Source organism: Pan paniscus, chromosome 7 (assembly GCF_029289425.2).
Source record: "Pan paniscus chromosome 7, NHGRI_mPanPan1-v2.0_pri, whole genome shotgun sequence".
NCBI lineage: Eukaryota > Metazoa > Chordata > Mammalia > Primates > Hominidae > Pan > Pan paniscus.
Window position 1 is genome coordinate 3,305,692 of NC_073256.2, and position 72,089 is coordinate 3,377,780.

Genomic DNA, 72,089 nt, shown 5'->3' on the forward strand with positions numbered 1-72,089 from the left:
AATATGGAAATATCTGCATAGGCATCTGTGTAAACATGGAAATATCTGCACCGCAATCGGTATAAACATGGAAATACCTACACCGCTGTCTCTATAAACATGGTAATATGTACACCGCTATGTGTATAAACATGGAAATATCTCCACTGCTCTCTGTATAAACATGGAAATATCTCCACCGTTATCTGTATAAACATGGAAATATCGACAGCGCCATCACTATAAACATTGAAATATCTACACTGCCATCTGTAAAAACATGGAAATATCTACACCGCCAACTGTATAAACATGGAAATATCTACACCACCATCTGTATAAACATGGAAATAACTACAATACCATCTGTATACACATGGAAATATCTACACAGACATCTGTATAAATATGGAAATAACTACACTGCCATCTGTATAAACATGGAAATATCTACACTGCCATCTGTAGAAAATGGAAATATCTACACCGCTATCTCTATAAATATGGAAATATCTACACCGCCATCTCTATAAACATGAAAATATCTACACTGCCATCTCCATAAAGATGGAAGTATCTACTCTGCCATGTGAATAAACACGGAAATATCTACACCACCATCTGTGTAAACATGGAAATATCTACACCGCTATCTGTATAAACATGGAAATATCTACACCGCCATCTGCATGTCCATGGGAATTTCTACGCCGCCATCTGTATAAACATGGAAATATCTACACGGCCATCTGTGTATAGATGGAAATATCAACACAGCCATCTGTACAAACATGGAATTATCTACAGCGCTATCTCTATAAACATGGAAATATCTGCACTGCCATCTGTAAAAACATGGAAATACCTATACAGTCATCTGTGTAAACATGGAAATATCTACAATGCCATCTGTATACACATGGAAATATCTAAACAGCCATCTGTATAAGCATGTAAATATCTTCACTGCTATCTCTATAAACATGGAAATATCTACACCGCCATCTCTATAAACATGAAAATATCTACAGTGCCATCTCCATAAATATGGAACTAACTACTCCGCCATCTGTATAAACATGGAAACATCTACACCGCCATCTGTGTGAACAAGGAAATATCTACAATTCCATCAGGATAAAGATATAAATATCTGCACCGCGAGCTGTATAAACATGTAAATATCTACATCGCTATCTGTATAAACATGGAAATACCAACACCGCTATCGGTATAAACATGGAAATATCTACAACGCCATCTATATAAACATGGAAATATCTACACCGCTATGTCTATAAACATGGAAATACCAACACCGCTATCTCTGTAAACATGGAAATATCTACACCTCTATCTGTATAAACATGGAAATATCTACACCACCATCTATATAAACATGGAAATATCTACACCGCCATCTGTATAAACATGGAAATATCTACAATGCCATCTGTAGAAAGATGGAAATATCTACACCGCAATCTGTGTAAACATGGAAATATATACACCGATATCTGTATAAACATGGAAATATCTACACCGCAATCTGTATAAACATGGAAATATCTACACCGCGATCTGTATAAACATGGAAATATCTACACAGCGATCTGTATAAACATGGAAATATCTGCAACACGATCTGTATAAACATGGAAATATCTACACCATGATCTGTATAAACATGGAAATATATACACCGCTATCTGTATAAACATGGAAATATCTGCACCGCTATCTCTATAAACATGGAAATATCTACAAAGACATCTGTATGAACAAGGAAATACCTACACAGTCATGTGTAGGAACATTTAAATATCTACACTGCCATCTGTATAAACATAGAAATATCTACAAAGCCCTCTGTATAAATATGGAAATATCTGCATAGGCATCTGTGTAAACATGGAAATATCTGCACCGCTATCTGTATAAACATGGAAATATCTACAAAGACATCTGTATGAACATGGAAATACCTACACAGTCATGTGTAGGAACATTTAAATATCTACACTGCCATCTGTATAAACATAGAAATATCTACAAATCCCTCTGTATAAATATGGAAATATCTGCATAGGCATCTGTGTAAACATGTTAATATCTGCACCGCTATCTGTATAAACATGGAAATACCAACACCGCTGTCTCTATAAACATGGTAATATGTACACCGCTATGTGTATAAACATGGAAATATCTCCACTGCTCTCTGTATAAACATGGAAATATCTCCACCGTTATCTGTATAAACATGGAAATATCGACAGCGCCATCACTATAAACATTGAAATATCTACACTGCCATCCGTAAAAACATGGAAATATCTACACCGCCAACTGTATAAACATGGAAATATCTACACCACCATCTGTATAAAAATGGAAATAACTACAATACCATCTGTATACACATGGAAATATCTACACAGACATCTGTATAAATATGGAAATAACTACACTGCCATCTGTATCAACATGGAAATATCTACACTGCCATCTGTAGAAAGATGGAAATATCTACACCGCTATCTCTATAAATATGGAAATATCTACACCGCCATCTCTATAAACATGAAAATATCTACACTGCCATCTCCATAAAGATGGAAGTATCTACTCCGCCATGTGTATAAACACGGAAATATCTACACCACCATCTGTGTAAACATGGAAATATCTACACCGCTATCTGTATAAACATGGAAATATCTACACCGCCATCTGCATGTCCATGGGAATTTCTATGCCGCCATCTGTATAAACATGGAAATATCTACACGGCCATCTGTGTATAGATGGAAATATCAACACAGCCATCTGTACAAACATGGAAATATCTACACCGCTATCTCTATAAACATGGAAGTATCTGCACTGCCATCTGTAAAAACATGAAAATACCTATACAGTCATCTGTATAAACATGGAAATATCTACAATGCCATCTGTATACACATGGATATATCTAAACAGCCATCTGTATAAGCATGTAAATATCTTCACTGCTATCTCTATAAACATGGAAATATCTACACCGCCATCTCTATAAACATGAAAATATCTACAGTGCCATCTCCATAAATATGGAACTAACTTCTCCGCCATCTGTATAAACATGGAAACATCTACACCGCCATCTGTGTGAACAAGGAAATATCTACAATTCCATCAGGATAAAGATATAAATATCTGCACCGCGAGCTGTATAAACATGTAAATATCTACATCGCTATCTGTATAAACATGGAAATACCAACACCGCTATCGGTATAAACATGGAAATATCTACAACGCCATCTATATAAACATGGAAATATCTACACCGCTATGTCTATAAACATGGAAATACCTACACTGCTATCTCTGTAAACATGGAAATATCTACACCTCTATCTGTATAAACATGGAAATATCTACAATGCCATCTGTAGAAAGATGGAAATATCTACACCGCAATCTGTGTAAACATGGAAATATCTACACCGATATCTGTATAAACATGGAAATATCTACACCGCAATCTGTATAAACATGGAAATATCTACACCGCGATCTGTATAAACATGGAAATATCTACACAGCGATCTGTATAAACATGGAAATATCTGCAACGCGATCTGTATAAACATGGAAATATCTACACCATGATCTGTATAAACATGGAAATATATACACCGCTATCTGTATAAACATGGAAATATCTGCACCGCTATCTCTATAAACATGGAAATATCTACAAAGACATCTGTATGAACATGGAAATACCTACACAGTCATGTGTAGGAACATTTAAATATCTACACTGCCATCTGTATAAACATAGAAATATCTACAAATCCCTCTGTATAAATATGGAAATATCTGCATAGGCATCTGTGTAAACATGGAAATATCTGCACCGCTATCTGTATAAACATGGAAATACCAACACCGCTGTCTCTATAAACATGGTAATATGTACACCGCTATGTGTATAAACATGGAAATATCTCCACTGCTCTCTGTATAAACATGGAAATATCTCCACCGTTATCTGTATAAACATGGAAATATCGACAGCGCCATCACTATAAACATTGAAATATCTACACTGCCATCTGTAAAAACATGGAAATATCTACACCGCCAACTGTATAAACATGGAAATATCTACACCACCATCTGTATAAACATGGAAATAACTACAATACCATCTGTATACACATGGAAATATCTACACAGACATCTGTATAAATATGGAAATAACTACACTGCCATCTGTATAAACATGGAAATATCTACACTGCCATCTGTAGAAAGATGGAAATATCTACACCGCTATCTCTATAAATATGGAAATATCTACACCGCCATCTCTATAAACATGAAAATATCTACACTGCCATCTCCATAAAGATGGAAGTATCTACTCCGCCATGTGTATAAACACGGAAATATCTACACCACCATCTGTGTAAACATGGAAATATCTACACCACTATCTGTATAAACATGGAAATATCTACACCGCCATCTGCATGTCCATGGGAATTTCTACGCCGCCATCTGTATAAACATGGAAATATCTACACGGCCATCTGTGTATAGATGGAAATATCAACACAGCCATCTGTACAAACATGGAAATATCTACACCGCTATCTCTATAAACATGGAAATATCTGCACTGCCATGTGTGAAAACATGGAAATACCTATACAGTCATCTGTATAAACATGGAAATATCTACAATGCCATCTGTATACACATGGAAATATCTAAACAGCCATGTGTATAAGCATGTAAATATCTTCACTGCTATCTCTATAAACATGGAAATATCTAAACCGCCATCTCTATAAACATGAAAATATCTACACTGCCATCTCCATAAATATGGAACTAACTACTCCGCCATCTGTATAAACATGGAAACATCCTCACCGCCATCTGTGTGAACAAGGAAATATCTACAATTCGATCAGGATAAAGATATAAATATCTGCACCGCGAGCTGTATAAACATGTAAATATCTACATCGCTATCTGTATAAACATGGAAATACCAACACCGCTATCGGTATAAACATGGAAATATCTACAACGCCATCTATATAAACATGGAAATATCTACACCGCTATGTCTATAAACATGGAAATACCTACACCGCTATCTCTGTAAACATGGAAATATCTACACCTCTATCTGTATAAACATGGAAATATCTACACCACCATCTATATAAACATGGAAATATCTACACCGCCATCTGTATAAACATGGAAATATCTACAATGCCATCTGTAGAAAGATGGAAATATCTACACCGCAATCTGTGTAAACATGGAACTATCAACACTGGTATCTGTAAACACATGGAAATATCTACACCGCTATCTGTAAAGACATGGATATATCTACACCGCGATGTGTATAAACATGGAAACATCTACACCGCCATCTGTGTGAACAAGGAAATATCTACAATTCCATCAGGATAAAGATATAAATATCTGCACCGCGAGCTGTATAAACATGTAAATATCTACATCGCTATCTGTATAAACATGGAAATACCAACACCGCTATCGGTATAAACATGGAAATATCTACAACGCCATCTATATAAACATGGAAATATCTACACCGCTATGTCTATAAACATGGAAATACCTACACCGCTATCTCTGTAAACATGGAAATATCTACACCTCTATCTGTATAAACATGGAAATATCTACAATGCCATCTGTAGAAAGATGGAAATATCTACACCGCAATCTGTGTAAACATGGAAATATCTACACCGATATCTGTATAAACATGGAAATATCTACACCGCAATCTGTATAAACATGGAAATATCTACACCGCGATCTGTATAAACATGGAAATATCTACACAGCGATCTGTATAAACATGGAAATATCTGCAACGCGATCTGTATAAACATGGAAATATCTACACCATGATCTGTATAAACATGGAAATATATACACCGCTATCTGTATAAACATGGAAATATCTGCACCGCTATCTCTATAAACATGGAAATATCTACAAAGACATCTGTATGAACATGGAAATACCTACACAGTCATGTGTAGGAACATTTAAATATCTACACTGCCATCTGTATAAACATAGAAATATCTACAAATCCCTCTGTATAAATATGGAAATATCTGCATAGGCATCTGTGTAAACATGGAAATATCTGCACCGCTATCTGTATAAACATGGAAATACCAACACCGCTGTCTCTATAAACATGGTAATATGTACACCGCTATGTGTATAAACATGGAAATATCTCCACTGCTCTCTGTATAAACATGGAAATATCTCCACCGTTATCTGTATAAACATGGAAATATCGACAGCGCCATCACTATAAACATTGAAATATCTACACTGCCATCTGTAAAAACATGGAAATATCTACACCGCCAACTGTATAAACATGGAAATATCTACACCACCATCTGTATAAACATGGAAATAACTACAATACCATCTGTATACACATGGAAATATCTACACAGACATCTGTATAAATATGGAAATAACTACACTGCCATCTGTATAAACATGGAAATATCTACACTGCCATCTGTAGAAAGATGGAAATATCTACACCGCTATCTCTATAAATATGGAAATATCTACACCGCCATCTCTATAAACATGAAAATATCTACACTGCCATCTCCATAAAGATGGAAGTATCTACTCCGCCATGTGTATAAACACGGAAATATCTACACCACCATCTGTGTAAACATGGAAATATCTACACCACTATCTGTATAAACATGGAAATATCTACACCGCCATCTGCATGTCCATGGGAATTTCTACGCCGCCATCTGTATAAACATGGAAATATCTACACGGCCATCTGTGTATAGATGGAAATATCAACACAGCCATCTGTACAAACATGGAAATATCTACACCGCTATCTCTATAAACATGGAAATATCTGCACTGCCATGTGTGAAAACATGGAAATACCTATACAGTCATCTGTATAAACATGGAAATATCTACAATGCCATCTGTATACACATGGAAATATCTAAACAGCCATGTGTATAAGCATGTAAATATCTTCACTGCTATCTCTATAAACATGGAAATATCTAAACCGCCATCTCTATAAACATGAAAATATCTACACTGCCATCTCCATAAATATGGAACTAACTACTCCGCCATCTGTATAAACATGGAAACATCCTCACCGCCATCTGTGTGAACAAGGAAATATCTACAATTCGATCAGGATAAAGATATAAATATCTGCACCGCGAGCTGTATAAACATGTAAATATCTACATCGCTATCTGTATAAACATGGAAATACCAACACCGCTATCGGTATAAACATGGAAATATCTACAACGCCATCTATATAAACATGGAAATATCTACACCGCTATGTCTATAAACATGGAAATACCTACACCGCTATCTCTGTAAACATGGAAATATCTACACCTCTATCTGTATAAACATGGAAATATCTACACCACCATCTATATAAACATGGAAATATCTACACCGCCATCTGTATAAACATGGAAATATCTACAATGCCATCTGTAGAAAGATGGAAATATCTACACCGCAATCTGTGTAAACATGGAACTATCAACACTGGTATCTGTAAACACATGGAAATATCTACACCGCTATCTGTAAAGACATGGATATATCTACACCGCGATGTGTATAAACATGGAAATATCTACACCGCGATCTGTATAAACATGGAAATATCGACACCGCGATCTGTATAGACAAGGAAATATCTACACCGCTATCTGTATAAACATGGAAATATCTACACAGCTATCTCTATAAACATGGAAATATCTACACCGCCATCTGTATTAACATGGAAATACCTATACAGTCATCTGTGTAAACATGGAAATATCTACACCACCATCAGTATAAACATGGAAATATCTTCAGTGCCATCTGAATACACATGGAAATACCTACACGGCAATATGTGTATAGATGGAAACATCAACACGGCCATCTGTACAAACATGGAAATATCTACACTGCGGTCTGTATAAACATGGAAATATCTACACCATGATCTGTATAAACATGGAAATATATACACCGCTATCTGTATAAACATGGAAATATCTGCACCGCTATCTGTATAAACATGGAAATATCTACAAAGACATCTGTATGAACATGGAAATACCTACACAGTCATGTGTAGGAACATTTAAATATCTACACTGCCATCTGTATAAACATAGAAATATCTACAAAGCCCTCTGTATAAATATGGAAATATCTGCATAGGCATCTGTGTAAACATGGAAATATCTGCACCGCTATCTGTATAAACATGGAAATACCTACACCGCTGTCTCTATAAACATGGTAATATGTACACCGCTATGTGTATAAACATGGAAATATCTCCACTGCTCTCTGTATAAACATGGAATTATCTCCACCGTTATCTGTATAAACATGGAAATATCGACAGCGCCATCACTATAAACATTGAAATATCTACACTGCCATCTGTAAAAACATGGAAATATCTACACCGCCAACTGTATAAACATGGAAATATCTACACCACCATCTGTATAAACATGGAAATAACTACAATACCATCTGTATACACATGGAAATATCTACACAGACATCTGTATAAATATGGAAATAACTACACTGCCATCTGTGTAAACATGGAAATATCTACACTGCCATCTGTAGAAAGATGGAAATATCTACACCGCTATCTCTATAAATATGGAAATATCTACACCGCCATCTCTATAAACATGAAAATAACTACACTGCCATCTCCATAAAGATGGAAGTATCTACTCCGCCATGTGAATAAACACGGAAATATCTACACCACCATCTGTGTAAACATGGAAATATCTCCACCGCTATCTGTATAAACATGGAAATATCTACACCGCCATCTGCATGTCCATGGGAATTCCTACGCCGCCATCTGTATAAACATGGAAATATCTACACGGCCATCTGTGTATAGATGGAAATATCAACACAGCCATCTGTACAAACATGGAATTATCTACAGCGCTATCTCTATAAACATAGAAATATCTGCACTGCCATCTGTAAAAACATGGAAATACCTATACAGTCATCTGTGTAAACATGGAAATATCTACAATGCCATCTGTATACACATGGAAATATCTAAACAGCCATCTGTATAAGCATGTAAATATCTTCACTGCTATCTCTATAAACATGGAAATATCTACACCGCCATCTCTATAAACATGAAAATATCTACAGTGCCATCTCCATAAATATGGAACTAACTACTCCGCCATCTGTATAAACATGGAAACATCTACACCGCCATCTGTGTGAACAAGGAAATATCTACAATTCTATCAGGATAAAGATATAAATATCTGCACCGCGAGCTGTATAAACATGTAAATATCTACATCGCTATCTGTATAAACATGGAAATACCAACACCGCTATCGGTATAAACATGGAAATATCTACAACGCCATCTATATAAACATGGAAATATCTACACTGCTATGTCTATAAACATGGAAATACCTACACCGCTATCTCTGTAAACATGGAAATATCTACACCTCTATCTGTATAAACATGGAAATATCTACACCACCATCTATATAAACATGGAAATATCTACACCGCCATCTGTATAAACATGGAAATATCTACAATGCCATCTGTAGAAAGATGGAAATATCTACAACGCAATCTGTGTAAACATGGAAATATATACACCGATATCTGTATAAACATGGAAATATCTACACCGCAATCTGTATAAACATGGAAATATCTACACCGCGATCTGTATAAACATGGAAATATCTACACAGCGATCTGTATAAACATGGAAATATCTGCAACACGATCTGTATAAACATGGAAATATCTACACCATGATCTGTATAAACATGGAAATATATACACCGCTATCTGTATAAACATGGAAATATCTGCACCGCTATCTCTATAAACATGGAAATATCTACAAAGACATCTGTATGAACATGGAAATACCTACACAGTCATGTGTAGGAACATTTAAATATCTACACTGCCATCTGTATAAACATAGAAATATCTACAAAGCCCTCTGTATAAATATGGAGATATCTGCATAGGCATCTGTGTAAACATGGAAATATCTGCACCGCTATCTGTATAAACATGGAAATACCTACACCGCTGTCTCTATAAACATGGTAATATGTACACCGCTATGTGTATAAACATGGAAATATCTCCACTGCTCTCTGTATAAACATGGAAATATCTCCACCGTTATCTGTATAAACATGGAAATATCGCCAGGGCCATCACTATAAACATTGAAATATCTACACTGCCATCTGTAAAAACATGGAAATATCTACACCGCCAACTGTATAAACATGGAAATATCTACACCACCATCTGTATAAACATGGAAATAACTACAATACCTTCTGTATACACATGGAAATATCTACACAGACATCTGTATAAATATGGAAATAACTACACTGCCATCTGTATCAACATGGAAATATCTACACTGCCATCTGTAGAAAGATGGAAATATCTACACCGCTATCTCTATAAATATGGAAATATCTACACCGCCATCTCTATAAACATGAAAATATCTACACTGCCATCTCCATAAAGATGGAAGTATCTACTCCGCCATGTGTATAAACACGGAAATATCTACACCACCATCTGTGTAAACATGGAAATATCTACACCGCTATCTGTATAAACATGGAAATATCTACACCGCCATCTGCATGTCCATGGGAATTTCTATGCCGCCATCTGTATAAACATGGAAATATCTACACGGCCATCTGTGTATAGATGGAAATATCAACACAGCCATCTGTACAAACATGGAAATATCTACACCGCTATCTCTATAAACATGGAAGTATCTGCACTGCCATCTGTAAAAACATGGAAATACCTATACAGTCATCTGTATAAACATGGAAATATCTACAATGCCATCTGTATACACATGGATATATCTAAACAGCCATCTGTATAAGCATGTAAATATCTTCACTGCTATCTCTATAAACATGGAAATATCTACACCGCCATCTCTATAAACATGAAAATATCTACAGTGCCATCTCCATAAATATGGAACTAACTTCTCCGCCATCTGTATAAACATGGAAACATCTACACCGCCATCTGTGTGAACAAGGAAATATCTACAATTCCATCAGGATAAAGATATAAATATCTGCACCGCGAGCTGTATAAACATGTAAATATCTACATCGCTATCTGTATAAACATGGAAATACCAACACCGCTATCGGTATAAACATGGAAATATCTACAACGCCATCTATATAAACATGGAAATATCTACACCGCTATGTCTATAAACATGGAAATACCTACACCGCTATCTCTGTAAACATGGAAATATCTACACCTCTATCTGTATAAACATGGAAATATCTACAATGCCATCTGTAGAAAGATGGAAATATCTACACCGCAATCTGTGTAAACATGGAAATATCTACACCGATATCTGTATAAACATGGAAATATCTACACCGCAATCTGTATAAACATGGAAATATCTACACCGCGATCTGTATAAACATGGAAATATCTACACAGCGATCTGTATAAACATGGAAATATCTGCAACGCGATCTGTATAAACATGGAAATATCTACACCATGATCTGTATAAACATGGAAATATATACACCGCTATCTGTATAAACATGGAAATATCTGCACCGCTATCTCTATAAACATGGAAATATCTACAAAGACATCTGTATGAACATGGAAATACCTACACAGTCATGTGTAGGAACATTTAAATATCTACACTGCCATCTGTATAAACATAGAAATATCTACAAATCCCTCTGTATAAATATGGAAATATCTGCATAGGCATCTGTGTAAACATGGAAATATCTGCACCGCTATCTGTATAAACATGGAAATACCAACACCGCTGTCTCTATAAACATGGTAATATGTACACCGCTATGTGTATAAACATGGAAATATCTCCACTGCTCTCTGTATAAACATGGAAATATCTCCACCGTTATCTGTATAAACATGGAAATATCGACAGCGCCATCACTATAAACATTGAAATATCTACACTGCCATCCGTAAAAACATGGAAATATCTACACCGCCAACTGTATAAACATGGAAATATCTACACCACCATCTGTATAAAAATGGAAATAACTACAATACCATCTGTATACACATGGAAATATCTACACAGACATCTGTATAAATATGGAAATAACTACACTGCCATCTGTATAAACATGGAAATATCTACACTGCCATCTGTAGAAAGATGGAAATATCTACACCGCTATCTCTATAAATATGGAAATATCTACACCGCCATCTCTATAAACATGAAAATATCTACACTGCCATCTCCATAAAGATGGAAGTATCTACTCCGCCATGTGTATAAACACGGAAATATCTACACCACCATCTGTGTAAACATGGAAATATCTACACCGCTATCTGTATAAACATGGAAATATCTACACCGCCATCTGCATGTCCATGGGAATTTCTATGCCGCCATCTGTATAAACATGGAAATATCTACACGGCCATCTGTGTATAGATGGAAATATCAACACAGCCATCTGTACAAACATGGAAATATCTACACCGCTATCTCTATAAACATGGAAGTATCTGCACTGCCATCTGTAAAAACATGGAAATACCTATACAGTCATCTGTAGAAACATGGAAATATCTACAATGCCATCTGTATACACATGGATATATCTAAACAGCCATCTGTATAAGCATGTAAATATCTTCACTGCTATCTCTATAAACATGGAAATATCTACACCGCCATCTCTATAAACATGAAAATATCTACAGTGCCATCTCCATAAATATGGAACTAACTTCTCCGCCATCTGTATAAACATGGAAACATCTACACCGCCATCTGTGTGAACAAGGAAATATCTACAATTCCATCAGGATAAAGATATAAATATCTGCACCGCGAGCTGTATAAACATGTAAATATCTACATCGCTATCTGTATAAACATGGAAATACCAACACCGCTATCGGTATAAACATGGAAATATCTACAACGCCATCTATATAAACATGGAAATATCTACACCGCTATGTCTATAAACATGGAAATACCTACACCGCTATCTCCGTAAACATGGAAATATCTACACCTCTATCTGTATAAACATGGAAATATCTACAATGCCATCTGTAGAAAGATGGAAATATCTACACCGCAATCTGTGTAAACATGGAAATATCTACACCGATATCTGTATAAACATGGAAATATCTACACCGCAATCTGTATAAACATGGAAATATCTACACCGCGATCTGTATAAACATGGAAATATCTACACAGCGATCTGTATAAACATGGAAATATCTGCAACGCGATCTGTATAAACATGGAAATATCTACACCATGATCTGTATAAACATGGAAATATATACACCGCTATCTGTATAAACATGGAAATATCTGCACCGCTATCTCTATAAACATGGAAATATCTACAAAGACATCTGTATGAACATGGAAATACCTACACAGTCATGTGTAGGAACATTTAAATATCTACACTGCCATCTGTATAAACATAGAAATATCTACAATGCCCTCTGTATAAATATGGAGATATCTGCATAGGCATCTGTGTAAACATGGAAATATCTGCACCGCTATCTGTATAAACATGGAAATACCTACACCGCTGTCTCTATAAACATGGTAATATGTACACCGCTATGTGTATAAACATGGAAATATCTCCACTGCTCTCTGTATAAACATGGAAATATCTCCACCGTTATCTGTATAAACATGGAAATATCGACAGGGCCATCACTATAAACATTGAAATATCTACACTGCCATCTGTAAAAACATGGAAATATCTACACCGCCAACTGTATAAACATGGAAATATCTACACCACCATCTGTATAAACATGGAAATAACTACAATACCTTCTGTATACACATGGAAATATCTACACAGACATCTGTATAAATATGGAAATAACTACACTGCCATCTGTATCAACATGGAAATATCTACACTGCCATCTGTAGAAAGATGGAAATATCTACACCGCTATCTCTATAAATATGGAAATATCTACACCGCCATCTCTATAAACATGAAAATATCTACACTGCCATCTCCATAAAGATGGAAGTATCTACTCCGCCATGTGTATAAACACGGAAATATCTACACCACCATCTGTGTAAACATGGAAATATCTACACCGCTATCTGTATAAACATGGAAATATCTACACCGCCATCTGCATGTCCATGGGAATTTCTATGCCGCCATCTGTATAAACATGGAAATATCTACACGGCCATCTGTGTATAGATGGAAATATCAACACAGCCATCTGTACAAACATGGAAATATCTACACCGCTATCTCTATAAACATGGAAGTATCTGCACTGCCATCTGTAAAAACATGGAAATACCTATACAGTCATCTGTATAAACATGGAAATATCTACAATGCCATCTGTATACACATGGATATATCTAAACAGCCATCTGTATAAGCATGTAAATATCTTCACTGCTATCTCTATAAACATGGAAATATCTACACCACCATCTCTATAAACATGAAAATATCTACAGTGCCATCTCCATAAATATGGAACTAACTTCTCCGCCATCTGTATAAACATGGAAACATCTACACCGCCATCTGTGTGAACAAGGAAATATCTACAATTCCATCAGGATAAAGATATAAATATCTGCACCGCGAGCTGTATAAACATGTAAATATCTACATCGCTATCTGTATAAACATGGAAATACCAACACCGCTATCGGTATAAACATGGAAATATCTACAACGCCATCTATATAAACATGGAAATATCTACACCGCTATGTCTATAAACATGGAAATACCTACACCGCTATCTCTGTAAACATGGAAATATCTACACCTCTATCTGTATAAACATGGAAATATCTACAATGCCATCTGTAGAAAGATGGAAATATCTACACCGCAATCTGTGTAAACATGGAAATATCTACACCGATATCTGTATAAACATGGAAATATCTACACCGCAATCTGTATAAACATGGAAATATCTACACCGCGATCTGTATAAACATGGAAATATCTACACAGCGATCTGTATAAACATGGAAATATCTGCAACGCGATCTGTATAAACATGGAAATATCTACACCATGATCTGTATAAACATGGAAATATATACACCGCTATCTGTATAAACATGGAAATATCTGCACCGCTATCTCTATAAACATGGAAATATCTACAAAGACATCTGTATGAACATGGAAATACCTACACAGTCATGTGTAGGAACATTTAAATATCTACACTGCCATCTGTATAAACATAGAAATATCTACAAATCCCTCTGTATAAATATGGAAATATCTGCATAGGCATCTGTGTAAACATGGAAATATCTGCACTGCTATCTGTATAAACATGGAAATACCAACACCGCTGTCTCTATAAACATGGTAATATGTACACCGCTATGTGTATAAACATGGAAATATCTCCACTGCTCTCTGTATAAACATGGAAATATCTCCACCGTTATCTGTATAAACATGGAAATATCGACAGCGCCATCACTATAAACATTGAAATATCTACACTGCCATCCGTAAAAACATGGAAATATCTACACCGCCAACTGTATAAACATGGAAATATCTACACCACCATCTGTATAAAAATGGAAATAACTACAATACCATCTGTATACACATGGAAATATCTACACAGACATCTGTATAAATATGGAAATAACTACACTGCCATCTGTATCAACATGGAAATATCTACACTGCCATCTGTAGAAAGATGGAAATATCTACACCGCTATCTCTATAAATATGGAAATATCTACACCGCCATCTCTATAAACATGAAAATATCTACACTGCCATCTCCATAAAGATGGAAGTATCTACTCCGCCATGTGTATAAACACGGAAATATCTACACCACCATCTGTGTAAACATGGAAATATCTACACCGCTATCTGTATAAACATGGAAATATCTACACCGCCATCTGCATGTCCATGGGAATTTCTATGCCGCCATCTGTATAAACATGGAAATATCTACACGGCCATCTGTGTATAGATGGAAATATCAACACAGCCATCTGTACAAACATGGAAATATCTACACCGCTATCTCTATAAACATGGAAGTATCTGCACTGCCATCTGTAAAAACATGGAAATACCTATACAGTCATCTGTATAAACATGGAAATATCTACAATGCCATCTGTATACACATGGATATATCTAAACAGCCATCTGTATAAGCATGTAAATATCTTCACTGCTATCTCTATAAACATGGAAATATCTACACCGCCATCTCTATAAACATGAAAATATCTACAGTGCCATCTCCATAAATATGGAACTAACTTCTCCGCCATCTGTATAAACATGGAAACATCTACACCGCCATCTGTGTGAACAAGGAAATATCTACAATTCCATCAGGATAAAGATATAAATATCTGCACCGCGAGCTGTATAAACATGTAAATATCTACATCGCTATCTGTATAAACATGGAAATACCAACACCGCTATCGGTATAAACATGGAAATATCTACAACGCCATCTATATAAACATGGAAATATCTACACTGCTATGTCTATAAACATGGAAATACCTACACCGCTATCTCTGTAAACATGGAAATATCTACACCTCTATCTGTATAAACATGGAAATATCTACAATGCCATCTGTAGAAAGATGGAAATATCTACACCGCAATCTGTGTAAACATGGAAATATCTACACCGATATCTGTATAAACATGGAAATATCTACACCGCAATCTGTATAAACATGGAAATATCTACACCGCGATCTGTATAAACATGGAAATATCTACACAGCGATCTGTATAAACATGGAAATATCTGCAACGCGATCTGTATAAACATGGAAATATCTACACCATGATCTGTATAAACATGGAAATATATACACCGCTATCTGTATAAACATGGAAATATCTGCACCGCTATCTCTATAAACATGGAAATATCTACAAAGACATCTGTATGAACATGGAAATACCTACACAGTCATGTGTAGGAACATTTAAATATCTACACTGCCATCTGTATAAACATAGAAATATCTACAAATCCCTCTGTATAAATATGGAAATATCTGCATAGGCATCTGTGTAAACATGGAAATATCTGCACCGCTATCTGTATAAACATGGAAATACCAACACCGCTGTCTCTATAAACATGGTAATATGTACACCGCTATGTGTATAAACATGGAAATATCTCCACTGCTCTCTGTATAAACATGGAAATATCTCCACCGTTATCTGTATAAACATGGAAATATCGACAGCGCCATCACTATAAACATTGAAATATCTACACTGCCATCTGTAAAAACATGGAAATATCTACACCGCCAACTGTATAAACATGGAAATATCTACACCACCATCTGTATAAACATGGAAATAACTACAATACCATCTGTATACACATGGAAATATCTACACAGACATCTGTATAAATATGGAAATAACTACACTGCCATCTGTATAAACATGGAAATATCTACACTGCCATCTGTAGAAAGATGGAAATATCTACACCGCTATCTCTATAAATATGGAAATATCTACACCGCCATCTCTATAAACATGAAAATATCTACACTGCCATCTCCATAAAGATGGAAGTATCTACTCCGCCATGTGTATAAACACGGAAATATCTACACCACCATCTGTGTAAACATGGAAATATCTACACCGCTATCTGTATAAACATGGAAATATCTACACCGCCATCTGCATGTCCATGGGAATTTCTACGCCGCCATCTGTATAAACATGGAAATATCTACACGGCCATCTGTGTATAGATGGAAATATCAACACAGCCATCTGTACAAACATGGAAATATCTACACCGCTATCTCTATAAACATGGAAATATCTGCACTGCCATCTGTAAAAACATGGAAATACCTATACAGTCATCTGTATAAACATGGAAATATCTACAATGCCATCTGTATACACATGGAAATATCTAAACAGCCATGTGTATAAGCATGTAAATATCTTCACTGCTATCTCTATAAACATGGAAATATCTAAACCGCCATCTCTATAAACATGAAAATATCTACACTGCCATCTCCATAAATATGGAACTAACTACTCCGCCATCTGTATAAAAATGGAAACATCCTCACCGCCATCTGTGTGAACAAGGAAATATCTACAATTCGATCAGGATAAAGATATAAATATCTGCACCGCGAGCTGTATAAACATGTAAATATCTACATCGCTATCTGTATAAACATGGAAATACCAACACCGCTATCGGCATAAACATGGAAATATCTACAACGCCATCTATATAAACATGGAAATATCTACACCGCTATGTCTATAAACATGGAAATACCTACACCGCTATCTCTGTAAACATGGAAATATCTACACCTCTATCTGTATAAACATGGAAATATCTACACCACCATCTATATAAATATGGAAATATCTACACCGCCATCTGTATAAACATGGAAATATCTACACCGCCATCTGCATGTCCATGGGAATTTCTATGCCGCCATCTGTATAAACATGGAAATATCTACACGGCCATCTGTGTATAGATGGAAATATCAACACAGCCATCTGTACAAACATGGAAATATCTACACCGCTATCTCTATAAACATGGAAGTATCTGCACTGCCATCTGTAAAAACATGGAAATACCTATACAGTCATCTGTATAAACATGGAAATATCTACAATGCCATCTGTATACACATGGATATATCTAAACAGCCATCTGTATAAGCATGTAAATATCTTCACTGCTATCTCTATAAACATGGAAATATCTACACCACCATCTCTATAAACATGAAAATATCTACAGTGCCATCTCCATAAATATGGAACTAACTTCTCCGCCATCTGTATAAACATGGAAACATCTACACCGCCATCTGTGTGAACAAGGAAATATCTACAATTCCATCAGGATAAAGATATAAATATCTGCACCGCGAGCTGTATAAACATGTAAATATCTACATCGCTATCTGTATAAACATGGAAATACCAACACCGCTATCGGTATAAACATGGAAATATCTACAACGCCATCTATATAAACATGGAAATATCTACACCGCTATGTCTATAAACATGGAAATACCTACACCGCTATCTCTGTAAACATGGAAATATCTACACCTCTATCTGTATAAACATGGAAATATCTACAATGCCATCTGTAGAAAGATGGAAATATCTACACCGCAATCTGTGTAAACATGGAAATATCTACACCGATATCTGTATAAACATGGAAATATCTACACCGCAATCTGTATAAACATGGAAATATCTACACCGCGATCTGTATAAACATGGAAATATCTACACAGCGATCTGTATAAACATGGAAATATCTGCAACGCGATCTGTATAAACATGGAAATATCTACACCATGATCTGTATAAACATGGAAATATATACACCGCTATCTGTATAAACATGGAAATATCTGCACCGCTATCTCTATAAACATGGAAATATCTACAAAGACATCTGTATGAACATGGAAATACCTACACAGTCATGTGTAGGAACATTTAAATATCTACACTGCCATCTGTATAAACATAGAAATATCTACAAATCCCTCTGTATAAATATGGAAATATCTGCATAGGCATCTGTGTAAACATGGAAATATCTGCACTGCTATCTGTATAAACATGGAAATACCAACACCGCTGTCTCTATAAACATGGTAATATGTACACCGCTATGTGTATAAACATGGAAATATCTCCACTGCTCTCTGTATAAACATGGAAATATCTCCACCGTTATCTGTATAAACATGGAAATATCGACAGCGCCATCACTATAAACATTGAAATATCTACACTGCCATCCGTAAAAACATGGAAATATCTACACCGCCAACTGTATAAACATGGAAATATCTACACCACCATCTGTATAAAAATGGAAATAACTACAATACCATCTGTATACACATGGAAATATCTACACAGACATCTGTATAAATATGGAAATAACTACACTGCCATCTGTATCAACATGGAAATATCTACACTGCCATCTGTAGAAAGATGGAAATATCTACACCGCTATCTCTATAAATATGGAAATATCTACACCGCCATCTCTATAAACATGAAAATATCTACACTGCCATCTCCATAAAGATGGAAGTATCTACTCCGCCATGTGTATAAACACGGAAATATCTACACCACCATCTGTGTAAACATGGAAATATCTACACCGCTATCTGTATAAACATGGAAATATCTACACCGCCATCTGCATGTCCATGGGAATTTCTATGCCGCCATCTGTATAAACATGGAAATATCTACACGGCCATCTGTGTATAGATGGAAATATCAACACAGCCATCTGTACAAACATGGAAATATCTACACCGCTATCTCTATAAACATGGAAGTATCTGCACTGCCATCTGTAAAAACATGGAAATACCTATACAGTCATCTGTATAAACATGGAAATATCTACAATGCCATCTGTATACACATGGATATATCTAAACAGCCATCTGTATAAGCATGTAAATATCTTCACTGCTATCTCTATAAACATGGAAATATCTACACCGCCATCTCTATAAACATGAAAATATCTACAGTGCCATCTCCATAAATATGGAACTAACTTCTCCGCCATCTGTATAAACATGGAAACATCTACACCGCCATCTGTGTGAACAAGGAAATATCTACAATTCCATCAGGATAAAGATATAAATATCTGCACCGCGAGCTGTATAAACATGTAAATATCTACATCGCTATCTGTATAAACATGGAAATACCAACACCGCTATCGGTATAAACATGGAAATATCTACAACGCCATCTATATAAACATGGAAATATCTACACTGCTATGTCTATAAACATGGAAATACCTACACCGCTATCTCTGTAAACATGGAAATATCTACACCTCTATCTGTATAAACATGGAAATATCTACAATGCCATCTGTAGAAAGATGGAAATATCTACACCGCAATCTGTGTAAACATGGAAATATCTACACCGATATCTGTATAAACATGGAAATATCTACACCGCAATCTGTATAAACATGGAAATATCTACACCGCGATCTGTATAAACATGGAAATATCTACACAGCGATCTGTATAAACATGGAAATATCTGCAACGCGATCTGTATAAACATGGAAATATCTACACCATGATCTGTATAAACATGGAAATATATACACCGCTATCTGTATAAACATGGAAATATCTGCACCGCTATCTCTATAAACATGGAAATATCTACAAAGACATCTGTATGAACATGGAAATACCTACACAGTCATGTGTAGGAACATTTAAATATCTACACTGCCATCTGTATAAACATAGAAATATCTACAAATCCCTCTGTATAAATATGGAAATATCTGCATAGGCATCTGTGTAAACATGGAAATATCTGCACCGCTATCTGTATAAACATGGAAATACCAACACCGCTGTCTCTATAAACATGGTAATATGTACACCGCTATGTGTATAAACATGGAAATATCTCCACTGCTCTCTGTATAAACATGGAAATATCTCCACCGTTATCTGTATAAACATGGAAATATCGACAGCGCCATCACTATAAACATTGAAATATCTACACTGCCATCTGTAAAAACATGGAAATATCTACACCGCCAACTGTATAAACATGGAAATATCTACACCACCATCTGTATAAACATGGAAATAACTACAATACCATCTGTATACACATGGAAATATCTACACAGACATCTGTATAAATATGGAAATAACTACACTGCCATCTGTATAAACATGGAAATATCTACACTGCCATCTGTAGAAAGATGGAAATATCTACACCGCTATCTCTATAAATATGGAAATATCTACACCGCCATCTCTATAAACATGAAAATATCTACACTGCCATCTCCATAAAGATGGAAGTATCTACTCCGCCATGTGTATAAACACGGAAATATCTACACCACCATCTGTGTAAACATGGAAATATCTACACCGCTATCTGTATAAACATGGAAATATCTACACCGCCATCTGCATGTCCATGGGAATTTCTACGCCGCCATCTGTATAAACATGGAAATATCTACACGGCCATCTGTGTATAGATGGAAATATCAACACAGCCATCTGTACAAACATGGAAATATCTACACCGCTATCTCTATAAACATGGAAATATCTGCACTGCCATCTGTAAAAACATGGAAATACCTATACAGTCATCTGTATAAACATGGAAATATCTACAATGCCATCTGTATACACATGGAAATATCTAAACAGCCATGTGTATAAGCATGTAAATATCTTCACTGCTATCTCTATAAACATGGAAATATCTAAACCGCCATCTCTATAAACATGAAAATATCTACACTGCCATCTCCATAAATATGGAACTAACTACTCCGCCATCTGTATAAAAATGGAAACATCCTCACCGCCATCTGTGTGAACAAGGAAATATCTACAATTCGATCAGGATAAAGATATAAATATCTGCACCGCGAGCTGTATAAACATGTAAATATCTACATCGCTATCTGTATAAACATGGAAATACCAACACCGCTATCGGCATAAACATGGAAATATCTACAACGCCATCTATATAAACATGGAAATATCTACACCGCTATGTCTATAAACATGGAAATACCTACACCGCTATCTCTGTAAACATGGAAATATCTACACCTCTATCTGTATAAACATGGAAATATCTACACCACCATCTATATAAATATGGAAATATCTACACCGCCATCTGTATAAACATGGAAATATCTACAATGCCATCTGTAGAAAGATGGAAATATCTACACCGCAATCTGTGTAAACATGGATCTATCAACACTGCTATCTGTAAACACATGGAAATATCTACACCGCTATCTGTAAAGACATGGAAATATCTACACCGCGATGTGTATAAACATGGAAATATCTACACCGCGATCTGTATAAACATGGAAATATCGACACCGCGATCTGTATAGACAAGGAAATATCTACACCGCTATCTGTATAAACATGGAAATATCTACACAGCTATCTCTATAAACATGGAAATATCTACACCGCCATCTGTATTAACATGGAAATACCTATACAGTCATCTGTGTAAACATGGAAATATCTACACCACCATCACTATAAACATGGAAATATCTGCAGTGCCATCTGAATACACATGGAAATACCTACACGGCAATATGTGTATAGATGGAAACAACAACACGGCCATCTGTACAAACATGGAAATATCTACACTGCGGTCTGTATAAACATGGAAATATCTACACCATGATCTGTATAAACATGGAAATATATACACCGCTATCTGTATAAACATGGAAATATCTGCACCGCTATCTCTATAAACATGGAAATATCTACAAAGACATCTGTATGAACATGGAAATACCTACACAGTCATGTGTAGGAACATTTAAATATCTACACTGCCATCTGTATAAACATAGAAATATCTACAAAGCCCTCTGTATAAATATGGAAATATCTGCATAGGCATCTGTGTAAACATGGAAATATCTGCACCGCTATCTGTATAAACATGGAAATACCTACACCGCTGTCTCTATAAACATGGTAATATGTACACCGCTATGTGTATAAACATGGAAATATCTCCACTGCTCTCTGTATAAACATGGAAATATCTCCACCGTTATCTGTATAAACATGGAAATATCGACAGCGCCATCACTATAAACATTGAAATATCTACACTGCCATCTGTAAAAACATGGAAATATCTACACCGCCAACTGTATAAACATGGAAATATCTACACCACCATCTGTATAAACATGGAAATAACTACAATACCATCTGTATACACATGGAAATATCTACACAGACATCTGTATAAATATGGAAATAACTACACTGCCATCTGTATAAACATGGAAATATCTACACTGCCATCTGTAGAAAGATGGAAATATCTACACCGCTATCTCTATAAATATGGAAATATCTACACCGCCATCTCTATAAACATGAAAATATCTACACTGCCATCTCCATAAAGATGGAAGTATCTACTCCGCCATGTGTATAAACACGGAAATATCTACACCACCATCTGTGTAAACATGGAAATATCTACACCGCTATCTGTATAAACATGGAAATATCTACACCGCCATCTGCATGTCCATGGGAATTTCTATGCCGCCATCTGTATAAACATGGAAATATCTACACGGCCATCTGTGTATAGATGGAAATATCAACACAGCCATCTGTACAAACATGGAAATATCTACACCGCTATCTCTATAAACATGGAAGTATCTGCACTGCCATCTGTAAAAACATGGAAATACCTATACAGTCATCTGTATAAACATGGAAATATCTACAATGCCATCTGTATACACATGGATATATCTAAACAGCCATCTGTATAAGCATGTAAATAACTTCACTGCTATCTCTATAAACATGGAAATATCTACACCGCCATCTCTATAAACATGAAAATATCTACAGTGCCATCTCCATAAATATGGAACTAACTTCTCCGCCATCTGTATAAACATGGAAACATCTACACCGCCATCTGTGTGAACAAGGAAATATCTACAATTCCATCAGGATAAAGATATAAATAACTGCACCGCGAGCTGTATAAACATGTAAATATCTACATCGCTATCTGTATAAACATGGAAATACCAACACCGCTATCGGTATAAACATGGAAATATCTACAACGCCATCTATATAAACATGGAAATATCTACACCGCTATGTCTATAAACATGGAAATACCTACACCGCTATCTCTGTAAACATGGAAATATCTACACCTCTATCTGTATAAACATGGAAATATCTACACCACCATCTATATAAACATGGAAATATCTACACCGCCATCTGTATAAACATGGAAATATCTACAATGCCATCTGTAGAAAGATGGAAATATCTACACCGCAATCTGTGTAAACATGGAAATATCTACACCGATATCTGTATAAACATGGAAATATCTACACCGCAATCTGTATAAACATGGAAATATCTACACCGCGATCTGTATAAACATGGAAATATCTACACAGCGATCTGTATAAACATGGAAATATCTGCAACACGATCTGTATAAACATGGAAATATCTACACCATGATCTGTATAAACATGGAAATATATACACCGCTATCTGTATAAACATGGAAATATCTGCACCGCTATCTCTATAAACATGGAAATATCTACAAAGACATCTGTATGAACATGGAAATACCTACACAGTCATGTGTAGGAACATTTAAATATCTACACTGCCATCTGTATAAACATAGAAATATCTACAAAGCCCTCTGTATAAATATGGAGATATCTGCATAGGCATCTGTGTAAACATGGAAATATCTGCACCGCTATCTGTATAAACATGGAAATACCTACACCGCTGTCTCTATAAACATGGTAATATGTACACCGCTATGTGTATAAACATGGAAATATCTCCACTGCTCTCTGTATAAACATGGAAATATCTCCACCGTTATCTGTATAAACATGGAAATATCGACAGGGCCATCACTATAAACATTGAAATATCTACACTGCCATCTGTAAAAACATGGAAATATCTACACCGCCAACTGTATAAACATGGAAATATCTACACCACCATCTGTATAAACATGGAAATAACTACAATACCTTCTGTATACACATGGAAATATCTACACAGACATCTGTATAAATATGGAAATAACTACACTGCCATCTGTATCAACATGGAAATATCTACACTGCCATCTGTAGAAAGATGGAAATATCTACACCGCTATCTCTATAAATATGGAAATATCTACACCGCCATCTCTATAAACATGAAAATATCTACACTGCCATCTCCATAAAGATGGAAGTATCTACTCCGCCATGTGTATAAACACGGAAATATCTACACCACCATCTGTGTAAACATGGAAATATCTACACCGCTATCTGTATAAACATGGAAATATCTACACCGCCATCTGCATGTCCATGGGAATTTCTATGCCGCCATCTGTATAAACATGGAAATATCTACACGGCCATCTGTGTATAGATGGAAATATCAACACAGCCATCTGTACAAACATGGAAATATCTACACCGCTATCTCTATAAACATGGAAGTATCTGCACTGCCATCTGTAAAAACATGAAAATACCTATACAGTCATCTGTATAAACATGGAAATATCTACAATGCCATCTGTATACACATGGATATATCTAAACAGCCATCTGTATAAGCATGTAAATATCTTCACTGCTATCTCTATAAACATGGAAATATCTACACCGCCATCTCTATAAACATGAAAATATCTACAGTGCCATCTCCATAAATATGGAACTAACTTCTCCGCCATCTGTATAAACATGGAAACATCTACACCGCCATCTGTGTGAACAAGGAAATATCTACAATTCCATCAGGATAAAGATATAAATATCTGCACCGCGAGCTGTATAAACATGTAAATATCTACATCGCTATCTGTATAAACATGGAAATACCAACACCGCTATCGGTATAAACATGGAAATATCTACAACGCCATCTATATAAACATGGAAATATCTACACCGCTATGTCTATAAACATGGAAATACCTACACCGCTATCTCTGTAAACATGGAAATATCTACACCTCTATCTGTATAAACATGGAAATATCTACAATGCCATCTGTAGAAAGATGGAAATATCTACACCGCAATCTGTGTAAACATGGAAATATCTACACCGATATCTGTATAAACATGGAAATATCTACACCGCAATCTGTATAAACATGGAAATATCTACACCGCGATCTGTATAAACATGGAAATATCTACACAGCGATCTGTATAAACATGGAAATATCTGCAACGCGATCTGTATAAACATGGAAATATCTACACCATGATCTGTATAAACATGGAAATATATACACCGCTATCTGTATTAACATGGAAATATCTGCACCGCTATCTCTATAAACATGGAAATATCTACAAAGACATCTGTATGAACATGGAAATACCTACACAGTCATGTGTAGGAACATTTAAATATCTACACTGCCATCTGTATAAACATAGAAATATCTACAAATCCCTCTGTATAAATATGGAAATATCTGCATAGGCATCTGTGTAAACATGGAAATATCTGCACCGCTATCTGTATAAACATGGAAATACCAACACCGCTGTCTCTATAAACATGGTAATATGTACACCGCTATGTGTATAAACATGGAAATATCTCCACTGCTCTCTGTATAAACATGGAAATATCTCCACCGTTATCTGTATAAACATGGAAATATCGACAGCGCCATCACTATAAACATTGAAATATCTACACTGCCATCTGTAAAAACATGGAAATATCTACACCGCCAACTGTATAAACATGGAAATATCTACACCACCATCTGTATAAACATGGAAATAACTACAATACCATCTGTATACACATGGAAATATCTACACAGACATCTGTATAAATATGGAAATAACTACACTGCCATCTGTATAAACATGGAAATATCTACACTGCCATCTGTAGAAAGATGGAAATATCTACACCGCTATCTCTATAAATATGGAAATATCTACACCGCCATCTCTATAAACATGAAAATATCTACACTGCCATCTCCATAAAGATGGAAGTATCTACTCCGCCATGTGTATAAACACGGAAATATCTACACCACCATCTGTGTAAACATGGAAATATCTACACCACTATCTGTATAAACATGGAAATATCTACACCGCCATCTGCATGTCCATGGGAATTTCTACGCCGCCATCTGTATAAACATGGAAATATCTACACGGCCATCTGTGTATAGATGGAAATATCAACACAGCCATCTGTACAAACATGGAAATATCTACACCGCTATCTCTATAAACATGGAAATATCTGCACTGCCATCTGTGAAAACATGGAAATACCTATACAGTCATCTGTATAAACATGGAAATATCTACAATGCCATCTGTATACACATGGAAATATCTAAACAGCCATGTGTATAAGCATGTAAATATCTTCACTGCTATCTCTATAAACATGGAAATATCTAAACCGCCATCTCTATAAACATGAAAATATCTACACTGCCATCTCCATAAATATGGAACTAACTACTCCGCCATCTGTATAAACATGGAAACATCCTCACCGCCATCTGTGTGAACAAGGAAATATCTACAATTCGATCAGGATAAAGATATAAATATCTGCACTGCGAGCTGTATAAACATGTAAATATCTTCATCGCTATCTGTATAAACATGGAAATACCAACACCGCTATCGGTATAAACATGGAAATATCTACAACGCCATCTATATAAACATGGAAATATCTACACCGCTATGTCTATAAACATGGAAATAACTACACCGCTATCTCTGTAAACATGGAAATAGCTACACCTCTATCTGTATAAACATGGAAATATCTACACCACCATCTATATAAACATGGAAATATCTACACCGCCATCTGTATAAACATGGAAATATCTACAATGCCATCTGTAGAAAGATGGAAATATCTACACCGCAATCTGTGTAAACATGGAACTATCAACACTGCTATCTGTAAACACATGGAAATATCTACACCGCTATCTGTAAAGACATGGATATATCTACACCGTGATGTGTATAAACATGGAAATATCTACACCGCGATCTGTATAAACATGGAAATATCGACACCGCGATCTGTATAGACAAGGAAATATCTACACCGCTATCTGTATAAACATGGAAATATCTACACAGCTATCTCTATAAACATGGAAATATCTACACCGCCATCTGTATTAACATGGAAATACCTATACAGTCATCTGTGTAAACATGGAAATATCTACACCACCATCAGTATAAACATGGAAATATCTTCAGTGCCATCTGAATACACATGGAAATACCTACACGGCAATATGTGTATAGATGGAAACATCAACACGGCCATCTGTACAAACATGGAAATATCTACACTGCGGTCTGTATAAACATGGAAATATCTACACCATGATCTGTATAAACATGGAAATATATACACCGCTATCTGTATAAACATGGAAATATCTGCACCGCTATCTCTATAAACATGGAAATATCTACAAAGACATCTGTATGAACATGGAAATACCTACACAGTCATGTGTAGGAACATTTAAATATCTACACTGCCATCTGTATAAACATAGAAATATCTACAAAGCCCTCTGTATAAATATGGAAATATCTGCATAGGCATCTGTGTAAACATGGAAATATCTGCACCGCTATCTGTATAAACATGGAAATACCTACACCGCTGTCTCTATAAACATGGTAATATGTACACCGCTATGTGTATAAACATGGAAATATCTCCACTGCTCTCTGTATAAACATGGAAATATCTCCACCGTTATCTGTATAAACATGGTAATATCGACAGCGCCATCACTATAAACATTGAAATATCTACACTGCCATCTGTAAAAACATGGAAATATCTACACCGCCAACTGTATAAACATGGAAATATCTACAACACCATCTGTATAAACATGGAAATAACTACAATACCATCTGTATACACATGGAAATATCTACACAGACATCTGTATAAATATGGAAATAACTACACTGCCATCTGTATAAACATGGAAATATCTACACTGCCATCTGTAGAAAGATGGAAATATCTACACCGCTATCTCTATAAATATGGAAATATCTACACCGCCATCTCTATAAACATGAAAATAACTACACTGCCATCTCCATAAAGATGGAAGTATCTACTCCGCCATGTGAATAAACACGGAAATATCTACACCACCATCTGTGTAAACATGGAAATATCTACACCGCTATCTGTATAAACATGGAAATATCTACACCGCCATCTGCATGTCCATGGGAATTTCTACGCCGCCATCTGTATAAACATGGAAATATCTACACGGCCATCTGTGTATAGATGGAAATATCAACACAGCCATCTGTACAAACATGGAATTATCTACAGCGCTATCTCTATAAACATGGAAATAACTGCACTGCCATCTGTAAAAACATGGAAATACCTATACAGTCATCTGTGTAAACATGGAAATATCTACAATGCCATCTGTATACACATGGAAGTATCTAAACAGCCATCTGTATAAGCATGTAAATATCTTCACTGCTATCTCTATAAACATGGAAATATCTACACCGCCATCTCTATAAACATGAAAATATCTACAGTGCCATCTCCATAAATATGGAACTAACTACTCCGCCATCTGTATAAACATGGAAACATCTACACCGCCATCTGTGTGAACAAGGAAATATCTACAATTCCATCAGGATAAAGATATAAATATCTGCACCGCGAGCTGTATAAACATGTAAATATCTACATCGCTATCTGTATAAACATGGAAATACCAACACCGCTATCGGTATAAACATGGAAATATCTACAACGCCATCTATATAAACATGGAAATATCTACACCGCTATGTCTATAAACATGGAAATACCAACACCGCTATCTCTGTAAACATGGAAATATCTACACCTCTATCTGTATAAACATGGAAATATCTACACCACCATCTATATAAACATGGAAATATCTACACCGCCATCTGTGTAAACATGGAAAAATCTACAATGCCATCTGTAGAAAGATGGAAATATCTACACCGCAATCTGTGTAAACATGGAAATATATACACCGATATCTGTATAAACATGGAAATATCTACACCGCAATCTGTATAAACATGGAAATATCTACACCGCGATCTGTATAAACATGGAAATATCTACACAGCGATCTGTATAAACATGGAAATATCTGCAACACGATCTGTATAAACATGGAAATATCTACACTGCGGTCTGTATAAACATGGAAATATCTACACCATGATCTGTATAAACATGGAAATATATACACCGCTATCTGTATAAACATGGAAATATCTGCACCGCTATCTCTATAAACATGGAAATATCTACAAAGACATCTGTATGAACATGGAAATACCTACACAGTCATGTGTAGGAACATTTAAATATCTACACTGCCATCTGTATAAACATAGAAATATCTACAAAGCCCTCTGTATAAATATGGAAATATCTGCATAGGCATCTGTGTAAACATGGAAATATCTGCACCGCTATCTGTATAAACATGGAAATACCTACACCGCTGTCTCTATAAACATGGTAATATGTACACCGCTATGTGTATAAACATGGAAATATCTCCACTGCTCTCTGTATAAACATGGAAATATCTCCACCGTTATCTGTATAAACATGGAAATATCGACAGCGCGATCACTATAAACATTGAAATATCTACACTGCCATCCGTAAAAACATGGAAATATCTACACCGCCAACTGTATAAACATGGAAATATCTACACCACCATCTGTATAAACATGGAAATAACTACAATACCATCTGTATACACATGGAAATATCTACACAGACATCTGTATAAATATGGAAATAACTACACTGCCATCTGTATAAACATGGAAATATCTACACTGCCATCTGTAGAAAGATGGAAATATCTACACCGCTATCTCTATAAATATGGAAATATCTACACCGCCATCTCTATAAACATGAAAATATCTACACTGCCATCTCCATAAAGATGGAAGTATCTACTCCGCCATGTGTATAAACACGGAAATATCTACACCACCATCTGTGTAAACATGGAAATATCTACACCGCTATCTGTATAAACATGGAAATATCTACACCGCCATCTGCATGTCCATGGGAATTTCTATGCCGCCATCTGTATAAACATGGAAATATCTACACGGCCATCTGTGTATAGATGGAAATATCAACACAGCCATCTGTACAAACATGGAAATATCTACACTGCTATCTCTATAAACATGGAAGTATCTGCACTGCCATCTGTAAAAACATGGAAATACCTATACAGTCATCTGTATAAACATGGAAATATCTACAATGCCATCTGTATACACATGGATATATCTAAACAGCCATCTGTATAAGCATGTAAATATCTTCACTGCTATCTCTATAAACATGGAAATATCTACACCGCCATCTCTATAAACATGAAAATATCTACAGTGCCATCTCCATAAATATGGAACTAACTTCTCCGCCATCTGTATAAACATGGAAACATCTACACCGCCATCTGTGTGAACAAGGAAATATCTACAATTCCATCAGGATAAAGATATAAATATCTGCACCGCGAGCTGTATAAACATGTAAATATCTACATCGCTATCTGTATAAACATGGAAATACCAACACCGCTATCGGTATAAACATGGAAATATCTACAACGCCATCTATATAAACATGGAAATATCTACACCGCTATGTCTATAAACATGGAAATACCTACACCGCTATCTCTGTAAACATGGAAATATCTACACCTCTATCTGTATAAACATGGAAATATCTACAATGCCATCTGTAGAAAGATGGAAATATCTACACCGCAATCTGTGTAAACATGGAAATATCTACACCGATATCTGTATAAACATGGAAATATCTACACCGCAATCTGTATAAACATGGAAATATCTACACCGCGATCTGTATAAACATGGAAATATCTACACAGCGATCTGTATAAACATGGAAATATCTGCAACGCGATCTGTATAAACATGGAAATATCTACACCATGATCTGTATAAACATGGAAATATATACACCGCTATCTGTATAAACATGGAAATATCTGCACCGCTATCTCTATAAACATGGAAATATCTACAAAGACATCTGTATGAACATGGAAATACCTACACAGTCATGTGTAGGAACATTTAAATATCTACACTGCCATCTGTATAAACATAGAAATATCTACAAATCCCTCTGTATAAATATGGAAATATCTGCATAGGCATCTGTGTAAACATGGAAATATCTGCACCGCTATCTGTATAAACATGGAAATACCAACACCGCTGTCTCTATAAACATGGTAATATGTACACCGCTATGTGTATAAACATGGAAATATCTCCACTGCTCTCTGTATAAACATGGAAATATCTCCACCGTTATCTGTATAAACATGGAAATATCGACAGCGCCATCACTATAAACATTGAAATATCTACACTGCCATCTGTAAAAACATGGAAATATCTACACCGCCAACTGTATAAACATGGAAATATCTACACCACCATCTGTATAAAAATGGAAATAACTACAATACCATCTGTATACACATGGAAATATCTACACAGACATCTGTATAAATATGGAAATAACTACACTGCCATCTGTATAAACATGGAAATATCTACACTGCCATCTGTAGAAAGATGGAAATATCTACACCGCTATCTCTATAAATATGGAAATATCTACACCGCCATCTCTATAAACATGAAAATATCTACACTGCCATCTCCATAAAGATGGAAGTATCTACTCCGCCATGTGTATAAACACGGAAATATCTACACCACCATCTGTGTAAACATGGAAATATCTACACCGCTATCTGTATAAACATGGAAATATCTACACCGCCATCTGCATGTCCATGGGAATTTCTATGCCGCCATCTGTATAAACATGGAAATATCTACACGGCCATCTGTGTATAGATGGAAATATCAACACAGCCATCTGTACAAACATGGAAATATCTACACCGCTATCTCTATAAACATGGAAATATCTGCACTGCCATCTGTGAAAACATGGAAATACCTATACAGTCATCTGTATAAACATGGAAATATCTACAATGCCATCTGTATACACATGGAAATATCTAAACAGCCATGTGTATAAGCATGTAAATATCTTCACTGCTATCTCTATAAACATGGAAATATCTAAACCGCCATCTCTATAAACATGAAAATATCTACACTGCCATCTCCATAAATATGGAACTAACTACTCCGCCATCTGTATAAACATGGAAACATCCTCACCGCCATCTGTGTGAACAAGGAAATATCTACAATTCGATCAGGATAAAGATATAAATATCTGCACCGCGAGCTGTATAAACATGTAAATATCTACATCGCTATCTGTATAAACATGGAAATACCAACACCGCTATCGGTATAAACATGGAAATATCTACAACGCCATCTATATAAACATGGAAATATCTACACCGCTATGTCTATAAACATGGAAATACCTACACCGCTATCTCTGTAAACATGGAAATATCTACACCTCTATCTGTATAAACATGGAAATATCTACACCACCATCTATATAAACATGGAAATATCTACACCGCCATCTGTATAAACATGGAAATATCTACAATGCCATCTGTAGAAAGATGGAAATATCTACACCGCAATCTGTGTAAACATGGAACTATCAACACTGCTATCTGTAAACACATGGAAATATCTACACCGCTATCTGTAAAGACATGGATATATCTACACCGCGATGTGTATAAACATGGAAATATCTACACCGCGATCTGTATAAACATGGAAATATCGACACCGCGATCTGTATAGACAAGGAAATATCTACACCGCTATCTGTATAAACATGGAAATATCTACACAGCTATCTCTATAAACATGGAAATATCTACACCGCCATCTGTATTAACATGGAAATACCTATACAGTCATCTGTGTAAACATGGAAATATCTACACCACCATCAGTATAAACATGGAAATATCTTCAGTGCCATCTGAATACTCATGGAAATACCTACACGGCAATATGTGTATAGATGGAAACATCAACACGGCCATCTGTACAAACACGGAAATATCTACACTGTGGTCTGTATAAACATGGAAATATCTGCACCGCTATCTCTATAAACATGGAAATATCTACAAAGACATCTGTATGAACATGGAAATACCTACACAGTCATGTGTAGGAACATTTAAATATCTACACTGCCATCTGTATAAACATAGAAATATCTACAAAGCCCTCTGTATAAATATGGAAATATCTGCATAGGCATCTGTGTAAACATGGAAATATCTGCACCGCTATCTGTATAAACATGGAAATACCTACACCGCTGTCTCTATAAACATGGTAATATGTACTCCGCTATGTGTATAAACATGGAAATATCTCCACTGCTCTCTGTATAAACATGGAAATATCTCCACCGTTATCTGTATAAACATGGAAATATCGACAGCGCCATCACTATAAACATTGAAATATCTACACTGCCATCTGTAAAAACATGGAAATATCTACACCGCCAACTGTATAAACATGGAAATATCTACACCACCATCTGTATAAACATGGAAATAACTACAATACCATCTGTATACACATGGAAATATCTACACAGACATCTGTATAAATATGGAAATAACTACACTGCCATCTGTATCAACATGGAAATATCTACACTGCCATCTGTAGAAAGATGGAAATATCTACACCGCTATCTCTATAAATATGGAAATATCTACACCGCCATCTCTATAAACATGAAAATATCTACACTGCCATCTCCATAAAGATGGAAGTATCTACTCCGCCATGTGTATAAACACGGAAATATCTACACCACCATCTGTGTAAACATGGAAATATCTACACCGCTATCTGTATAAACATGGAAATATCTACACCGCCATCTGCATGTCCATGGGAATTTCTATGCCGCCATCTGTATAAACATGGAAATATCTACACGGCCATCTGTGTATAGATGGAAATATCAACACAGCCATCTGTACAAACATGGAAATATCTACACCGCTATCTCTATAAACATGGAAGTATCTGCACTGCCATCTGTAAAAACATGGAAATACCTATACAGTCATCTGTATAAACATGGAAATATCTACAATGCCATCTGTATACACATGGATATATCTAAACAGCCATCTGTATAAGCATGTAAATAACTTCACTGCTATCTCTATAAACATGGAAATATCTACACCGCCATCTCTATAAACATGAAAATATCTACAGTGCCATCTCCATAAATATGGAACTAACTTCTCCGCCATCTGTATAAACATGGAAACATCTACACCGCCATCTGTGTGAACAAGGAAATATCTACAATTCCATCAGGATAAAGATATAAATAACTGCACCGCGAGCTGTATAAACATGTAAATATCTACATCGCTATCTGTATAAACATGGAAATACCAACACCGCTATCGGTATAAACATGGAAATATCTACAACGCCATCTATATAAACATGGAAATATCTACACCGCTATGTCTATAAACATGGAAATACCTACACCGCTATCTCTGTAAACATGGAAATATCTACACCTCTATCTGTATAAACATGGAAATATCTACACCACCATCTATATAAACATGGAAATATCTACAACGCCATCTGTATAAACATGGAAATATCTACAATGCCATCTGTAGAAAGATGGAAATATCTACACCGCAATCTGTGTAAACATGGAAATATATACACCGATATCTGTATAAACATGGAAATATCTACACCGCAATCTGTATAAACATGGAAATAACTACACCGCGATCTGTATAAACATGGAAATATCTACACAGCGATCTGTATAAACATGGAAATATCTGCAACACGATCTGTATAAACATGGAAATATCTACACCATGATCTGTATAAACATGGAAATATATACACCGCTATCTGTATAAACATGGAAATATCTGCACCCCTATCTCTATAAACATGGAAATATCTACAAAGACATCTGTATGAACATGGAAATACCTACACAGTCATGTGTAGGAACATTTAAATATCTACACTGCCATCTGTATAAACATAGAAATATCTACAAAGCCCTCTGTATAAATATGGAGATATCTGCATAGGCATCTGTGTAAACATGGAAATATCTGCACCGCTATCTGTATAAACATGGAAATACCTACACCGCTGTCTCTATAAACATGGTAATATGTACACCGCTATGTGTATAAACATGGAAATATCTCCACTGCTCTCTGTATAAACATGGAAATATCTCCACCGTTATCTGTATAAACATGGAAATATCGACAGGGCCATCACTATAAACATTGAAATATCTACACTGCCATCTCTAAAAACATGGAAATATCTACACCGCCAACTGTATAAACATGGAAATATCTACACCACCATCTGTATAAACATGGAAATAACTACAATACCTTCTGTATACACATGGAAATATCTACACAGACATCTGTATAAATATGGACATAACTACACTGCCATCTGTATCAACATGGAAATATCTACACTGCCATCTGTAGAAAGATGGAAATATCTACACCGCTATCTCTATAAATATGGAAATATCTACACCGCCATCTCTATAAACATGAAAATATCTACACTGCCATCTCCATAAAGATGGAAGTATCTACTCCACCATGTGTATAAACACGGAAATATCTACACCACCATCTGTGTAAACATGGAAATATCTACACCGCTATCTGTATAAACATGGAAATATCTACACCGCCATCTGCATGTCCATGGGAATTTCTATGCCGCCATCTGTATAAACATGGAAATATCTACACGGCCATCTGTGTATAGATGGAAATATCAACACAGCCATCTGTACAAACATGGAAATATCTACACCGCTATCTCTATAAACATGGAAGTATCTGCACTGCCATCTGTAAAAACATGGAAATACCTATACAGTCATCTGTATAAACATGGAAATATCTACAATGCCATCTGTATACACATGGATATATCTAAACAGCCATCTGTATAAGCATGTAAATATCTTCACTGCTATCTCTATAAACATGGAAATATCTACACCGCCATCTCTATAAACATGAAAATATCTACAGTGCCATCTCCATAAATATGGAACTAACTTCTCCGCCATCTGTATAAACATGGAAACATCTACACCGCCATCTGTGTGAACAAGGAAATATCTACAATTCCATCAGGATAAAGATATAAATATCTGCACCGCGAGCTGTATAAACATGTAAATATCTACATCGCTATCTGTATAAACATGGAAATACCAACACCGCTATCGGTATAAACACGGAAATATCTACAACGCCATCTATATAAACATGGAAATATCTACACCGCTATGTCTATAAACATGGAAATACCTACACCGCTATCTCTGTAAACATGGAAATATCTACACCTCTATCTGTATAAACATGGAAATATCTACAATGCCATCTGTAGAAAGATGGAAATATCTACACCGCAATCTGTGTAAACATGGAAATATCTACACCGATATCTGTATAAACATGGAAATATCTACACCGCAATCTGTATAAACATGGAAATATCTACACCGCGATCTGTATAAACATGGAAATATCTACACAGCGATCTGTATAAACATGGAAATATCTGCAACGCGATCTGTATAAACATGGAAATATCTACACCATGATCTGTATAAACATGGAAATATATACACCGCTATCTGTATAAACATGGAAATATCTGCACCGCTATCTCTATAAACATGGAAATATCTACAAAGACATCTGTATGAACATGGAAATACCTACACAGTCATGTGTAGGAACATTTAAATATCTACACTGCCATCTGTATAAACATAGAAATATCTACAAATCCCTCTGTATAAATATGGAAATATCTGCATAGGCATCTGTGTAAACATGGAAATATCTGCACCGCTATCTGTATAAACATGGAAATACCAACACCGCTGTCTCTATAAACATGGTAATATGTACACCGCTATGTGTATAAACATGGAAATATCTCCACTGCTCTCTGTATAAACATGGAAATATCTCCACCGTTATCTGTATAAACATGGAAATATCGACAGCGCCATCACTATAAACATTGAAATATCTACACTGCCATCCGTAAAAACATGGAAATATCTACACCGCCAACTGTATAAACATGGAAATATCTACACCACCATCTGTATAAAAATGGAAATAACTACAATACCATCTGTATACACATGGAAATATCTACACAGACATCTGTATAAATATGGAAATAACTACACTGCCATCTGTATAAACATGGAAATATCTACACTGCCATCTGTAGAAAGATGGAAATATCTACACCGCTATCTCTATAAATATGGAAATATCTACACCGCCATCTCTATAAACATGAAAATATCTACACTGCCATCTCCATAAAGATGGAAGTATCTACTCCACCATGTGTATAAACACGGAAATATCTACACCACCATCTGTGTAAACATGGAAATATCTACACCGCTATCTGTATAAACATGGAAATATCTACACCGCCATCTGCATGTCCATGGGAATTTCTATGCCGCCATCTGTATAAACATGGAAATATCTACACGGCCATCTGTGTATAGATGGAAATATCAACACAGCCATCTGTACAAACATGGAAATATCTACACCGCTATCTCTATAAACATGGAAGTATCTGCACTGCCATCTGTAAAAACATGGAAATACCTATACAGTCATCTGTATAAACATGGAAATATCTACAATGCCATCTGTATACACATGGATATATCTAAACAGCCATCTGTATAAGCATGTAAATATCTTCACTGCTATCTCTATAAACATGGAAATATCTACACCGCCATCTCTATAAACATGAAAATATCTACAGTGCCATCTCCATAAATATGGAACTAACTTCTCCGCCATCTGTATAAACATGGAAACATCTACACCGCCATCTGTGTGAACAAGGAAATATCTACAATTCCATCAGGATAAAGATATAAATATCTGCACCGCGAGCTGTATAAACATGTAAATATCTACATCGCTATCTGTATAAACATGGAAATACCAACACCGCTATCGGTATAAACACGGAAATATCTACAACGCCATCTATATAAACATGGAAATATCTACACCGCTATGTCTATAAACATGGAAATACCTACACCGCTATCTCTGTAAACATGGAAATATCTACACCTCTATCTGTATAAACATGGAAATATCTACAATGCCATCTGTAGAAAGATGGAAATATCTACACCGCAATCTGTGTAAACATGGAAATATCTACACCGATATCTGTATAAACATGGAAATATCTACACCGCAATCTGTATAAACATGGAAATATCTACACCGCGATCTGTATAAACATGGAAATATCTACACAGCGATCTGTATAAACATGGAAATATCTGCAACGCGATCTGTATAAACATGGAAATATCTACACCATGATCTGTATAAACATGGAAATATATACACCGCTATCTGTATAAACATGGAAATATCTGCACAGCTATCTCTATAAACATGGAAATATCTACAAAGACATCTGTATGAACATGGAAATACCTACACAGTCATGTATAGGAACATTTAAATATCTACACTGCCATCTGTATAAACATAGAAATATCTACAAATCCCTCTGTATAAATATGGAAATATCTGCATAGGCATCTGTGTAAACATGGAAATATCTGCACCGCTATCTGTATAAACATGGAAATACCAACACCGCTGTCTCTATAAACATGGTAATATGTACACCGCTATGTGTATAAACATGGAAATATCTCCACTGCTCTCTGTATAAACATGGAAATATCTCCACCGTTATCTGTATAAACATGGAAATATCGACAGCGCCATCACTATAAACATTGAAATATCTACACTGCCATCTGTAAAAACATGGAAATATCTACACCGCCAACTGTATAAACATGGAAATATCTACACCACCATCTGTATAAACATGGAAATAACTACAATACCATCTGTATACACATGGAAATATCTACACAGACATCTGTATAAATATGGAAATAACTACACTGCCATCTGTATAAACATGGAAATATCTACACTGCCATCTGTAGAAAGATGGAAATATCTACACCGCTATCTCTATAAATATGGAAATATCTACACCGCCATCTCTATAAACATGAAAATATCTACACTGCCATCTCCATAAAGATGGAAGTATCTACTCCGCCATGTGTATAAACACGGAAATATCTACACCACCATCTGTGTAAACATGGAAATATCTACACCACTATCTGTATAAACATGGAAATATCTACACCGCCATCTGCATGTCCATGGGAATTTCTACGCCGCCATCTGTATAAACATGGAAATATCTACACGGCCATCTGTGTATAGATGGAAATATCAACACAGCCATCTGTACAAACATGGAAATATCTACACCGCTATCTCTATAAACATGGAAATATCTGCACTGCCATCTGTGAAAACATGGAAATACCTATACAGTCATCTGTATAAACATGGAAATATCTACAATGCCATCTGTATACACATGGAAATATCTAAACAGCCATGTGTATAAGCATGTAAATATCTTCACTGCTATCTCTATAAACATGGAAATATCTAAACCGCCATCTCTATAAACATGAAAATATCTACACTGCCATCTCCATAAATATGGAACTAACTACTCCGCCATCTGTATAAACATGGAAACATCCTCACCGCCATCTGTGTGAACAAGGAAATATCTACAATTCGATCAGGATAAAGATATAAATATCTGCACCGCGAGCTGTATAAACATGTAAATATCTACATCGCTATCTGTATAAACATGGAAATACCAACACCGCTATCGGTATAAACATGGAAATATCTACAACGCCATCTATATAAACATGGAAATATCTACACCGCTATGTCTATAAACATGGAAATACCTACACCGCTATCTCTGTAAACATGGAAATATCTACACCTCTATCTGTATAAACATGGAAATATCTACACCACCATCTATATAAACATGGAAATATCTACACCGCCATCTGTATAAACATGGAAATATCTACAATGCCATCTGTAGAAAGATGGAAATATCTACACCGCAATCTGTGTAAACATGGAACTATCAACACTGCTATCTGTAAACACATGGAAATATCTACACCGCTATCTGTAAAGACATGGATATATCTACACCGCGATGTGTATAAACATGGAAATATCTACACCGTGATCTGTATAAACATGGAAATATCGACACCGCGATCTGTATAGACAAGGAAATATCTACACCGCTATCTGTATAAACATGGAAATATCTACACAGCTATCTCTATAAACATGGAAATATCTACACCGCCATATGTATTAACATGGAAATACCTATACAGTCATCTGTGTAAACATGGAAATATCTACACCACCATCAGTATAAACATGGAAATATCTTCAGTGCCATCTGAATACACATGGAAATACCTACACGGCAATATGTGTATAGATGGAAACATCAACACGGCCATCTGTACAAACATGGAAATATCTACACTGCGGTCTGTATAAACATGGAAATATCTACACCATGATCTGTATAAACATGGAAATATATACACCGCTATCTGTATAAACATGGAAATATCTGCACCGCTATCTCTATAAACATGGAAATATCTACAAAGACATCTGTATGAACATGGAAATACCTACACAGTCATGTGTAGGAACATTTAAATATCTACACTGCCATCTGTATAAACATAGAAATATCTACAAAGCCCTCTGTATAAATATGGAAATATCTGCATAGGCATCTGTGTAAACATGGAAATATCTGCACCGCTATCTGTATAAACATGGAAATACCTACACCGCTGTCTCTATAAACATGGTAATATGTACACCGCTATGTGTATAAACATGGAAATATCTCCACTGCTCTCTGTATAAACATGGAAATATCTCCACCGTTATCTGTATAAACATGGAAATATCGACAGCGCCATCACTATAAACATTGAAATATCTACACTGCCATCTGTAAAAACATGGAAATATCTACACCGCCAACTGTATAAACATGGAAATATCTACACCACCATCTGTATAAACATGGAAATAACTACAATACCATCTGTATACACATGGAAATATCTACACAGACATCTGTATAAATATGGAAATAACTACACTGCCATCTGTATAAACATGGAAATATCTACACTGCCATCTGTAGAAAGATGGAAATATCTACACCGCTATCTCTATAAATATGGAAATATCTACACCGCCATCTCTATAAACATGAAAATAACTACACTGCCATCTCCATAAAGATGGAAGTATCTACTCCGCCATGTGAATAAACACGGAAATATCTACACCACCATCTGTGTAAACATGGAAATATCTCCACCGCTATCTGTATAAACATGGAAATATCTACACCGCCATCTGCATGTCCATGGGAATTTCTACGCCGCCATCTGTATAAACATGGAAATATCTACACGGCCATCTGTGTATAGATGGAAATATCAACACAGCCATCTGTACAAACATGGAATTATCTACAGCGCTATCTCTATAAACATGGAAATATCTGCACTGCCATCTGTAAAAACATGGAAATACCTATACAGTCATCTGTGTAAACATGGAAATATCTACAATGCCATCTGTATACACATGGAAATATCTAAACAGCCATCTGTATAAGCATGTAAATATCTTCACTGCTATCTCTATAAACATGGAAATATCTACACCGCCATCTCTATAAACATGAAAATATCTACAGTGCCATCTCCATAAATATGGAACTAACTACTCCGCCATCTGTATAAACATGGAAACATCTACACCGCCATCTGTGTGAACAAGGAAATATCTACAATTCCATCAGGATAAAGATATAAATATCTGCACCGCGAGCTGTATAAACATGTAAATATCTACATCGCTATCTGTATAAACATGGAAATACCAACACCGCTATCGGTATAAACATGGAAATATCTACAACGCCATCTATATAAACATGGAAATATCTACACCGCTATGTCTATAAACATGGAAATACCAACACCGCTATCTCTGTAAACATGGAAATATCTACACCTCTATCTGTATAAACATGGAAATATCTACACCGCCATCTGTATAAACATGGAAAAATCTACAATGCCATCTGTAGAAAGATGGAAATATCTACACCGCAATCTGTGTAAACATGGAAATATATACACCGATATCTGTATAAACATGGAAATATCTACACCGCAATCTGTATAAACATGGAAATATCTACACCGCGATCTGTATAAACATGGAAATATCTACACAGCGATCTGTATAAACATGGAAATATCTGCAACACGATCTGTATAAACATGGAAATATCTACACCATGATCTGTATAAACATGGAAATATATACACCGCTATCTGTATAAACATGGAAATATCTGCACCGCTATCTCTATAAACATGGAAATATCTACAAAGACATCTGTATGAACATGGAAATACATACACAGTCATGTGTAGGAACATTTAAATACCTACACTGCCATCTGTATAAACATAGAAATATCTACAAAGCCCTCTGTATAAATATGGAAATATCTGCATAGGCATCTGTGTAAACATGGAAATATCTGCACCGCTATCTGTATAAACATGGAAATACCTACACCGCTGTCTCTATAAACATGGTAATATGTACACCGCTATGTGTATAAACATGGAAATATCTCCACTGCTCTCTGTATAAACATGGAAATATCTCCACCGTTATCTGTATAAACATGGAAATATCGACAGCGCCATCACTATAAACATTGAAATATCTACACTGCCATCTGTAAAAACATGGAAATATCTACACCGCCAACTGTATAAACATGGAAATATCTACACCACCATCTGTATAAACATGGAAATAACTACAATACCATCTGTATACACATGGAAATATCTACACAGACATCTGTATAAATATGGAAATAACTACACTGCCATCTGTATAAACATGGAAATATCTACACTGCCATCTGTAGAAAGATGGAAATATCTACACCGCTATCTCTATAAATATGGAAATATCTACACCGCCATCTCTATAAACATGAAAATATCTACACTGCCATCTCCATAAAGATGGAAGTATCTACTCCGCCATGTGTATAAACACGGAAATATCTACACCACCATCTGTGTAAACATGGAAATATCTACACCGCTATCTGTATAAACATGGAAATATCTACACCGCCATCTGCATGTCCATAGGAATTTCTATGCCGCCATCTGTATAAACATGGAAATATCTACACGGCCATCTGTGTATAGATGGAAATATCAACACAGCCATCTGTACAAACATGGAAATATCTACACCGCTATCTCTATAAACATGGAAGTATCTGCACTGCCATCTGTAAAAACATGGAAATACCTATACAGTCATCTGTATAAACATGGAAATATCTACGATGCCATCTGTATACACATGGATATATCTAAACAGCCATCTGTATAAGCATGTAAATATCTTCACTGCTATCTCTATAAACATAGAAATATCTACACCGCCATCTCTATAAACATGAAAATATCTACAGTGCCATCTCCATAAATATGGAACTAACTTCTCCGCCATCTGTATAAACATGGAAACATCTACACCGCCATCTGTGTGAACAAGGAAATATCTACAATTCCATCAGGATAAAGATATAAATAACTGCACCGCGAGCTGTATAAACATGTAAATATCTACATCGCTATCTGTATAAACATGGAAATACCAACACCGCTATCGGTATAAACATGGAAATATCTACAACGCCATCTATATAAACATGGAAATATCTACACCGCTATGTCTATAAACATGGAAATACCTACACCGCTATCTCTGTAAACATGGAAATATCTACACCTCTATCTGTATAAACATGGAAATATCTACAATGCCATCTGTAGAAAGATGGAAATATCTACACCGCAATCTGTGTAAACATGGAAATATATACACCGATATCTGTATAAACATGGAAATATCTACACCGCAATCTGTATAAACATGGAAATATCTACACCGCGATCTGTATAAACATGGAAATATCTACACAGCGATCTGTATAAACATGGAAATATCTGCAACACGATCTGTATAAACATGGAAATATGTACACCATGATCTGTATAAACATGGAAATATATACACCGCTATCTGTATAAACATGGAAATATCTGCACCGCTATCTCTATAAACATGGAAATATCTACAAAGACATCTGTATGAACATGGAAATACCTACACAGTCATGTGTAGGAACATTTAAATATCTACACTGCCATCTGTATAAACATAGAAATATCTACAAAGCCCTCTGTATAAATATGGAAATATCTGCATAGGCATCTGTGTAAACATGGAAATATCTGCACCGCTATCTGTATAAACATGGAAATACCTACACCGCTGTCTCTATAAACATGGTAATATGTACACCGCTATGTGTATAAACATGGAAATATCTCCACTGCTCTCTGTATAAACATGGAAATATCTCCACCGTTATCTGTATAAACATGGAAATATCTCCACCGTTATCTGTATAAACATGGAAATATCGACAGGGCCATCACTATAAACATTGAAATATCTACACTGCCATCTGTAAAAACATGGAAATATCTACACCGCCAACTGTATAAACATGGAAATATCTACACCACCATCTGTATAAACATGGAAATAACTACAATACCTTCTGTATACACATGGAAATATCTACACAGACATCTGTATAAATATGGAAATAACTACACTGCCATCTGTATCAACATGGAAATATCTACACTGCCATCTGTAGAAAGATGGAAATATCTACACCGCTATCTCTATAAATATGGAAATATCTACACCGCCATCTCTATAAACATGAAAATATCTACACTGCCATCTCCATAAAGATGGAAGTATCTACTCCGCCATGTGTATAAACACGGAAATATCTACACCACCATCTGTGTAAACATGGAAATATCTACACCGCTATCTGTATAAACATGGAAATATCTACACCACCATCTGCATGTCCATGGGAATTTCTATGCCGCCATCTGTATAAACATGGAAATATCTACACGGCCATCTGTGTATAGATGGAAATATCAACACAGCCATCTGTACAAACATGGAAATATCTACACCGCTATCTCTATAAACATGGAAGTATCTGCACTGCCATCTGTAAAAACATGGAAATACCTACACAGTCATCTGTATAAACATGGAAATATCTACAATGCCATCTGTATACACATGGATATATCTAAACAGCCATCTGTATAAGCATGTAAATATCTTCACTGCTATCTCTATAAACATGGAAATATCAACACCGCCATCTCTATAAACATGAAAATATCTACAGTGCCATCTCCATAAATATGGAACTAACTTCTCCGCCATCTGTATAAACATGGAAACATCTACACCGCCATCTGTGTGAACAAGGAAATATCTACAATTCCATCAGGATAAAGATATAAATATCTGCACCGCGAGCTGTATAAACATGTAAATATCTACATCGCTATCTGTATAAACATGGAAATACCAACACCGCTATCGGTATAAACATGGAAATATCTACAATGCCATCTATATAAACATGGAAATATCTACACCGCTATGTCTATAAACATGGAAATACCTACACCGCTATCTCTGTAAACATGGAAATATCTACACCTCTATCTGTATAAACATGGAAATATCTACAATGCCATCTGTAGAAAGATGGAAATATCTACACCGCAATCTGTGTAAACATGGAAATATCTACACCGATATCTGTATAAACATGGAAATATCTACACCGCAATCTGTATAAACATGGAAATATCTACACCGCGATCTGTATAAACATGGAAATATCTACACAGCGATCTGTATAAACATGGAAATATCTGCAACGCGATCTGTATAAACATGGAAATATCTACACCATGATCTGTATAAACATGGAAATATATACACCGCTATCTGTATAAACATGGAAATATCTGCACCGCTATCTCTATAAACATGGAAATATCTACAAAGACATGTGTATGAACATGGAAATACCTACACAGTCATGTGTAGGAACATTTAAATATCTACACTGCCATCTGTATAAACATAGAAATATCTACAAATCCCTCTGTATAAATATGGAAATATCTGCATAGGCATCTGTGTAAACATGGAAATATCTGCACCGCTATCTGTATAAACATGGAAATACCAACACCGCTGTCTCTATAAACATGGTAATATGTACACCGCTATGTGTATAAACATGGAAATATCTCCACTGCTCTCTGTATAAACATGGAAATATCAACACCGTTATCTGTATAAACATGGAAATATCGACAGCGCCATCACTATAAACATTGAAATATCTACACTGCCATCCGTGAAAACATGGAAATATCTACACCGCCAACTGTATAAACATGGAAATATCTACACCACCATCTGTATAAACATGGAAATAACTACAATACCATCTGTATACACCTGGAAATATCTACACAGACATCTGTATAAATATGGAAATAACTACACTGCCATCTGTATAAACATGGAAATATCTACACTGCCATCTGTAGAAAGATGGAAATATCTACACCGCTATCTCTATAAATATGGAAATATCTACACCGCCATCTCTATAAACATGAAAATATCTACACTGCCATCTCCATAAAGATGGAAGTATCTACTCCGCCATGTGTATAAACACGGAAATATTTACACCACCATCTGTGTAAACATGGAAATATCTACACCGCTATCTGTATAAACATGGAAATATCTACACCGCCATCTGCATGTCCATGGGAATTTCTATGCCGCCATCTGTATAAACATGGAAATATCTACACGGCCATCTGTGTATAGATGGAAATATCAACACAGCCATCTGTACAAACATGGAAATATCTACACCGCTATCTCTATAAACATGGAAGTATCTGCACTGCCATCTGTAAAAACATGGAAATACCTATACAGTCATCTGTATAAACATGGAAATATCTACAATGCCATCTGTATACACATGGATATATCTAAACAGCCATCTGTATAAGCATGTAAATATCTTCACTGCTATCTCTATAAACATGGAAATATCTACACCGCCATCTCTATAAACATGAAAATATCTACAGTGCCATTTCCATAAATATGGAACTAACTTCTCCGCCATCTGTATAAACATGGAAACATCTACACCGCCATCTGTGTGAACAAGGAAATATCTACAATTCCATCAGGATAAAGATATAAATATCTGCACCGCGAGCTGTATAAACATGTAAATATCTACATCGCTATCTGTATAAACATGGAAATACCAACACCGCTATCGGTATAAACATGGAAATATCTACAACGCCATCTATATAAACATGGAAATATCTACACCGCTATGTCTATAAACATGGAAATACCTACACCGCTATCTCTGTAAACATGGAAATATCTACACCTCTATCTGTATAAACATGGAAATATCTACACCACCATCTATATAAACATGGAAATATCTACAGCGCCATCTGTATAAACATGGAAATATCTACAATGCCATCTGTAGAAAGATGGAAATATCTACACCGCAATCTGTGTAAACATGGAAATATATACACCGATATCTGTATAAACATGGAAATATCTACACTGCAATCTGTATAAACATGGAAATATCTACACCGCGATCTGTATAAACATGGAAATATCTACACAGCGATCTGTATAAACATGGAAATATCTGCAACACGATCTGTATAAACATGGAAATATCTACACCATGATCTGTATAAACATGGAAATATATACACCGCTATCTGTATAAACATGGAAATATGTGCACCGCTATCTCTATAAACATGGAAATATCTACAAAGACATCTGTATGAACATGGAAATACCTACACAGTCATGTGTAGGAACATTTAAATATCTACACTGCCATCTGTATAAACATAGAAATATCTACAAAGCCCTCTGTATAAATATGGAGATATCTGCATAGGCATCTGTGTAAACATGGAAATATCTGCACCGCTATCTGTATAAACATGGAAATACCTACACCGCTGTCTCTATAAACATGGTAATATGTACACCGCTATGTGTATAAACATGGAAATATCTCCACTGCTCTCTGTATAAACATGGAAATATCTCCACCGTTATCTGTATAAACATGGAAATATCGACAGGGCCATCACTATAAACATTGAAATATCTACACTGCCATCTGTAAAAACATGGAAATATCTACACCGCCAACTGTATAAACATGGAAATATCTACACCACCATCTGTATAAACATGGAAATAACTACAATACCTTCTGTATACACATGGAAATATCTACACAGACATCTGTATAAATATGGAAATAACTACACTGCCATCTGTATAAACATGGAAATATCTACACTGCCATCTGTAGAAAGATGGAAATATCTACACCGCTATCTCTATAAATATGGAAATATCTACACCGCCATCTCTATAAACATGAAAATATCTACACTGCCATCTCCATAAAGATGGAAGTATCTACTCCGCCATGTGTATAAACACGGAAATATCTACACCACCATCTGTGTAAACATGGAAATATCTACACCGCTATCTGTATAAACATGGAAATATCTACACCGCCATCTGCATGTCCATGGGAATTTCTATGCCGCCATCTGTATAAACATGGAAATATCTACACGGCCATCTGTGTATAGATGGAAATATCAACACAGCCATCTGTACAAACATGGAAATATCTACACCGCTATCTCTATAAACATGGAAGTATCTGCACTGCCATCTGTAAAAACATGAAAATACCTATACAGTCATCTGTATAAACATGGAAATATCTACAATGCCATCTGTATACACATGGATATATCTAAACAGCCATCTGTATAAGCATGTAAATATCTTCACTGCTATCTCTATAAACATGGAAATATCTACACCGCCATCTCTATAAACATGAAAATATCTACAGTGCCATCTCCATAAATATGGAACTAACTTCTCCGCCATCTGTATAAACATGGAAACATCTACACCGCCATCTGTGTGAACAAGGAAATATCTACAATTCCATCAGGATAAAGATATAAATATCTGCACCGCGAGCTGTATAAACATGTAAATATCTACATCGCTATCTGTATAAACATGGAAATACCAACACCGCTATCGGTATAAACATGGAAATATCTACAACGCCATCTATATAAACATGGAAATATCTACACCGCTATGTCTATAAACATGGAAATACCTACACCGCTATCTCTGTAAACATGGAAATATCTACACCTCTATCTGTATAAACATGGAAATATCTACAATGCCATCTGTAGAAAGATGGAAATATCTACACCGCAATCTGTGTAAACATGGAAATATCTACACCGATATCTGTATAAACATGGAAATATCTACACCGCAGTCTGTATAAACATGGAAATATCTACACCGCGATCTGTATAAACATGGAAGTATCTACACAGCGATCTGTATAAACATGGAAATATCTGCAACGCGATCTGTATAAACATGGAAATATCTACACCATGATCTGTATAAACATGGAAATATATACACCGCTATCTGTATAAACATGGAAATATCTGCACCGCTATCTCTATAAACATGGAAATATCTACAAAGACATCTGTATGAACATGGAAATACCTACACAGTCATGTGTAGGAACATTTAAATATCTACACTGCCATCTGTATAAACATAGAAATATCTACAAATCCCTCTGTATAAATATGGAAATATCTGCATAGGCATCTGTGTAAACATGGAAATATCTGCACCGCTATCTGTATAAACATGGAAATAACAACACCGCTGTCTCTATAAACATGGTAATATGTACACCGCTATGTGTATAAACATGGAAATATCTCCACTGCTCTCTGTATAAACATGGAAATATCTCCACCGTTATCTGTATAAACATGGAAATATCGACAGCGCCATCACTATAAACATTGAAATATCTACACTGCCATCTGTAAAAACATGGAAATATCTACACCGCCAACTGTATAAACATGGAAATATCTACACCACCATCTGTATAAAAATGGAAATAACTACAATACCATCTGTATACACATGGAAATATCTACACAGACATCTGTATAAATATGGAAATAACTACACTGCCATCTGTATAAACATGGAAATATCTACACTGCCATCTGTAGAAAGATGGAAATATCTACACCGCTATCTCTATAAATATGGAAATATCTACACCGCCATCTCTATAAACATGAAAATATCTACACTGCCATCTCCATAAAGATGGAAGTATCTACTCCGCCATGTGTATAAACACGGAAATATCTACACCACCATCTGTGTAAACATGGAAATATCTACACCGCTATCTGTATAAACATGGAAATATCTACACCGCCATCTGCATGTCCATGGGAATTTCTATGCCGCCATCTGTATAAACATGCAAATATCTACACGGCCATCTGTGTATAGATGGAAATATCAACACAGCCATCTGTACAAACATGGAAATATCTACACCGCTATCTCTATAAACATGGAAGTATCTGCACTGCCATCTGTAAAAACATGGAAATACCTATACAGTCATCTGTATAAACATGGAAATATCTACAATGCCATCTGTATACACATGGATATATCTAAACAGCCATCTGTATAAGCATGTAAATATCTTCACTGCTATCTCTATAAACATGGAAATATCTACACCGCCATCTCTATAAACATGAAAATATCTACAGTGCCATCTCCATAAATATGGAACTAACTTCTCCGCCATCTGTATAAACATGGAAACATCTACACCGCCATCTGTGTGAACAAGGAAATATCTACAATTCCATCAGGATAAAGATATAAATATCTGCACCGCGAGCTGTATAAACATGTAAATATCTACATCGCTATCTGTATAAACATGGAAATACCAACACCGCTATCGGTATAAACATGGAAATATCTACAACGCCATCTATATAAACATGGAAATATCTACACCGCTATGTCTATAAACATGGAAATACCTACACCGCTATCTCTGTAAACATGGAAATATCTACACCTCTATCTGTATAAACATGGAAATATCTACAATGCCATCTGTAGAAAGATGGAAATATCTACACCGCAATCTGTGTAAACATGGAAATATCTACACCGATATCTGTATAAACATGGAAATATCTACACCGCAATCTGTATAAACATGGAAATATCTACACCGCGATCTGTATAAACATGGAAATATCTACACAGCGATCTGTATAAACATGGAAATATCTGCAACGCGATCTGTATAAACGTGGAAATATCTACACCATGATCTGTATAAACATGGAAATATATACACCGCTATCTGTATAAACATGGAAATATCTGCACCGCTATCTCTATAAACATGGAAATATCTACAAAGACATCTGTATGAACATGGAAATACCTACACAGTCATGTGTAGGAACATTTAAATATCTACACTGCCATCTGTATAAACATAGAAATATCTACAAATCCCTCTGTATAAATATGGAAATATCTGCATAGGCATCTGTGTAAACATGGAAATATCTGCACCGCTATCTGTATAAACATGGAAATACCAACACCGCTGTCTCTATAAACATGGTAATATGTACACCGCTATGTGTATAAACATGGAAATATCTCCACTGCTCTCTGTATAAACATGGAAATATCTCCACCGTTATCTGTATAAACATGGAAATATCGACAGCGCCATCACTATAAACATTGAAATATCTACACTGCCATCTGTAAAAACATGGAAATATCTACACCGCCAACTGTATAAACATGGAAATATCTACACCACCATCTGTATAAACATGGAAATAACTACAATACCATCTGTATACACATGGAAATATCTACACAGACATCTGTATAAATATGGAAATAACTACACTGCCATCTGTATAAACATGGAAATATCTACACTGCCATCTGTAGAAAGATGGAAATATCTACACCGCTATCTCTATAAATATGGAAATATCTACACCGCCATCTCTATAAACATGAAAATATCTACACTGCCATCTCCATAAAGATGGAAGTATCTACTCCGCCATGTGTATAAACACGGAAATATCTACACCACCATCTGTGTAAACATGGAAATATCTACACCACTATCTGTATAAACATGGAAATATCTACACCGCCATCTGCATGTCCATGGGAATTTCTACGCCGCCATCTGTATAAACATGGAAATATCTACACGGCCATCTGTGTATAGATGGAAATATCAACACAGCCATCTGTACAAACATGGAAATATCTACACCGCTATCTCTATAAACATGGAAATATCTGCACTGCCATCTGTGAAAACATGGAAATACCTATACAGTCATCTGTATAAACATGGAAATATCTACAATGCCATCTGTATACACATGGAAATATCTAAACAGCCATGTGTATAAGCATGTAAATATCTTCACTGCTATCTCTATAAACATGGAAATATCTAAACCGCCATCTCTATAAACATGAAAATATCTACACTGCCATCTCCATAAATATGGAACTAACTACTCCGCCATCTGTATAAACATGGAAACATCCTCACCGCCATCTGTGTGAACAAGGAAATATCTACAATTCGATCAGGATAAAGATATAAATATCTGCACCGCGAGCTGTATAAACATGTAAATATCTACATCGCTATCTGTATAAACATGGAAATACCAACACCGCTATCGGTATAAACATGGAAATATCTACAACGCCATCTATATAAACATGGAAATATCTACACCGCTATGTCTATAAACATGGAAATACCTACACCGCTATCTCTGTAAACATGGAAATATCTACACCTCTATCTGTATAAACATGGAAATATCTACACCACCATCTATATAAACATGGAAATATCTACAGCGCCATCTGTATAAACATGGAAATATCTACAATGCCATCTGTAGAAAGATGGAAATATCTACACCGCAATCTGTGTAAACATGGAAATATATACACCGATATCTGTATAAACATGGAAATATCTACACTGCAATCTGTATAAACATGGAAATATCTACACCGCGATCTGTATAAACATGGAAATATCTACACAGCGATCTGTATAAACATGGAAATATCTGCAACACGATCTGTATAAACATGGAAATATCTACACCATGATCTGTATAAACATGGAAATATATACACCGCTATCTGTATAAACATGGAAATATGTGCACCGCTATCTCTATAAACATGGAAATATCTACAAAGACATCTGTATGAACATGGAAATACCTACACAGTCATGTGTAGGAACATTTAAATATCTACACTGCCATCTGTATAAACATAGAAATATCTACAAAGCCCTCTGTATAAATATGGAGATATCTGCATAGGCATCTGTGTAAACATGGAAATATCTGCACCGCTATCTGTATAAACATGGAAATACCTACACCGCTGTCTCTATAAACATGGTAATATGTACACCGCTATGTGTATAAACATGGAAATATCTCCACTGCTCTCTGTATAAACATGGAAATATCTCCACCGTTATCTGTATAAACATGGAAATATCGACAGGGCCATCACTATAAACATTGAAATATCTACACTGCCATCTGTAAAAACATGGAAATATCTACACCGCCAACTGTATAAACATGGAAATATCTACACCACCATCTGTATAAACATGGAAATAACTACAATACCTTCTGTATACACATGGAAATATCTACACAGACATCTGTATAAATATGGAAATAACTACACTGCCATCTGTATAAACATGGAAATATCTACACTGCCATCTGTAGAAAGATGGAAATATCTACACCGCTATCTCTATAAATATGGAAATATCTACACCGCCATCTCTATAAACATGAAAATATCTACACTGCCATCTCCATAAAGATGGAAGTATCTACTCCGCCATGTGTATAAACACGGAAATATCTACACCACCATCTGTGTAAACATGGAAATATCTACACCGCTATCTGTATAAACATGGAAATATCTACACCGCCATCTGCATGTCCATGGGAATTTCTATGCCGCCATCTGTATAAACATGGAAATATCTACACGGCCATCTGTGTATAGATGGAAATATCAACACAGCCATCTGTACAAACATGGAAATATCTACACCGCTATCTCTATAAACATGGAAGTATCTGCACTGCCATCTGTAAAAACATGAAAATACCTATACAGTCATCTGTATAAACATGGAAATATCTACAATGCCATCTGTATACACATGGATATATCTAAACAGCCATCTGTATAAGCATGTAAATATCTTCACTGCTATCTCTATAAACATGGAAATATCTACACCGCCATCTCTATAAACATGAAAATATCTACAGTGCCATCTCCATAAATATGGAACTAACTTCTCCGCCATCTGTATAAACATGGAAACATCTACACCGCCATCTGTGTGAACAAGGAAATATCTACAATTCCATCAGGATAAAGATATAAATATCTGCACCGCGAGCTGTATAAACATGTAAATATCTACATCGCTATCTGTATAAACATGGAAATACCAACACCGCTATCGGTATAAACATGGAAATATCTACAACGCCATCTATATAAACATGGAAATATCTACACCGCTATGTCTATAAACATGGAAATACCTACACCGCTATCTCTGTAAACATGGAAATATCTACACCTCTATCTGTATAAACATGGAAATATCTACAATGCCATCTGTAGAAAGATGGAAATATCTACACCGCAATCTGTGTAAACATGGAAATATCTACACCGATATCTGTATAAACATGGAAATATCTACACCGCAGTCTGTATAAACATGGAAATATCTACACCGCGATCTGTATAAACATGGAAGTATCTACACAGCGATCTGTATAAACATGGAAATATCTGCAACGCGATCTGTATAAACATGGAAATATCTACACCATGATCTGTATAAACATGGAAATATATACACCGCTATCTGTATAAACATGGAAATATCTGCACCGCTATCTCTATAAACATGGAAATATCTACAAAGACATCTGTATGAACATGGAAATACCTACACAGTCATGTGTAGGAACATTTAAATATCTACACTGCCATCTGTATAAACATAGAAATATCTACAAATCCCTCTGTATAAATATGGAAATATCTGCATAGGCATCTGTGTAAACATGGAAATATCTGCACCGCTATCTGTATAAACATGGAAATAACAACACCGCTGTCTCTATAAACATGGTAATATGTACACCGCTATGTGTATAAACATGGAAATATCTCCACTGCTCTCTGTATAAACATGGAAATATCTCCACCGTTATCTGTATAAACATGGAAATATCGACAGCGCCATCACTATAAACATTGAAATATCTACACTGCCATCTGTAAAAACATGGAAATATCTACACCGCCAACTGTATAAACATGGAAATATCTACACCACCATCTGTATAAAAATGGAAATAACTACAATACCATCTGTATACACATGGAAATATCTACACAGACATCTGTATAAATATGGAAATAACTACACTGCCATCTGTATAAACATGGAAATATCTACACTGCCATCTGTAGAAAGATGGAAATATCTACACCGCTATCTCTATAAATATGGAAATATCTACACCGCCATCTCTATAAACATGAAAATATCTACACTGCCATCTCCATAAAGATGGAAGTATCTACTCCGCCATGTGTATAAACACGGAAATATCTACACCACCATCTGTGTAAACATGGAAATATCTACACCGCTATCTGTATAAACATGGAAATATCTACACCGCCATCTGCATGTCCATGGGAATTTCTATGCCGCCATCTGTATAAACATGCAAATATCTACACGGCCATCTGTGTATAGATGGAAATATCAACACAGCCATCTGTACAAACATGGAAATATCTACACCGCTATCTCTATAAACATGGAAGTATCTGCACTGCCATCTGTAAAAACATGGAAATACCTATACAGTCATCTGTATAAACATGGAAATATCTACAATGCCATCTGTATACACATGGATATATCTAAACAGCCATCTGTATAAGCATGTAAATATCTTCACTGCTATCTCTATAAACATGGAAATATCTACACCGCCATCTCTATAAACATGAAAATATCTACAGTGCCATCTCCATAAATATGGAACTAACTTCTCCGCCATCTGTATAAACATGGAAACATCTACACCGCCATCTGTGTGAACAAGGAAATATCTACAATTCCATCAGGATAAAGATATAAATATCTGCACCGCGAGCTGTATAAACATGTAAATATCTACATCGCTATCTGTATAAACATGGAAATACCAACACCGCTATCGGTATAAACATGGAAATATCTACAACGCCATCTATATAAACATGGAAATATCTACACCGCTATGTCTATAAACATGGAAATACCTACACCGCTATCTCTGTAAACATGGAAATATCTACACCTCTATCTGTATAAACATGGAAATATCTACAATGCCATCTGTAGAAAGATGGAAATATCTACACCGCAATCTGTGTAAACATGGAAATATCTACACCGATATCTGTATAAACATGGAAATATCTACACCGCAATCTGTATAAACATGGAAATATCTACACCGCGATCTGTATAAACATGGAAATATCTACACAGCGATCTGTATAAACATGGAAATATCTGCAACGCGATCTGTATAAACGTGGAAATATCTACACCATGATCTGTATAAACATGGAAATATATACACCGCTATCTGTATAAACATGGAAATATCTGCACCGCTATCTCTATAAACATGGAAATATCTACAAAGACATCTGTATGAACATGGAAATACCTACACAGTCATGTGTAGGAACATTTAAATATCTACACTGCCATCTGTATAAACATAGAAATATCTACAAATCCCTCTGTATAAATATGGAAATATCTGCATAGGCATCTGTGTAAACATGGAAATATCTGCACCGCTATCTGTATAAACATGGAAATACCAACACCGCTGTCTCTATAAACATGGTAATATGTACACCGCTATGTGTATAAACATGGAAATATCTCCACTGCTCTCTGTATAAACATGGAAATATCTCCACCGTTATCTGTATAAACATGGAAATATCGACAGCGCCATCACTATAAACATTGAAATATCTACACTGCCATCTGTAAAAACATGGAAATATCTACACCGCCAACTGTATAAACATGGAAATATCTACACCACCATCTGTATAAACATGGAAATAACTACAATACCATCTGTATACACATGGAAATATCTACACAGACATCTGTATAAATATGGAAATAACTACACTGCCATCTGTATAAACATGGAAATATCTACACTGCCATCTGTAGAAAGATGGAAATATCTACACCGCTATCTCTATAAATATGGAAATATCTACACCGCCATCTCTATAAACATGAAAATATCTACACTGCCATCTCCATAAAGATGGAAGTATCTACTCCGCCATGTGTATAAACACGGAAATATCTACACCACCATCTGTGTAAACATGGAAATATCTACACCACTATCTGTATAAACATGGAAATATCTACACCGCCATCTGCATGTCCATGGGAATTTCTACGCCGCCATCTGTATAAACATGGAAATATCTACACGGCCATCTGTGTATAGATGGAAATATCAACACAGCCATCTGTACAAACATGGAAATATCTACACCGCTATCTCTATAAACATGGAAATATCTGCACTGCCATCTGTGAAAACATGGAAATACCTATACAGTCATCTGTATAAACATGGAAATATCTACAATGCCATCTGTATACACATGGAAATATCTAAACAGCCATGTGTATAAGCATGTAAATATCTTCACTGCTATCTCTATAAACATGGAAATATCTAAACCGCCATCTCTATAAACATGAAAATATCTACACTGCCATCTCCATAAATATGGAACTAACTACTCCGCCATCTGTATAAACATGGAAACATCCTCACCGCCATCTGTGTGAACAAGGAAATATCTACAATTCGATCAGGATAAAGATATAAATATCTGCACCGCGAGCTGTATAAACATGTAAATATCTACATCGCTATCTGTATAAACATGGAAATACCAACACCGCTATCGGTATAAACATGGAAATATCTACAACGCCATCTATATAAACATGGAAATATCTACACCGCTATGTCTATAAACATGGAAATACCTACACCGCTATCTCTGTAAACATGGAAATATCTACACCTCTATCTGTATAAACATGGAAATATCTACACCACCATCTATATAAACATGGAAATATCTACACCGCCATCTGTATAAACATGGAAATATCTACAATGCCATCTGTAGAAAGATGGAAATATCTACACCGCAATCTGTGTAAACATGGAACTATCAACACTGCTATCTGTAAACACATGGAAATATCTACACCGCTATCTGTAAAGACATGGATATATCTACACCGCGATGTGTATAAACATGGAAATATCTACACCGCGATCTGTATAAACATGGAAATATCGACACCGCGATCTGTATAGACAAGGAAATATCTACACCGCTATCTGTATAAACATGGAAATTTCTACACAGCTATCTCTATAAACATGGAAATATCTACACCGCCATCTGTATTAACATGGAAATACCTATACAGTCATCTGTGTAAACATGGAAATATCTACACCACCATCAGTATAAACATGGAAATATCTTCAGTGCCATCTGAATACACATGGAAATACCTACACGGCAATATGTGTATAGATGGAAACATCAACACGGCCATCTGTACAAACATGGAAATATCTACACTGCGGTCTGTATAAACATGGAAATATCTACACCATGATCTGTATAAACATGGAAATATATACACCGCTATCTGTATATACATGGAAATATCTGCACCGCTATCTCTATAAACATGGAAATATCTACAAAGACATCTGTATGAACATGGAAATACCTACACAGTCATGTGTAGGAACATTTAAATATCTACACTGCCATCTGTATAAACATAGAAATATCTACAAAGCCCTCTGTATAAATATGGAAATATCTGCATAGGCATCTGTGTAAACATGGAAATATCTGCACCGCTATCTGTATAAACATGGAAATACCTACACCGCTGTCTCTATAAACATGGTAATATGTACACCGCTATGTGTATAAACATGGAAATATCTCCACTGCTCTCTGTATAAACATGGAAATATCTCCACCGTTATCTGTATAAACATGGAAATATCGACAGCGCCATCACTATAAACATTGAAATATCTACACTGCCATCTGTAAAAACATGGAAATATCTACACCGCCAACTGTATAAACATGGAAATATCTACACCACCATCTGTATAAACATGGAAATAACTACAATACCATCTGTATACACATGGAAATATCTACACAGACATCTGTATAAATATGGAAATAACTACACTGCCATCTGTATAAACATGGAAATATCTACACTGCCATCTGTAGAAAGATGGAAATATCTACACCGCTATCTCTATAAATATGGAAATATCTACACCGCCATCTCTATAAACATGAAAATAACTACACTGCCATCTCCATAAAGATGGAAGTATCTACTCCGCCATGTGAATAAACACGGAAATATCTACACCACCATCTGTGTAAACATGGAAATATCTACACCGCTATCGGTATAAACATGGAAATATCTACACCGCCATCTGCATGTCCATGGGAATTTCTACGCCGCCATCTGTATAAACATGGAAATATCTACACGGCCATCTGTGTATAGATGGAAATATCAACACAGCCATCTGTACAAACATGGAAATATCTACACCGCTATCTCTATAAACATGGAAGTATCTGCACTGCCATCTGTAAAAACATGAAAATACCTATACAGTCATCTGTATAAACATGGAAATATCTACAATGCCATCTGTATACACATGGATATATCTAAACAGCCATCTGTATAAGCATGTAAATATCTTCACTGCTATCTCTATAAACATGGAAATATCTACACCGCCATCTCTATAAACATGAAAATATCTACAGTGCCATCTCCATAAATATGGAACTAACTTCTCCGCCATCTGTATAAACATGGAAACATCTACACCGCCATCTGTGTGAACAAGGAAATATCTACAATTCCATCAGGATAAAGATATAAATATCTGCACCGCGAGCTGTATAAACATGTAAATATCTACATCGCTATCTGTATAAACATGGAAATACCAACACCGCTATCGGTATAAACATGGAAATATCTACAACGCCATCTATATAAACATGGAAATATCTACACCGCTATGTCTATAAACATGGAAATACCTACACCGCTATCTCTGTAAACATGGAAATATCTACACCTCTATCTGTATAAACATGGAAATATCTACAATGCCATCTGTAGAAAGATGGAAATATCTACACCGCAATCTGTGTAAACATGGAAATATCTACACCGATATCTGTATAAACATGGAAATATCTACACCGCAGTCTGTATAAACATGGAAATATCTACACCGCGATCTGTATAAACATGGAAGTATCTACACAGCGATCTGTATAAACATGGAAATATCTGCAACGCGATCTGTATAAACATGGAAATATCTACACCATGATCTGTATAAACATGGAAATATATACACCGCTATCTGTATAAACATGGAAATATCTGCACCGCTATCTCTATAAACATGGAAATATCTACAAAGACATCTGTATGAACATGGAAATACCTACACAGTCATGTGTAGGAACATTTAAATATCTACACTGCCATCTGTATAAACATAGAAATATCTACAAATCCCTCTGTATAAATATGGAAATATCTGCATAGGCATCTGTGTAAACATGGAAATATCTGCACCGCTATCTGTATAAACATGGAAATAACAACACCGCTGTCTCTATAAACATGGTAATATGTACACCGCTATGTGTATAAACATGGAAATATCTCCACTGCTCTCTGTATAAACATGGAAATATCTCCACCGTTATCTGTATAAACATGGAAATATCGACAGCGCCATCACTATAAACATTGAAATATCTACACTGCCATCTGTAAAAACATGGAAATATCTACACCGCCAACTGTATAAACATGGAAATATCTACACCACCATCTGTATAAAAATGGAAATAACTACAATACCATCTGTATACACATGGAAATATCTACACAGACATCTGTATAAATATGGAAATAACTACACTGCCATCTGTATAAACATGGACATATCTACACTGCCATCTGTAGAAAGATGGAAATATCTACACCGCTATCTCTATAAATATGGAAATATCTACACCGCCATCTCTATAAACATGAAAATATCTACACTGCCATCTCCATAAAGATGGAAGTATCTACTCCGCCATGTGTATAAACACGGAAATATCTACACCACCATCTGTGTAAACATGGAAATATCTACACCGCTATCTGTATAAACATGGAAATATCTACACCACCATCTGCATGTCCATGGGAATTTCTATGCCGCCATCTGTATAAACATGGAAATATCTACACGGCCATCTGTGTATAGATGGAAATATCAACACAGCCATCTGTACAAACATGGAAATATCTACACCGCTATCTCTATAAACATGGAAGTATCTGCACTGCCATCTGTAAAAACATGGAAATACCTATACAGTCATCTGTATAAACATGGAAATATCTACAATGCCATCTGTATACACATGGATATATCTAAACAGCCATCTGTATAAGCATGTAAATATCTTCACTGCTATCTCTATAAACATGGAAATATCTACACCGCCATCTCTATAAACATGAAAATATCTACAGTGCCATCTCCATAAATATGGAACTAACTTCTCCGCCATCTGTATAAACATGGAAACATCTACACCGCCATCTGTGTGAACAAAGAAATATCTACAATTCCATCAGGATAAAGATATAAATATCTGCACCGCGAGCTGTATAAACATGTAAATATCTACATCGCTATCTGTATAAACATGGAAATACCAACACCGCTATCGGTATAAACATGGAAATATCTACAACGCCATCTATATAAACATGGAAATATCTACACCGCTATGTCTATAAACATGGAAATACCTACACCGCTATCTCTGTAAACATGGAAATATCTACACCTCTATCTGTATAAACATGGAAATATCTACAATGCCATCTGTAGAAAGATGGAAATATCTACACCGCAATCTGTGTAAACATGGAAATATCTACACCGATATCTGTATAAACATGGAAATATCTACACCGCAATCTGTATAAACATGGAAATATCTACACCGCGATCTGTATAAACATGGAAATATCTACACAGCGATCTGTATAAACATGGAAATATCTGCAACGCGATCTGTATAAACGTGGAAATATCTACACCATGATCTGTATAAACATGGAAATATATACACCGCTATCTGTATAAACATGGAAATATCTGCACCGCTATCTCTATAAACATGGAAATATCTACAAAGACATCTGTATGAACATGGAAATACCTACACAGTCATGTGTAGGAACATTTAAATATCTACACTGCCATCTGTATAAACATAGAAATATCTACAAATCCCTCTGTATAAATATGGAAATATCTGCATAGGCATCTGTGTAAACATGGAAATATCTGCACCGCTATCTGTATAAACATGGAAATACCAACACCGCTGTCTCTATAAACATGGTAATATGTACACCGCTATGTGTATAAACATGGAAATATCTCCACTGCTCTCTGTATAAACATGGAAATATCTCCACCGTTATCTGTATAAACATGGAAATATCGACAGCGCCATCACTATAAACATTGAAATATCTACACTGCCATCTGTAAAAACATGGAAATATCTACACCGCCAACTGTATAAACATGGAAATATCTACACCACCATCTGTATAAACATGGAAATAACTACAATACCATCTGTATACACATGGAAATATCTACACAGACATCTGTATAAATATGGAAATAACTACACTGCCATCTGTATAAACATGGAAATATCTACACTGCCATCTGTAGAAAGATGGAAATATCTACACCGCTATCTCTATAAATATGGAAATATCTACACCGCCATCTCTATAAACATGAAAATATCTACACTGCCATCTCCATAAAGATGGAAGTATCTACTCCGCCATGTGTATAAACACGGAAATATCTACACCACCATCTGTGTAAACATGGAAATATCTACACCACTATCTGTATAAACATGGAAATATCTACACCGCCATCTGCATGTCCATGGGAATTTCTACGCCGCCATCTGTATAAACATGGAAATATCTACACGGCCATCTGTGTATAGATGGAAATATCAACACAGCCATCTGTACAAACATGGAAATATCTACACCGCTATCTCTATAAACATGGAAATATCTGCACTGCCATCTGTGAAAACATGGAAATACCTATACAGTCATCTGTATAAACATGGAAATATCTACAATGCCATCTGTATACACATGGAAATATCTAAACAGCCATGTGTATAAGCATGTAAATATCTTCACTGCTATCTCTATAAACATGGAAATATCTAAACCGCCATCTCTATAAACATGAAAATATCTACACTGCCATCTCCATAAATATGGAACTAACTACTCCGCCATCTGTATAAACATGGAAACATCCTCACCGCCATCTGTGTGAACAAGGAAATATCTACAATTCGATCAGGATAAAGATATAAATATCTGCACCGCGAGCTGTATAAACATGTAAATATCTACATCGCTATCTGTATAAACATGGAAATACCAAAACCGCTATCGGTATAAACATGGAAATATCTACAACGCCATCTATATAAACATGGAAATATCTACACCGCTATGTCTATAAACATGGAAATACCTACACCGCTATCTCTGTAAACATGGAAATATCTACACCTCTATCTGTATAAACATGGAAATATCTACACCACCATCTATATAAACATGGAAATATCTACACCGCCATCTGTATAAACATGGAAATATCTACAATGCCATCTGTAGAAAGATGGAAATATCTACACCGCAATCTGTGTAAACATGGAACTATCAACACTGCTATCTGTAAACACATGGAAATATCTACACCGCTATCTGTAAAGACATGGATATATCTACACCGCGATGTGTATAAACATGGAAATATCTACACCGCGATCTGTATAAACATGGAAATATCGACACCGCGATCTGTATAGACAAGGAAATATCTACACCGCTATCTGTATAAACATGGAAATTTCTACACAGCTATCTCTATAAACATGGAAATATCTACACCGCCATCTGTATTAACATGGAAATACCTATACAGTCATCTGTGTAAACATGGAAATATCTACACCACCATCAGTATAAACATGGAAATATCTTCAGTGCCATCTGAATACACATGGAAATACCTACACGGCAATATGTGTATAGATGGAAACATCAACACGGCCATCTGTACAAACATGGAAATATCTACACTGCGGTCTGTATAAACATGGAAATATCTACACCATGATCTGTATAAACATGGAAATATATACACCGCTATCTGTATATACATGGAAATATCTGCACCGCTATCTCTATAAACATGGAAATATCTACAAAGACATCTGTATGAACATGGAAATACCTACACAGTCATGTGTAGGAACATTTAAATATCTACACTGCCATCTGTATAAACATAGAAATATCTACAAAGCCCTCTGTATAAATATGGAAATATCTGCATAGGCATCTGTGTAAACATGGAAATATCTGCACCGCTATCTGTATAAACATGGAAATACCTACACCGCTGTCTCTATAAACATGGTAATATGTACACCGCTATGTGTATAAACATGGAAATATCTCCACTGCTCTCTGTATAAACATGGAAATATCTCCACCGTTATCTGTATAAACATGGAAATATCGACAGCGCCATCACTATAAACATTGAAATATCTACACTGCCATCTGTAAAAACATGGAAATATCTACACCGCCAACTGTATAAACATGGAAATATCTACACCACCATCTGTATAAACATGGAAATAACTACAATACCATCTGTATACACATGGAAATATCTACACAGACATCTGTATAAATATGGAAATAACTACACTGCCATCTGTATAAACATGGAAATATCTACACTGCCATCTGTAGAAAGATGGAAATATCTACACCGCTATCTCTATAAATATGGAAATATCTACACCGCCATCTCTATAAACATGAAAATAACTACACTGCCATCTCCATAAAGATGGAAGTATCTACTCCGCCATGTGAATAAACACGGAAATATCTACACCACCATCTGTGTAAACATGGAAATATCTACACCGCTATCGGTATAAACATGGAAATATCTACACCGCCATCTGCATGTCCATGGGAATTTCTACGCCGCCATCTGTATAAACATGGAAATATCTACACGGCCATCTGTGTATAGATGGAAATATCAACACAGCCATCTGTACAAACATGGAATTATCTACAGCGCTATCTCTATAAACATGGAAATATCTGCACTGCCATCTGTAAAAACATGGAAATACCTATACAGTCATCTGTGTAAACATGGAAATATCTACAATGCCATCTGTATACACATGGAAATATCTAAACAGCCATCTGTATAAGCATGTAAATATCTTCACTGCTATCTCTATAAACATGGAAATATCTACACCGCCATCTCTATAAACATGAAAATATCTACAGTGCCATCTCCATGAATATGGAACTAACTACTTCGCCATCTGTATAAACATGGAAACATCTACACCGCCATCTGTGTGAACAAGGAAATATCTACAATTCCATCAGGATAAAGATATAAATATCTGCACCGCGAGCTGTATAAACATGTAAATATCTACATCGCTATCTGTATAAACATGGAAATACCAACACCGCTATCGGTATAAACATGGAAATATCTACAACGCCATCTATATAAACATGGAAATATCTACACCGCTATGTCTATAAACATGGAAATACCAACACCGCTATCTCTGTAAACATGGAAATATCTACACCTCTATCTGTATAAACATGGAAATATCTACACCACCATCTATATAAACATGGAAATATCTACACCGCCATCTGTATAAACATGGAAAAATCTACAATGCCATCTGTAGAAAGATGGAAATATCTACACCGCAATCTGTGTAAACATGGAAATATATACACCGATATCTGTATAAACATGGAAATATCTACACCGCAATCTGTATAAACATGGAAATATCTACACCGCGATCTGTATAAACATGGAAATATCTACACAGCGATCTGTATAAACATGGAAATATCTGCAACACGATCTGTATAAACATGGAAATATCTACACCATGATCTGTATAAACATGGAAATATATACACCGCTATCTGTATAAACATGGAAATATCTGCACCGCTATCTCTATAAACATGGAAATATCTACAAAGACATCTGTATGAACATGGAAATACATACACAGTCATGTGTAGGAACATTTAAATATCTACACTGCCATCTGTATAAACATAGAAATATCTACAAAGCCCTCTGTATAAATATGGAAATATCTGCATAGGCATCTGTGTAAACATGGAAATATCTGCACCGCTATCTGTATAAACATGGAAATACCTACACCGCTGTCTCTATAAACATGGTAATATGTACACCGCTATGTGTATAAACATGGAAATATCTCCACTGCTCTCTGTATAAACATGGAAATATCTCCACCGTTATCTGTATAAACATGGAAATATCGACAGCGCCATCACTATAAACATTGAAATATCTACACTGCCATCTGTAAAAACATGGAAATATCTACACCGCCAACTGTATAAACATGGAAATATCTACACCACCATCTGTATAAACATGGAAATAACTACAATACCATCTGTATACACATGGAAATATCTACACAGACATCTGTATAAATATGGAAATAACTACACTGCCATCTGTATAAACATGGAAATATCTACACTGCCATCTGTAGAAAGATGGAAATATCTACACCGCTATCTCTATAAATATGGAAATATCTACACCGCCATCTCTATAAACATGAAAATATCTACACTGCCATCTCCATAAAGATGGAAGTATCTACTCCGCCATGTGTATAAACACGGAAATATCTACACCACCATCTGTGTAAACATGGAAATATCTACACCGCTATCTGTATAAACATGGAAATATCTACACCGCCATCTGCATGTCCATAGGAATTTCTATGCCGCCATCTGTATAAACATGGAAATATCTACACGGCCATCTGTGTATAGATGGAAATATCAACACAGCCATCTGTACAAACATGGAAATATCTACACCGCTATCTCTATAAACATGGAAGTATCTGCACTGCCATCTGTAAAAACATGGAAATACCTATACAGTCATCTGTATAAACATGGAAATATCTACAATGCCATCTGTATACACATGGATATATCTAAACAGCCATCTGTATAAGCATGTAAATATCTTCACTGCTATCTCTATAAACATGGAAATATCTACACCGCCATCTCTATAAACATGAAAATATCTACAGTGCCATCTCCATAAATATGGAACTAACTTCTCCGCCATCTGTATAAACATGGAAACATCTACACCGCCATCTGTGTGAACAAGGAAATATCTACAATTCCATCAGGATAAAGATATAAATAACTGCACCGCGAGCTGTATAAACATGTAAATATCTACATCGCTATCTGTATAAACATGGAAATACCAACACCGCTATCGGTATAAACATGGAAATATCTACAACGCCATCTATATAAACATGGAAATATCTACACCGCTATGTCTATAAACATGGAAATACCTACACCGCTATCTCTGTAAACATGGAAATATCTACACCTCTATCTGTATAAACATGGAAATATCTACACCACCATCTATATAAACATGGAAATATCTACACCGCCATCTGTATAAACATGGAAATATCTACAATGCCATCTGTAGTAAGATGAAAATATCTACACCGCAATCTGTGTAAACATGGAAATATGTACACCGATATCTGTATAAACATGGAAATATCTACACCGCAATCTGTATAAACATGGAAATATCTACACCGCGATCTGTATAAACATGGAAATATCTACACAGCGATCTGTATAAACATGGAAATATCTGCAACACGATCTGTATAAACATGGAAATATGTACACCATGATCTGTATAAACATGGAAATATATACACCGCTATCTGTATAAACATGGAAATATCTGCACCGCTATCTCTATAAACATGGAAATATCTACAAAGACATCTGTATGAACATGGAAATACCTACACAGTCATGTGTAGGAACATTTAAATATCTACACTGCCATCTGTATAAACATAGAAATATCTACAAAGCCCTCTGTATAAATATGGAAATATCTGCATAGGCATCTGTGTAAACATGGAAATATCTGCACCGCTATCTGTATAAACATGGAAATACCTACACCGCTGTCTCTATAAACATGGTAATATGTACACCGCTATGTGTATAAACATGGAAATATCTCCACTGCTCTCTGTATAAACATGGAAATATCTCCACCGTTATCTGTATAAACATGGAAATATCTCCACCGTTATCTGTATAAACATGGAAATATCGACAGGGCCATCACTATAAACATTGAAATATCTACACTGCCATCTGTAAAAACATGGAAATATCTACACCGCCAACTGTATAAACATGGAAATATCTACACCACCATCTGTATAAACATGGAAATAACTACAATACCTTCTGTATACACATGGAAATATCTACACAGACATCTGTATAAATATGGAAATAACTACACTGCCATCTGTATCAACATGGAAATATCTACACTGCCATCTGTAGAAAGATGGAAATATCTACACCGCTATCTCTATAAATATGGAAATATCTACACCGCCATCTCTATAAACATGAAAATATCTACACTGCCATCTCCATAAAGATGGAAGTATCTACTCCGCCATGTGTATAAACACGGAAATATCTACACCACCATCTGTGTAAACATGGAAATATCTACACCGCTATCTGTATAAACATGGAAATATCTACACCACCATCTGCATGTCCATGGGAATTTCTATGCCGCCATCTGTATAAACATGGAAATATCTACACGGCCATCTGTGTATAGATGGAAATATCAACACAGCCATCTGTACAAACATGGAAATATCTACACCGCTATCTCTATAAACATGGAAGTATCTGCACTGCCATCTGTAAAAACATGGAAATACCTATACAGTCATCTGTATAAACATGGAAATATCTACAATGCCATCTGTATACACATGGATATATCTAAACAGCCATCTGTATAAGCATGTAAATATCTTCACTGCTATCTCTATAAACATGGAAATATCTACACCGCCATCTCTATAAACATGAAAATATCTACAGTGCCATCTCCATAAATATGGAACTAACTTCTCCGCCATCTGTATAAACATGGAAACATCTACACCGCCATCTGTGTGAACAAGGAAATATCTACAATTCCATCAGGATAAAGATATAAATATCTGCACCGCGAGCTGTATAAACATGTAAATATCTACATCGCTATCTGTATAAACATGGAAATACCAACACCGCTATC